Source organism: Hibiscus syriacus, unplaced genomic scaffold (genome assembly GCF_006381635.1).
Source record: "Hibiscus syriacus cultivar Baekdansim isolate YM2019G1 unplaced genomic scaffold, ASM638163v2 tig00111877_pilon, whole genome shotgun sequence".
Lineage (NCBI taxonomy): Eukaryota > Viridiplantae > Streptophyta > Magnoliopsida > Malvales > Malvaceae > Hibiscus > Hibiscus syriacus.
Window position 1 is genome coordinate 688,314 of NW_024063208.1, and position 72,089 is coordinate 760,402.

Here is a 72,089-nt window from a genome sequence, read left to right on the forward strand (position 1 = left end):
CCATTTCCTTCCTTCAAAGTTGTGTTTTTCCACTAATTCTTTCCATGACGTTTTAAAATCATATTTAGTTCTACACTTGTCAGTGAATCTCAAAAAAGCGTCGAAAAACTTTGATCGGCATAAGACTGCACATTCCTCATGATATGTCATAAACACAATCTATGTTTTACCCCGGGTAGTACTTCAAAAATGACATTTTCCATGGCCTTATCTCTATCAATAATAACAGTAAGAGTTTTGTGACCATCTCCCATTTCAATCAACCGTTGTAAAACCAACACATATGAGACCTCTTTCTCATCCATAAGCAATGCACATCCAAATAGCACTGTGTTTCGATGATGATTAACACAAACTAAAACAAAAAATGGCTTATTGTATGTGTTGCACTTTTAAGTCGTATCAAATGAAAGAACATGCACGAATTCTTTATAGTTTGTGTAATACACCATCGACCCAAAATAACTTCTTTAAGTTTTCGAATTCATCCCTCGTGTGCCTCATAAAAAAGAAAGGGTCAGATTCTTGCTTTCCATATAAATAAGCCATCACCATTTATGCGTCACCATCTTGCACTTCTTCTCGTTTGATTCAATGTAGATAGTTGTACAAATCCTTCGGTAGAATTCCAACATTCTCAATTGAATCATCTTCATTCACGAAATTTCGCATCATTTTATTTGCTCCAATCCTAGAGTTGAGCATGCTCTTAATCTTAATTTGATCTAACCTACTAATTTTTCGGAATGACCTACAAAATAAGGAATTAAAGAACATTAAATATATAAGATATAAGTTAGGATGTAACAAATTGACTTTTGGATGAATTACATACCAGATGTAAGCAACATGTGTTGGCTGAACCATTTCATGGTTATGTTCAACATGGAATTTTGCAACTTTCCAATATTGAAAATGTTTATGCAATTTGAATCTAATAAATGCTTCACACCCAACTCGAATGTTTGGGTTTTGGACACATTTTCTATTTCAAAGTTTATTCCATATATCCTCTCTATGTCACTCCTTACAGTATACAATTTTCTTTGCAATTATGTGACCACCATTTCGACTTTTCACTATCTGGTTTACTCGAACTCTAAAGCATTTCACATTTACATATGTATGATAAAATTCAACGCAATCATCTAAAGTCTTCAACTTCAACAAATTTATATCGTTCTCATCGTAATTTTTTATTTCCTTTCCAATCTTATCCCTATGCGTTCATCAATGAATTTGTCAATTGTCTTCTCATCATCTGTATGATTGTCATCATCAAGTGGATTATCAATTTCTTCTTCTTTAGTATGAGTTTCAAAATCTGATTCACTATTGCATCAATCTTTTTTCCTGATTATGGCCATCTTCATCCCGATAAACACCGTCCAACTCTTTAATTTGATTTTTTTTTATTTTCATCAACCATCTTTTAAAAATCTATATATGCACATACAAAATCAAAACCAACATTATTACAATATTTAATGACATCGAACATGTATTCTAAAGAGTTGAATTGTGCGAATCATGCATACCGTACTGATACACAACATTAGTGTATCAATACACGACGTTTAATTTAAAAAATAGCTCACAATTAAGGTATCAATACACACAATACTTTGTCGCTTGAGTACCAGTACACATTGCCGGTGTACCAGTACGCCCTATACGAATTGCAAATTGGGAATCGAGAATTGGATTGAAATAAACAGGTTTCAATGAGAAAATTAAGGATTAATTGTTCAAATTGAGGTTCTAAAAAGGGAAATTTGTTAATTAAGGAATTCAGGTTATACAATTGGAGAAATTTTAAAATTAGGGTTAAGGCTTAAGAAATATGAGATTGGGGAAAAATAATTAGAGGGGGAAGTATCAAGCCGACAACCACGACCACTGCTGGTGAAGGCGCTAACAGCCGGTTAGCCACCACCTTTCGATGGCAGCTTGGATGAAAAACAAAATTTGAATCAAAATAAAGTAATGTTTGCGCAAACAATGGTGACGACAACGATTCAATCGAAGGAGGAAGACAACACCGGTAACGACATCAGCAACATTGTTGTGGGCGGCGACGATGAGAGAATCAAAACTTATTTTAAAAAATAGGGTTTTCTAAATTGGGGTTATTATTTGAACTAGTTATAAAAAAACAAATATTTATAAAACAATTAAAGTAAAATTGTGATTTATTTAAAATTACGATTACATTTTTAACTAAAATATAATTATATGTTGAGTACCTTATATATTTAACGTTTTACAATTTAATTTATTGATGTTCGTCGTTATTGACGTTCGTCGCTACTCATCGAGCGCACAAGAATCATCCTTTAAATAAAATTATCATACCTAATTAATACCTATTACACTTAGCAAAATTTTACTACTTTTAATTAATTTAATCACTTAATTTTCATTTTATTTATCAATTTAATTCACTTTATGTTATTAAGCTAATTTATCGTCGTCTATGCATTGGCATTGTATTAAATACACAAAAGAAAAGATATTTAGTAGGAAAATGACCTTTTTAAGCATAAATTGTGTTATGGTAAGAATTAGGGGTATTCAAATCTGGCTACCGAATTTCAATTATCCTAAGTTTCGGATATCCAGATCTTCAGGTAGTAGATTGGTTAACCTGTGTTCCGTCCCGATTGTTACGGTATCTAGTAATCAGGTACATGAATTTTGCAGTACATGTAATTTGGGTAATCGGGTACCCGGTTTTTTCTCTTTATATCTTATCGCAAACCTTATAGAAAGGGAAAGGAAACGAATATGCTTCCTTTTCGTTAAAGCAGTAATGGAACGAATACACACGAAGAAAAAAGGTATACATTATTTGATTCAGATTTGAAGTTTTCTACTTCTAAAAGTTGTTTTTTTAATCTGCCAGAAAGAAAGTATTTTCCCCAAAAAAGTTTACTCTCTCTAAGCATAATATTTGGAACAAGCAGCAGCAAAAAATATTCAGAAACTCTACAGGACCAATCTTTGTAGTTAATTAGCACAAACATAATCTACAAGTTCAAGACTTTTACTGGAATTAGCTTAACGGAAGAGGAAAATGGAGCCGAAGAGTTTTACTGGAAACGCAAGGACGGAGGGGCAACAAGGCAGAACAACGGGTGGCCAGTGGGTGCTTGCCTCCTTAGATGAGCGACCGCATCGATGAGCCGACGACCGTTGACGAGACTATTGGAGGCTGGAGCAGTGGAGCGTCGTGAGGAAGAAATAAAACTTTTTAGCCTTTTAGGGATTTCAATTTTGGGAATCAAGGTCAACGATTTTTTTTTACTTTTATTAGTTTAATTTAATACATAAAACTATTAATAATTAGATATACTAACATTATTATATAATATATATATATATATATATATATATATAACTGGGTACTTGGCTACCCGAAAAAAAAATTGTGATCCGAGCTTAACTCGAAAATGTCAGGTTGGATACTCGTTCCAATCGGATAATTTATTTTAAAAAAATTATTCGAATTCTTTTAGTTTGCGTTGGCGGGTTAACGGGCCGAGTTAGCCGAGTCAGATATATTTGAACACCCCCGAATTGTGATTCAACCAATCCCCTATAATTATAATTAATTGTTTTTTAGAAAATAAAAAAAATCGCGTTAAAAAATAATCTATTGACGATTGCGTAAAAGAAACTTCATTAAATAAAAGGTAAACTATATATTTAATACTTAAATTATCAATTTTATTTTATTATATATTTAAACTTTCACTTATTTCAAAATTATACATAACATTTTGTTTTGTTTTTAGTACCTTGTCATTAAAAATTTAACGGATGAGTTCTACTTGACATCTTTTTTATGGTTAAATTGCAGCATTCATCACTCAACTATCTTATTCCTACTATTTTGGTCTTAAAAGTTTATTTTTTTTAATTTTATTACTTTAACTTTCAAATTACTTCTAATCTAATAAATCTAACTTTCAATTTTCAATTTTTTATTTTAATTGTAAATTAATAAAATAATAAAAAAATGTCATGTCAAAAAATATTAATAAAATAAATTAGAGTGATTAAAATAAGAGCAATTTGAAAGTTGAGTAGTTTAATTAGAAAAATTAAATTTTAGTGACAAAAATAGTAGTGAAAATATAGTTGAATGATAAATGATGTAATTTACCCATAAAAATTATAGTTCCATTATGCTTTTAACGGCAAGGTACTAAAACAAAAAAAAAGTAAACATTAGGTATAATTTTGAAATAAATTAAAGTTTAGATACTAAAACGAAATAAAACTGATAGTTTAAATACTAAAATGAAACAAAACTGATAGTTTAGATAGTAAATATATAGTTTTTTTTTTTTGATATCCCGAGGTATCCCCAAGCTTCGCCTGGGCCTAATCCTCTGAAGTATTGTCGGGCATTAAAGGTAACACTTTAGAAATAATCAACTAGACGTTCATTTTAATAAGGTAATTAGCTGTTTTCTATAACTTCAAAGTAACAACACTTCTCTTAAGAAATAATTAGATTTTTATTATTAAGTTAATTATTTAGATAATATCACTTAAATAATAATATTCTATTTTATCACCTTTACGTGACAGTATAGGAAAATGTTAGAAAAGTGTCATGTGATAGCATGGAAAAATAATGTCATTCTTCTGGGACAGCAAATGCAACAACTGGACTTCTCACTTGATGCACCCCATCATCCCAAATCAAAGAACCAGAAGCCATCATGTTCGTATTGTCGTCGTCAATTTTAGCTTTGACTCTCACAACAAATGATTTCGTCTCCCCGATAACCTTGAATCTGAGCACGTTCGGTTCGACATCGATTTCGAGTCCATAAGGAGTGCTCGCCGTTGCCTTATAAACCGAAACAGCCAATCCAACATTTGTCACTGTTCTATGGAAGACTCGAATGGTAGATTTCCCAGAGACAACAGATAAAGCAAACGATGGATAGTTGAGATCCCATGCAGTCCCATTAATGGCTTTCGAACAGCGGCTTCGATCTCCGGTAATGAGTCTAAGAGTTGTAGTATTGTATCCTTGTCCGCATAAAAATTTAACATAATCGATCTCTCCAGCATCGTTAACCAACCCGGGATCAAGCGCGGATGATGGAATCAGATGTCCAGATCCGAATGCAAACTCGGCATCGGTGTTGGTCTCGAGACTTAATGGAACAGCTGAAGCGACAGAGACTGAAATCAAGTTAAAAACAGTTTTCCGTGAAGTTTTCTGAATTGTTTTCAAGACAATACCAGTTGTCATTAGGGCGGATTTAATAGCGGCAGGCGACCACGTCGGATTAAACGACTTGACGTATGCCGCCGCAGCGGTTGCATGAGGGCAAGACATTGATGTACCGGAGATTATGTTGTATGGAACTATTCTGTTGTCACCTTTTAAACCGGTTACAGTGGTGCCTTGAGACCAGGCTGCCAAGATGTCGACTCCGGGTGCGGTTAAATCCGGCTGCAGGTGCATACATTAATGATTTCAGATGTCTGGCGTACTAAAAAACTGATTATACATCGAAAATAACACGAGAAATTAATCTGATTTACCTTGAGAGTGTCGTATGTAATAGGGTTAGGCCCTCTAGATGAAAATGAAATAACATATGGCGCTTGTTCATCCTTTTCTTGAATACTCTTGAATATTGTTGCAGTTGGTTTGCTATCAGAACATGGAAAGAAATACAGTTTAATCATACATATAACAACTTCGCTACGATTCTATTTTTCTTCTCATAAAACGAACCTCGTCGAGTTCAAGTAGTTGAAGACTTCGGTTCCATTATCGGTCCCCAAGTATGAAACAGGCAACGGAAAATTGTCGGCCGCATCTAAGTAACCCTCCATTATAGCACCAATAGTCCCTGTAGATATTGCACCTTCACCACTATTTACTTCATCACAAAAAACAATCTTTCCAGCTACCAAGGCCTTATCCATCGAGTCATCCCAGCAATACCTGCATTTGAAGTAACAATTCGAGTATAAACATTCACAAATACAATCCAAAATCGATTTCTTTTCGATACTGGATGCAGCTTCAAGATTCGTAAGAGTAAAATCTATGTTACCTGGATTCAGAACTATCATATCCATCTTTAGTATTTGGGGCATCTCCACCATATATGAGAGAGAACATCTTATCTTTGAGCTGAATTGTATTTATAGATATTCCCTAAAACACATTTATATATATAATCAGCACCATTTGGTAAATCATGGAGTTAATATATGAAAATTAAGCCCTCACCTTGTAAATTTCACCATTACCCAACATCACCTCAGTGACAAACTTTCTGTCAATGGTAATTGCAGCCACTGAGAGAGACCAAGGTGAAACGTTTGTAACAGTTGCAAGATCAGGGCCTGAATTACCAGCAGAATTTGATGTGAGGATTCCGTTTTTCATCGAATGGAAAGCTCCGATGGCAATGACATCGTTGAAATAATCACGGCAGACAAACCTCCAACGGAAAGCGAGATTATGTGACTCCATCGGCTATTGCATCATCGAACGCTGCAAGAATATCTGCATCAGGGCAACCATCGGACCAACATATCTTGTAGACAGCGATTCGAGCCGAGGGAACCCCTCCTCGAGCTGTCCCTAATGCAAGACCGTATAAACTTGCCTTGAGGACTAAGTCACCGGATGCTATTGATTATGTATGCGACCCGTGGCCTTCCGAGTCTCTAGGTGATCGGATATCTGTCGGACCGAAAGATTTATCCGCCCTATAGTATCGGCCTCCAATAATTTTACTGAGAAAAAACGGAAACAGAAAACATTTAGTCAAAATCAATGGGGATTTCAATTTTTTTGGGGCATTCTAGTGAAGTATATTTACTTGTTGCAAGTGAAATTTGATGATTCTTGGCAAGTTCCCTTTCATTTATTTGGAGGTGGACCGAATCCTTCATCATTGAAGCTTTCGGATTCCGGCCAAATCCCAGTGTCCAACATTCCAATGATTATATCACTTTCATGCCTTGTTCTTCTAACATGTCGGGAAAACCCCATGAAATCCCATGATCTTGTCGTGTGAAGCTGCTTCTTTTGACTATGGAACACCGAGACAACCCCTTTCATGTCTGAAAATAAATAAATAAACAGTCCATTGTTAATCTTAGGCTTATTTTTCAATTGAGAATCTCGTAAACATACTGGCTAATCTTTTAGCATCATCCTCGGTCAACTTGGCAACAAATCCATTGAAGCTCCTATGATAGCTATGGAGCAAAGAGCTTGATCCACTACTGTTAAAAAATGCAATGCATTAGAGTGATTTATATATATATATATGTATGCATGTATGTATGTATATGTAACCTGCCAAGAACTTGTTCTAGGATGTTAGTGTGAAGCTTTTCTGCAGAGAATTCCCCATTGGGACGATCACCCATATAGACAATATAAACCTGCAAAAGTTTCGACAGGACAATTAAAAATGCTGTGGAATCAAACGCTTATGAATTAATAATGATCAAAGAACTTATTGTTTTGCCTTTTGATCGTAGACGGATGCTGCCTGGCCGGAAATGACGAGCGTGGCAAAGGTGAAGATGAATAAAAAAACCCTTGTCAAAGGAGACAACGACAGGATTGCCATTGGAATGGGCTACTGCTTGAGATCGACTGCACTTGATTTGTGTAAATTTATGAACTTCAAGCTTTATATATGTATGTATATATATATATAATATTGGATTTGGGAACTCTCAAACAGCTAAGTATTTGTAAGTCCGCCGCAAGGTGTTCAAATATTGAGACAGTCGAACGACGGTGTTTTTACAGTGTTCTTGTTCCAAAGCTTTGGTTTTCTCAGCTTTTACCATGCAAATGTAGGGGTATAAATGAATATACGTTGGACGAATTATTTGTCGACTATTCTTACGATGTTTCGTTTATGTTTGTTTAATAAACATTCGATGAATTGTTCGTGTCAGCAAACGAACAAGAATATAAGTATATTTGCTTCGTTTATGTTCACAAACAAATTCTTTTGAAAATTTGCTTATTGACCCTTTTATAAAATCGTTTACTCATTCTCGTTATCCTTTCTTGCATTTTAAATATTAGTGAAGGTAAGGGTTAAATTGAACACAAAATGAACTTTGAAGTTTAAATTATTAAACCTAAAGACTAGTGGTTCTTTGACTTACAAATAAAAGGATCAAAAGAGTGTTGTTTGCATAGGGGACTTGAACCATATAAACAAATATTTTCATGAACATTAAACGAACATGTTGGTGAACATATAAATGAACACGTTCACGAACGTTAAATAAAATCATTCATGAACATTAATTGAATCAAATAGGAATACCTTAAAAAACAAACAAATACGAACACATTATTAAAAATTTAAACAAACACGAATACAAATCAAACATAAACACCTTTAAAAATAAATAATCGGACACAAATATAATTTTATTGGTTTAAATCCAACTCATTTAAACCCTTCTTTTAGTAAAATAATATTATTTTAGTAATGAAAAATGCCATATTCATTCATTATTGAGGAGAACATTCAAAATTCTCGATGGACTGTTATTCAAACACACATGGGTGTTCATTTTTCGTTTTAACCGAATTAACCGATCAAATCGAATTAGTTTGGTTAATTCAGTCGACCACCGAATTAGTTAGGTCGGAGAACGGTTAATGTTTTTTTTTCAATATTTGGTTAACCTTTAATTCGGCTCGAAATCGGTTAATTAACCAACATTATTAAATATTAAATATATTATTTGTTAGACCCAATTATTTTTTAACCACACTAGACTCATTAAATTATTAATAGCTAATTAAATTTTAACCTAAATTAAAAAATACTTCTATTATATGAAAAATAATTTAATTAAAATTTTATAAAAAAAATTGGTTAATTCGGTTTATTGACCAAAATAACCGAACTTTATTATATTAACGGTTAAAGGAAAAAAATTGATTAACCGTTTTAACCGATTGTACACCTGTAATCGCTTATTCAATTGATCCATGGTTATTTGTAATTTTTTGTAACTATAGTGCATTCTTTTTTCTCCACATAGATATAGAGAGGTTTTTTAATGAGACTTATGAATACGATTATGTGGTTTGATTATGATTCATCAATAAGATCATTCAAACCTTTTTTTCCGGAAAAAAATCAACCCAAATTGATCCAAAAATCTAAAGATTTACCCAAATCGAAATTGATCAACCTGAAAATCGAATGATCTGATATTGACTCGACCCGAAATAAACCGATATGATATTGACTCGATCTGAAAACCAATTGATCTGCTATTGACCCCAAAACTAGCCAATTTGATTTTGACCTGACCTGATATTCAACACAACCTGACTTACCATACAACCGAATAAAAATTGAACCTGAAATAACCTGATCCAACCTGGACCCGACCCAAATCAAGTCTCAACCCGAAATGACCCAACCAAACTCAATCCCAGTGACTCGTTTGCCACCACTAGCCGAGTCTTGTGTGTCCAAATGACGTGATATATGGTATGTCATTTCATCACTTTGAACACATAATATGTGTTACATCATTATTTTGGATAATTTTGGATAAGTGGTATATTTCATGTCATCAATTTAGACATATGGTATATGTCACATTATCACTTTGGAAAGATAACATGTACCACAATATTATTTTGGTCCCATGATAATACCACATCATCATCTTAATTAACAACTAAGATATCATAATATGATAAATTGATAACATTAGGGATCATAATAAAACTTTTCAAATATTAGTGATCAAAACACAAATTTAAATCAAATATGAGTGACTCGTTTGTTTAGTTTACCCTTTGTGATACCATATAGAATATGAAAAGGAATATTTACGTTTTTTGTGAACGAACTTAGCCATTTGAGAATCAACTCAAAGCTAAGATTCAATTTATTTTCAATATCATGTATACGAGTACAATTGCATTTCAATTTATTATCATTTAATATTGAAGCCTAAAACACCAAAGACAACAATATTTGTTTCCCTTGGAATTAATTCATTCGAGTAAGGAAGCATAAGCAACAATGGGGCTCCTCACTTGATGCACTCCATCGTCCCAAATCAAAGCACCGGAGATCATAGAGTTACCTACTTTAGCTCCGATAGTCACTATAAAGGATAGCTTTTGGCCAAGTGATTTGAAAGAAAGTACACTTGGTTGAACCTGTATAACGAGCCCCAACGGAGCCTTAAATACCGCCTTGTAAGTCGACACAGCCGAGCCAACATTTGTAACTGTCCGGTGAAAGACTCGAGTGACCGAATTTCCAGGAGTTGTGGATAATGCGAAAGAAGGGTAGTTTAGATCCCACACTGTTCCTTTGGTTTCTTCGGAACATGTGCTGTTACTTCCGGTAATGAGCGCGAGTTGTTTCGGGTTATATTCTTGTCCACACAAGAAATTAATAAAATCAATCTCCCCAGCATCATATATCAATCCGGGTCGGACCGCTACTGAGGGGTTTATATGGCCTGCACCGTATGCAAACTCGGCTTCGAGGTTGTTCACGGAACTCATTGGAAAAGCTACAAAAAAAAGTGGGAATTTAGATCGGTTCGGATTATGCAAATCTTGATGTTGTGAGGAAAAACAATGCTACTAGGTTACCTGTTGTCATTAGAGCAGATTTAATGGCAGCAGGGGACCATGTTGGATGAAACGATTTAACATATGCGGCTGCACCAGTTGCGTGTGGACATGCCATGGATGTGCCTGAAACAATGTTGTATGGAACAATTCTTGTATCACCATCAGTGTCTGTCAAAGTGGGGATTCCGGACCATGCAGCTAAAATGTCGACGCCTGGTGCTGCAAGATCAGGCTGCATTGAAGAAACAAGTTTATTACCAAGAGTTGACTGGTTTAATTGTGTCATTTATATTACCTTGAGGAGGTCTGCCGTAACAGGATTAGGCCCTCTTGACGAAAACGAAACAACGAATGGGGCGAACTGGTTGTCTTCCACCTGAGTCTTGATTATCGTTGCAGTCGGATTTCTATTCTAAACAAAAATTATTGATATTGAACCATGTTTTATTAACTTCCATGGAACAGATTATGTTTGTTAATGAAGTTAGTATACATACTCTGTCGTGTTCACGTAGTTGAAAACATGTCTTCCGTCATCCAAGTTCAAGTTCGAAAGAGGTAAACCGTAAGGTAAAACATAATCTTTGCGTTTGCCAGTCTGAAACACTGCACCAATGGCACCGGCATCGACCGGACCGTATGCCTGGCTGTAATAATCGCAGAAAAGAATTTTTCCTTCAATTAAGGTTCTATCCAATGCTTCCGAATTACAATACCTGCATTTAAAAGGCATTAGAATAAGATTCAGAGTTAAATTTGCAGCACAAAGTTTCGTAATTAATAAATATACCTGGAATCCTCTGATGTATAACCTTTGTTTGGTGCAGCTGCACCGGCAATGAAAGGGTACATTTTTCCGTCGAGGTCGAATGTGTTTATAGAGGTTCCCTAGAATATTTAAAGCTGTAAGTATAGAAAATAAATGGTTGAAATTATTAGAATGTAATTAGAATTACCCTCTTACCTCATATATCTCGCCATTTCCAAGTTTCACATTAGTGACAAACTTTCTATCAATGGTACTAGCAGCTACAGATAAGGACCAAGGTGAAACGTTCGAAATTGATGAGAGAATGGGACCGCTATTACCGGCAGAATTCGATGTCAATATTCCATTCTTCATCGAATGAAAAGCTCCGATAGCAATCGGATCATCAAAATAATCTGATGCGGAAGAACTCCCGACGGAAAGCGAGATTATGTCGACACCATCGGCTATCGCATCATCGAACGCTGCAAGAATGTCTTCGGAAGAGCAACCAAAGGACCAGCAAATCTTGTACACTGCAATGCGAGCTGATGGCACCCCACCACGTGCAGTCCCTTTGGCTAAACCGTATAAACTCGTCTTGCTAACAAAGGCACCTGCAGCCGTTGATGAAGTGTGACTCCCATGACCTTCGGAGTCTCTCGGGCATTGAATATCGTAATCTGGATCGAAATCTCCATCGGCTTTATAATATTTCGCTCCAATGATTTTGCTGTAAAGAGGTTCAAACATTGTTAAGGCCAATATTTCGGTAAGTAAAGGTTCTGGTTGAATGTGTTTTACTTGTTGCAGGTGAAATTGGCCGAGCTTTGGCAGGTGCCTTTCCATTTTTTCGGAATCTGACCGAATCCGGTATCGTTAAAGCTTTCAGACTCGGGCCAAATACCGGTGTCAAGCATTCCAACAATAATATCACTCTCAATGACTGATCTTAGAACTTTTTTGCTGAATCCCATAAAGTCCCATGACCTTGTCGTGTGGAGTTGCATCTTTTGGCTAAGGAAAACTGAAACCACCCCATCTTTTTCTGGAAACAATGATTAAACCCGAAGTTACTAACAAAATGAAGAAGAAATTGGAGTTTTAAAACGATAATTTGGTTAAGAAATTATATTGAGAAACCTCTAAGTGCATCTGCCTCATCTTTGGTCAATTTGGCAGCGAATCCATTGAAGCTCCGATGGTAGCTGTAGAGCAAAGCATCTGATCCGACACTATTGTTGGATTCAATTCATAAAAAAAGTGTTAGAATTTAGATAATATTGGTTAAAAGCTACAATGCTCAAATATGGGATTCGAGCATGGAACAAGTAAATGATATGAACCTGGGAACAACTTCTCGAAGCATGGAGTTGTGAAGGCTAGAAGTTGAAACCTTACCCTTGGGAAGGTTACCCATGTAAACAATGTAAACCTGCTTCAACATTACAATATAGCATTTCTTAATATGTGTGTGTATGTATATATATATATATATATATGAAGTAATTCTAAAGAGAGAAAGTTTGGTTGCCTGTCGATGATCAGAGGAAACAGCATGGCAGCAGCAGATGAGCATGGAAAGAGTGAAACTGATGAACAAAAGGTAAGCAAAAGATGAAGTTTGGGCTGCCATTGTTGAGTTTTTTTGGAGCTTGATTTGGAAAGTGAGTTCATATAAGGTTTTTGAGTGTTGGAATAAACTCCATGGGATTCGTTAATTTTTTAAGCACTTGAGCTTTGCTATGATCGCCTATGGAAACAAAGTTTTGCGCATTGCCGACCTTTACCGATTACTAGGGTTTCATTGTTCAATCAAAATTTGTTTTTGTCAAATAGTACACCAAAAGTGTTGATTACAAGAAAGAGAAAAAAGAATGCAAAGACAATTCAATTTGTTACGGTAAAATTTGTGGGTAATACAAATTGAAAGTTTCCCACATTTGTTATTGTAAAATTTTATATTATTTTTTTATGTTGATTAGCCTTATTAAGGTTATAACTTAGCCCAGAAGTTTGCATGTTACTTTTCTTGTATTAACATGTATCCTAGACATGTACCGCATAATTTATTGTCTAAATATTTTATCAAACTGTTTTTATTAATCTAATCGTGATTACAAGATAATATTTATTCGAAATACTCCCAACTCATTTGATAATGAACGCTCAAACACCCCTAACATATGATGTGTTCAAATCCATGACCTCTATTGATAATAATCATCACTTTAACCATTAAGATAAATTGATTCATAAATTTTACCGAAATGTTTAAATCTATATATAATATACACGACTTTATTTTATTTTTCGATTTTGATGTCAAGGAGATATATTCAAAAAATATCATTTTGAAGTTTAAATTTTAAAGTTATAATTGTGGTGAAATCGGAAGAGATTGTAACCCAAGACCTAATCTATTCATTACAACTGAATCTAATAGGTCACAATCAATATTAAAACCTTTTAAAAATATAATCATTATAATAACATGGTCTAAATCAGATGATAGCATACATATAAAACTAAAGTAATACGAAATTCAAATTTAAACCACATATCAAAATAATCCAATACTAATGGTAAAATTGTTATACATGTCATAAAATCTAATCTCTCTAAAATATAGGCACATGTCACCTAAGTAAAGATAATCTTGAAGATATACATTATAATAAACACGGAATGTATCGATCCTCCAAGAACAAATCAAGAATACCTATCCAAAAATATATGGAGGAGAAAATTTTGGAGAGTTAGGGAACTAAGTGTGTTTCAATAAATGTAACATAAAACATACATATAATTTAAATATTTACAAAATTATTTTAGTAAGGTAATCTAAAATAACAACAATGTTTTTCGTCAAATCACCCGACTACCTTCCAACCAAATATCAATATGCAATTCTTTAGGACTACATCCATAATGACTTATCCTAAGCTCACTACGTATAAGAGCCTACCTAGGGGTTATCTTAGATCCATAAAGATTTATCCTAGCCAAAGCGTAGGCCTCTACCTAAAGGAATACCTTCAGGTAGTGTTTGGTTCGCTAGAATCCCTTGAAATTAGGGGAAATTGGAATCCAATTCTATCACTTTCTCATGTTTGGTTCAAATTTTCAAATGGGGAATTAGAATTCAATTCTATCAAGGAATGAAAAGTAAATTCCATCTATAACATAATAAAATTGAAATCATTTGGATGAGGAAATGTGAAATTTAACCATACTATCTTCATCAATCTTTTTGTATTCGGGTCCAATTTTTTTTAAAAAAATTCGAGATCGGGTCAGATTTTTAAAAAGAAATTCGGGTTCGGGTCAGATTTTTTTAAGTTTGATATTCGGGTCGGGTTCAGGTTTATGGTGAAAAATACCCGACCCAACACGAAAAAAATATATAATTTCACCTTATATATTTAAGAATAATTACAATAATATCCCTTTATATATAATTTTTTTCAATTAAGTCACTGTTTTTATTGAATAAAAATATTTTTTTATTATTTCGAGTCAGGTCAGATCGAATTTCTAATTCATATATTCGGGTTGGGTCGGGTTAAATTTTATTTCGGGTTCGGGTCAGGTGTCAGGTGGAGGTTCCCTTATTCTCAGGTCGGGTGGACCAAAAACCCGACCCATGATCATCCCTAATTGGGATGATTTTAACTTATAATGTTTATTAGTATGATTTTTATAATTTATTGAAATGAATAATCAATCAATAAAATGAAAATTTAATATTTTTAAATTTTTATAATATATTGCTACATATAATTTTTAAAACAAACTAAAATTAAACAAAAAAAAGGACAATTTTGTCATTTTACATTACTGAAATCAAATTCATCTGATATGTCTGTGAACCAAACAGAATATGGAATTGGATTTCAATTCAATTTCCTTCTAAGAAAACAGGTTTCAGATTCAGATTCCAATTCCTTCAAATTTAGATTCCAATTCTTTCAGATTTAAATTCCTTCACAGATTCTAATTCCCTCAGAAATATTCCATCGAATCAAACGCCACCTAAATCCTTAAAGATTTACTCGTCTGATCAGAGCTACACCTACAGAGACTTCGTATCATGTCCTATAAAGTACCCCAGTAAAAGAAGCTATAGACGATATACAATAGAATAAAAAATCATAAGACATATATATTTGTTTTTCAGTAAAGCCGTAAACGAATATGGTTTCAAAACAGATTCAAAGAAATATTTCAGACAGATAAAATTGTCACGCTTCAAATCAGAAAGACTTATTCATGTTTCAAATAAGAGAAAACAATCGTGTTCAAATTAGATAAAATAGTCATGTGCATATGATAATTTAGATAATAAATTTCTAAATATTAAAATAGCACACAAAGAACACACTTCGTAAAAAGGTTAGTTAGGGAGGTTTACTGAGCACCAGCCTTGCTACGCTCTGGAATAGTGCTTGAACTTTTTATTTTTTATTTTTTTTTCTCGGAAAAATTTGTTTTATTAAGGATTTGAAGAAGCAAATCCAACACTTAAGTTGTGTGCCTCATTAAAAACCTCCCTATACCTAATTAGAGGAAAAGAGTACAACACAACTAGGTAACAGTTACACCTCGACAACTGATTTTACGAACTATCATCTAAAAGGCGATTGAACAAAACAATTAAAAATGCATCATATCGCAAATACAAACCCGACCAATTCTCTGCTGATAAAGTTTTCACAAAGAGATTAAAATCCATCTTCTCAAGTCACGCTTCACCCCTTGCTCCTAATAAACTTGATGCTCTCCAACGATCCTAAAACACCTTCATAATCAATAACTCATAACACCGGCAGCAGCATCCAGCGAAGACAGAAACATACAACACCAACCAACTCAATTCAGCATGAAATCACACAAACTAGCAACCAACAGCAATACCTACAATAATTCCCCCCCAGCTTTCTGATTTAGGAAAGAGAATGTTGGTGTAAGTTTTAAGCCAAGATCCGATGTTGGTGTAAGTTTTAAGCCAAGATCCGATGTTAACTTCAAAGCTTCAACCAAGATAATCCGAAAGAACACGGCAACCCTCAAACTAAAAGAGAAAAACAGCTACACTAAGAGCCCAATGATCTTGGAAGAGCAAGGTACCTTCCAATGATAGCAACAAAAACTATCATCCTCACTAGCACAAGAATAGAGGAAAAACAAACATACAAAAGCAACCAAGAGGATATCATGATCCTCCATTCTAATTCAGAGAAAGAAAAACCATGGACATTCAACATCCTTACCACATACTCATTGAGCAATTACATCACCACCACCATAAGCACAAGCCCCCAAAACTAGTACATCAAGGACCCCGCTTAAACACGAGCAAGACTTATGCAATTTTATTAGCACTAAATAATTGAAAATTGTGCTACAATCTTTCACCAAGCCTACAAACAACTCAACGAATCGATCCATACAGATCAATAAAAAATGCTCTGCTCGAATACCGAGAGGGTATTTCCAAAATTTAGGTTCGATAAGAACAGGATAGCCAAAACCACTTACTCCATATAGAACCGAGCTGATGAAAATAACAAAACTTCAAAAGAATCCTCTAATGATCCTTTAACATTTTTAGCAACCGAACTGTGAGATTCGCCCACTTAATCTTACTCAACCAATAAGACCTCCAACAACGAAATTTCTACGATAATGATCATCACCCTACTCATTCAAAAATTTTGACAAACACCTATCAAGAACAAATAACCCCAACCAACACACACACCCCGAAAAAATATGACTTACCTGAAAGAGTGAACCTTCAGCCTGCAACCTTCTTCTTCGACTGAAAGTTTCTTCTATTCTTACCAATTCATCAATAAATTCCTTTTCATCTCCAATAATTGTAATTCCCAAACTCTTTCCTAGATTCAGGGTTCTCTCAGCTTCTCGAATTAAAACTTTTCTTCTATTAGAAATACCAGAGTCTGATAAAGATTGAACGTCAATCTCTACACTCTTTTTCCTTTCCAATCCCGGCTTGCTCTTCTTAATAACTCGATTTCTCTTTTTTCTCTCTATATCTGAAAGGAAATTATTCTGGATCTGAAGCATTGACCCGTATTTTTTCTCCCTTTTCTAGCTCTGGCCGAAGCTTGCATTTCAGAGAAAAAGTCTCTGGCATCAGGTTCTTCCTCGAAACTGGAATGAAAAGGTTCTTTGTCTTCAATGAAATTTGCTACATAATTTTTTGGATTTCCAGACTCTGCCGTGTTTACCAAACCAACATCAGCAAATTCACCCTTCTTTAACAAATTATTTTTTATTAACCATATCAGCCCAGGGCACTATTTTCCCCTCCTTATCCAGACAAACAGAATTCGGGCACATTTCTGGAACAAGGTCTGGGCCCGTTATCTCATTTAAGATACCATTCTTAAAGCCCATCGAGCAAATATCATCCAAAACCCTTTTGTTGATAGACCCTTTTTCACCGTTAAACTCATCATGAAAATTTGAGATTTTATCCTTGGTTGACTGTCCCACACAAACATCTTCTGTTTCTTGATCTTTCCCAAGCTTACTTTTTGTTCCTCCATTTGTTTCAAATTCACCTAAGGAATTAATAGCCTCCATGCTGCCTTTCACGTGAATACGAGCGAACCGGGAAGAGTTGGGTCAAGTAAACGTACAGTCAACAAGTCAGTTCTTAACTCAATTCAAATATGCTTAAACAGAATATTTAAATATATATTCACGTTCGGGTTCAAGGTTAGATTCGAAGACATTCATGTTTGAATTTGATAAAACAAACTAAACAAACTAAAAATTTGGACTCACAGCATCAAAAAATCTAAAATATAACTTTTCAAAAAAGGTCAACTTTTGGTCGATTGTCAAAGTCCACACCGATGAACGATGGTCAACAGACAATTAATACTGGTCAACAGTTGATTATCAACTAAGCTCAAGTTGACTCAATTCAGTTTGGTTTGATTCGATTCAGTCCAACTAAATTGATTTTTGAAGACTATCCAGACATAGGAGTAGTCTTACAAGTAGAGGTGAAGTGTGTGGCGCATGGAGTGGCTAAAATCGAAGACAAGGATGGTTACGACAATATTGTAATAGGTATATCTTGGTTCAGAACGAATGGGGTGTTGCATCGTATATCTTGTCCTGACACCTCTGAATAGAATGGTAAAGCTGAGAGGAAGCATAGGCATATTGTTGAGATAGGTCTTGCTATGTTGTCTCAAGCCTCGTTGCCTTTTAAATTCTGGAGCTAAGCTTTTGTGTCAGCAGTATGCCTGATAAACCGACTTCCTATGAGTATTCTAAATGGTCGATCTCCGTTTTAAGTCCTTTATGGACAATCTCCAAATTATTCTCTTATTCGTGTGTTTGGCAGTGCTTGTTTTCCTTGTTTGCGTACCTTTAATCAGCACAAATTGAAAGCTTGTTCTCAAAAATATGTATTTCTCGGTTACAGTTCTTCTTCTAAGGGTTACAGGTGCTTGGATGATTCAGGCAAGGTTATTCTCTCTCGGCATGTTGTTTTTGACGAGGAGGAGTTCCCTTATAAGAAAACAAGTTTCGTGGATTGTTCATGTAATCGAGGTAAATCTGTTGTAACTACTGGTGTGCTGCCAATTGTTGTCCCTAATAGCTCTACCCATGATACTGACCATAGTCAGGAAGCACCTGTTACATCAAATAATACAGGAATACTACCTTGTAATGGCAATAGCTCATCTACTACAAGGTCTCCTACTGCCTTTGTGATTCCAGAATGTGTGGAACCATCTACTGAAATTCCTCCTGCAGGTTTTGTGTTTTTAGATCATGTGGAACAGTCATCTGTTGTGCAGGAGCCCATTTCTCCAACTGATGATCCAATTGTTGAGCCTGTTTCAAGGTCAGTACCTGCTTTAGAGGACAATATATTCGCCTTAGGTAATCCTTAGCTGACCTCTCAAAATTCTCATCCCAATGATTACGAGAGGGGAAAATGGCATTCGTAAACCGAAGGCACTTCATGTTGCCTGCCTAGAGAAGGAACCCTACTCCATCAAGGAAGCCATGCGTAGTCCTCACTGGGCTAAAGCTGTGCAAGAAGAATATGAGGCTTTAATGAAGAATGGAACTTGGTCGTTAGTGCCTCTTCCCAAGGGACGACAAGCTGTTCACTGCAAATGGATCTTCAAAGTGAAAAGAAATCCCGATGGGATTGTGTCTCGTTACAAGACTCGTCTCGTAGCCAAAGGGTTTCTTCAGCAGGCTGGAGTTGATTTTCATGAAGTATTTAGCCCAGTGGTCAAGCCAACCACTGTTCGTGTTATTATCTCACTTGCCTTGTCCAAGGGATGGCAGCTTCGCCAGGTTGACATCAATAATGCATTTTTGAATGGTGTGTTGACTGAAGAAGTTTACATGAAGCAGCCGCCTGGGTACGAACAAGGAAATGAAGGGTTGGTGTGCAAACTTAACAAAGCCATCTATGGCCTGAAACAAGCTCCTCGTGCCTGGTTTGATAGTCTTTGAATATATTTGATTTCAGTGGGATTTGTTTTGACACGATCGGATTCATGACTATTTGTTCAAAAGTCAGCTGTTAGCATAGTGTATGTGTTAGTTTATGTTGATAACATAATCCTAACATGGAGTAGTGTAGTTGAAGTTCAAGAGGTGATCAATGACTTGAACAAGCAGTTCTCCTTGAAAGATTTTGGCTCTCTTAGTTGTTTTTTGGGCATTGAAGTATGCTATGATGCTGATGGGTTAGTTTTAAGTCAAAAGAAGTACATTCGTGAATTGTTAGAGAGGTATGGCTTCAGTGATGCGAAAGAGCTTCCTACTCCTATGGTTTCTACAAGCAAGCTTTCAGCAAATTGTGATGAGGTCATTACGAATGGTGCTGAGTACCGTAGCATAGTCGGTGCCCTTCAATATGTCGTAATAACCCGTCCTGATATTGCTTACTCAGTAAACCGGGTATGTCAATTGATGCAGGCACCATGTAATACACACTTTCATGCAGTCAAGAGGATCTTGCATTATCTTCAAGGCACTGCTGACTATGGGTTATGGTTCACTTCATCACCAAGATTATCGTTAATTGGGTTTGATGATGCTACGTGGGCCTCTGATGTTGATTATAGGAGGTCCACCTCGGGGTTTTGTATTTATTTTGGAGGGAACCTTATTACATGGAGCTCTCGTAAGCAACAAGTCGTTGCACGATCTACTGCTGAGGCTGAATATAGGAGCGTTGCCTCTGCTGCTGCTGATCTGGTGTGGATTATGGCTTTGCTCAAGTAGTTGCATGTTGATGTGCATGGTCGAGCTACCCTGTGGTGTGATAATAGGAGTGTTGTGGCTGTTTGTGCTAATCATATGCTTCATTCAATTCAAAATTCAAGCATGTTGAGCTTGATTTGTTTTTTGTGCATGAAATGGTGGCTGCTGTAAAACTACAGGTGCATGAGGTCCCGACTTTTGAACAAATTGTTGATGTATTGACAAAGCCCCTCTCAGAACCTATGTTTTTAAAGCACCGACAAAAACTCTAAGTCACCCGATTGTTTAGAATGTTGGAAGAGCAAGGGGAATGTTGATCCTCACTCTACTGCTTAGGAGGTTAGAGAGCATTGGGAATGTTGATGTTATAGAAATGCAGAAGATGGGTGAATGTAATAGGTTTCTATAAGTTTACAATTGGTTATGAGTTAGTTAGTGATAGGTAGTTGAGTTTCTGTTATGAAGTTGTTATGCTTCTGTTTCAAGTCAGTTGTGTATGCTTATAAAGCTATAAGTAAGCTTTGTTGCAACAAGAGATGTATCTTGAATCTTTCTCATTAATAAGGTTTTGAGAGCCTCTTCTCTCTTCTCTCTTTTCTCTGTTCATTAAGTTGTGTTAATGAACCTTGACAAGTATGAGGGGTACTCCTCACCACACTCAAATCAAAATCACGCCAGAAATATGAAAAATAAAATGAAAGTAACCAAGAAGCTTATCCAACGACGGAGGAAGAAGGTAACGTTGACGAAGAGACACAACCATTTGGGTTTTATTTGGAGCAGCATGAGGAAACTAATGGTGATGGTCATGCGATGTATGGACAATGGAAACATCTAGAATTGCAAGAAAACAATGAGGTACAACCTTGAATTCCAACGATATTTTGAAGTAATTTCTACAATGATCGGCACGATTTTACAGAGAGAGAATCATAAGGTTTTGGTTGTGAAGAGGTGAGGAAGACGATGATTGTGGCGGTGTACGTCATGAGTCTAAAGTGACTGAGGTCGACAAAGATAATCAGTTGGGAGGAGTTGAATGGTTTAGAGTATTCTAGAATTGACTTGTTTTCAGATGAAGCATTAATTACGCTAGACATGATTGTGGTTATATAAATATGATCTAGGTCGATTTAAAGATTTTTTTAATATTTTAATCTTAATAGTGTCCTAACCTAGTTCGTAAAGACTTGACTTGGCTCTCTTTAGGGCATAAGTTCAAAATTGAAACTTCGTGAACTTTAACTTCACATTTTTCATTTCTTACAATTTTATATGCATTAATAGGGGTGTTCAAAATCGGATACCTACATTTTGAGGCACCCAAAGTACTAGGTACCAAGTTCTTTGGGTAGTGTTTGTCGGTTCATGACTCGGTCTGTTAAATTCGGGTACTCGTAAAATATAGTTATTCGTATTTTTGGGTAACGAGTACCAAGTTCATCTATTTTTAATTTAATTATTTTTTAAAAATCAAGTAGAAAATATATAAAAAGTTAAAAAAAAATCATTATACACAATCCATGCACAAAACTTAGTGATTTGAAGTTAGCTTTAAGGATAAATATTTGGATATACATATCACAGTTTATTTCCATACCTGACCCAATTTCCCATTTTTTTAGGTTCGGGTCAACCGGGTTAGGTACTTTTAAACACCCTATGCATTATCCAAAGAATGAAAAAAAAATAGGCTTCAAGTCCTCAAATTCTCCTAGTATTTCATATTGGTTCAAATTTTAATGAAATGTAATTTAGACCATGAATTTAACTTAAGAAAAAAATTTAACCCCTAGATTAAAGTGTGACAAAGATTTTATTAAAAAAATCATTCCTCTTTTGGAGAATTTCCCCTTGTGCCACAGACCGCGAGTTTGGGTCAAAAACTTGTGCGCAAATATTCATGGGAGAAGTTTCGTGCACAGTATTGGAGTTATCCAGATCACTAGACTTGGCCCAATCCTTAAATTATACAGCATATTCTATTTAGTTCAAGATAACTTAAATTTAAGGGATGATATAGATAATGTTAGGATAATATTTGCTTTGAATTTGAATTCCTTAGGATGAGCTAAAATAATGAATCTATTAAATGAGACCTAATCTCAAGTGTCAATGTAATTTAATCTTCGTAATACAACTCAACTATAAATAGGAGATCTCTCCACCTCATTTATAATCATTTCATTCTTTTAGAATAATCCAATTCAACCATTTACTCTAAGTTGTCCATTTATTCTTAGTCTCCAAATCTTTTTACCTTGTTTTCTTTCTTGGTGGCTTGATAGCCTCGACAATGTTTTACACTTTCGTATATTTGTTAACCCTAGAAGATTTGTTCGTTGTTGGATGAGCTTAAATTCTTACAAGGATGTGGTGAAACCTTATTTAGATGTTTAAGGTTGCACAAATTAGCTAGTCAAAACTCTAGCCCGGTGACACTTTGTCTCATGCCTATATAAAACATGTTACTCATTCCTATTCACTCATGAAACAACATTTTCCTCCTCTTCCTCTACCGTCTGAAATTTGCACAGTTTTCACTTTGTACTCAAATAAATTAAAAGGAGGTTTTTAACGACAATAAGTTTAATTCAATAAAAAAATTATTGCTGATAAAAAAAAAACTAAGTTTCAATTTTCTTTTGTGATAGTCTACGGTGCAATAATAATTTCTTCTTCGTTTAATTATTTTAATTTTTAAACATGTCAGTACTTTTTTTTTTTGGAAACAGTGAACTTACCCCTGCTAATCCATTTATTTTTATAGTACTTATTTCTAACAATTTTGAAGTAGTTATTTTTTGCTCAACGTCTCTCTTACTATCAAAGTACATTTTTTATTTGTACAAACTCGAGACTATAGTCTGAATAAATTATTTTTGTTGGTCTCCAATAATGTTCATCTTTTTTCAAACAACTAGAAGTAGGTTACGTATTGTTAAACCTACCCAGGAATTTAAATAGTATTCGCGGTCACGTTTTCGGTCTCATTTCGTTTATCACGGTTTCGGATATAACAGATGTCATTGCGAGTATCGCGGTCGTGAATTTTTTAAAATGTCGTATAATTTTACCCTAAAATGACTAAATTAAATAAAATTAAAATAAAATTATAAAATTTAAATTACAGAAATTTAGATTACTGAAATTAAGACTAAATTAAATAAAAATTAAAGTTTACATTTTAAACTAGGGATTAAATTATAAATTCTAAAACTGGAAGGGATGTCAAATTAATATATCCTTTAAATTATATTTTAAAAATTATTTTAAAAAATAAAAAGAAATAAACCAACTCTCCCTCCCCTTCCCCAACCTTTCTACTTTTACTCTCAAATCTCCCCTCCCCCTTCCTCCCCTGATTTTATTATTTGAAACAAAAAACCTTTTTTTTGCTTTCACTCTCAACTCTCTCCTCCCCGACCTTTTATTTTTTGAAACAAAAAAAAAAATTATGGTTAGAATAACGCTTATAGCGTCCTGTGATCGGCACAATCCACCGTCACCTGTTAAATTACGGGCGTGACATACCGTTGTTGATGTGAATCTGTTATCCACCGTAAAAATCATGAAAACCGGTTTTGGACGGCAGTGTCACTGCAATATCATAGCCGCTATCACGTTTTCGGTCCGAAATTTGAAACCTACCTATTACTGTTGAGGTCGTGAAATAGGTGAAACTTCAGATGATTAGCGACAAGTCATTAATAGAATAAGTTCACACCTACAAAAATTTAGTCTCTGACATATCCTTCAGGTCAATATTCTGTCGCGAAGCTGTGCAAATCATGATTCGATAACCAAAACTTTCTAAAGCATAAGGAGCATGATATTTTATTAGAGGAGCTGATCTGCCACATAAAAATCAAGAGGCAAAACCGTCTTAATGGAATCTTCTGATCCCAAAAATAATAAGTTTGAGGACTCGCCCCATCCAAAGAAATCAACCAACTTCGAAAAATCAGGAGCGAACAAAAAATTCTTCGTGAGTTGCTACGTATGTGAAAGTTTCATTTTTTTTTTTACATATTTATTGATTTTTTTCTTAAAATATTATCCTTTTGTACTTATAACTCATGACGTTCAAGATATTATTATAAAATAAAAAATATTTTTACTTTATTTATAGAATTTAAAGATTATTTATAATATATCGTATTTTATGTATTAATTTTAAAAGTATATTATTTTATAAATATTTATAAAATTAATAAATAAAAATAGTATATTTATAAATATAATATATCTCTCCTTGATTATTTATAAATAATATATAAATAACATATAATGCATAAATATATTTTATAAAGATTAAATATAATATTTTAAAATTATAATGCGATTTTAAGTTGGTTAAGTGGTTAAGTGTTAGACTTTAGTCCTTAGAGGTCATTGTTTCAGAATCTTTTAGGCGTATTTATTGATTTTTTCTCAAAATATTATCATTTTGGTCGAAGATTATAATAAAAGAGTAACAGAATGTTTTCAAGCATCTATGATGTCTTTGGAAGTTTATGCGGAGGCAGATTAGACTATACTACAAGAGAGATCAAAGATCAAAATCTGGAATCTCAGTTGAAGGAAGCATTAATAAAGAACAATTGGAAACTGATACAGGTTCATTTGTAGCTTTCCATTGCTTAACCAAGTATTTTTATTTTCTCAAAGGTCGTTGGATGTAGTTTAAATTTCGAACGAGAGAATGCTTGATGATGGTGCAGTCGTAGATAAGACTGAAGCTGAAGTGCTGAAAGAAGGGTTTTCATCTCCAGCTCGATGTCAAGAGTCTGATGTTGGTGCCTTGAGTGTGGTAGTGACACAATCACAAGTTTAGACAAGTGTTGGGGTTTTTATGAGGTGCCATATTTATTATCATATGGGTGTTTTATATTCTGGTTAATTGGTGATTTCATGGTTTAATGGAATTCTGGCGATCGTTTTCATTCTAGTTGGGAGTACTCTTTTCCTCGATTTAGGTTTAGATAAGTTTTTAATGAGGCTCACAACCTTAGCATATATTATTTAATTCTTACTAAAATCATATTGCCTAACAACCAATAATATAATTAGAAAAAAATAAAAATTTCATATTTTAATTAAAGTAATTAAAAACTCAATGATATAAATAATATATTACATAAAATTTAATGATATATAGTTTTACTTATCTTCATTTATATTATAATATTTATAGGGATATAAAGATATTTTTTCGTCAGTTTTGTTAGTTTTTTACGGGCATCATTTTTCACGTCAAAATAATTTCTTTCTTTTTAAATAATATTTAAAGGTAATTAAGCGTAATAAAAGAAAAGTAATGGTCGATCCTACAGAGAATAAAGAAACTTCCTGATTTATTCGTGTTTTTTTAATCTTTGTCCCAAGAAGTGGATGTAGTAAAATTTGAGTACGGAGGATTTTTAGATGAAGATAGTAAAGTAAATAAAACAAGAAAATAAAGAAGATTAAAGAGAAAAGTAAAAGAAGATTAAGAAAAAGATTTAAAAGAAATAAAGTCAACATGGTAAAATCAACCTTGGTCTGTCGCTTTGACTCAGTTTCTTCGAATCATCGAAATTGATTTTTACTTCGAGATTCACGTTGGTTAATCCTTGTGACTATGCTTTGTATATCAAATACCCAAGTGCAACCTTCGATTCCGGCTTTGGAAATTAATATGATCAACATCAATTTTTGTAGACCAAGAACCATTTAAGTTCGTAAAAGATTAACTCGGATTATGTTGTTTCAATAATAACATAATATTTTAATATTAGTAAAAATATATATTAGTTTAATATTTTTAATTCGTAAGAAAATATTAACAACACAATTAGAGTCTAAACTGAATTAAAACTTAATTGTTATATTTTAATTAATTATAAATATTAAATGAATTTATTTAAATTAGTTTAATAATATGAAGTTAACTTTCTGATAAGTTTTTTTAAATGCATTTTCAAAAAAAAATTATCTTTTGTTGTTTAAATATTGATATAATTTTTTATATTTTTTATTTATATTATGTCTTTTTTAATATTGTCAGTTTTATTTTTTATTTATATGATAATATAATATAATATAATATTTATTTACAAGGATAATACAAAATCATATTAGTAATTAATTAAAAATATAAATTTTAATTCATTCGGACTCTAATCCAGTATAAATAGGCCGATAGAAAAACATTTGTTCACTAGAATCGACATGGAAGGAAATTTCATTAAATCACTGCCTCCGGGTTATAAGTTCAAGCCAACAGACGAAGAGCTGGTTGATTTTTACTTGAAACGGAAAACCTACAAGATACCATTGCCACCCGTTAACATCTTTAGGGATGTTGATCTCTATAAGTATGATCCTTTTACTCTCACAGGTTTGTCTAAAACCCTAATTTTCTTTTTCTTTGCGATTTGACGTTCTTCTTCGTATATATGTTTATATATCACTTTGCGATAATATTTTTTTATTTTCATGTTGTCAGGGATGTGTGATAATGCAACGTCGTGGAATGACATAACAACGGAGTGGTATTTTTTCACACCAAGAGATCGCAAATACCCGAAAGGCTCGAGGCCTGGGCGAAGCGCCGGTGATGGGTACTGGAAGGCAACTGGAAAGCCTACTCCGGTCATCTCCGGAGAAGTGGAAGTCGGATCCAAAAGAAGTTTGGTCTATTGCAGAGGTAAATCACCTAACGGTGAAAAAACCGATTGGATCATGCACGAGTATGTGTTAGCCCAGTCTCCACCAAGACAGAGACTTAACGACCAAGATATGCAAGTAAGTGTAACCCTTCTTTTCCAATTTTTTAAATATATGAAAAACTTTGAAGAATAAACGTTTTTATCACTTATTTTCGACTTTGTTTTTCCTTTTTCAGCTTGATTGGGTGCTTTGTAGAGTATATAAGAAGAGGGAACCAAGGTCAAAATCTGGAAACCTAGTTGAAGGATGCAATGATAAAGAACAAGAAGAAAATGGGATTTCATCTGATGCCTTGAAAACGGTGATGCCACAACGAACTAGTTCAGTTCCTTTTTCCAATCAATACAATGATTATATGTTCCCACGGTATTCGGAATCTTTTGGTGCTGGGACAATGCCTGCTCCATTGGCATCAATGCCTCTTTATCATCAGTTTCAATCCCAAGTGCCAACGTGGCAGCATTTTTCCGGTGCCGGTTCTAGCAATTTGAATTTCACTGCGTCTATGGATCAAGAAAAGAATTTCACAGCGTCTGATGGGTTCACCTTAGATGTACAACAAGAGGAAGTCGACAATGGTGCAATTTTAGCTAAGAGTGAAGCCGGAGTGATGGAAAATGGACATGATGCCTTGAATACACTGATTACTTTTCCCGGTGAATTCGATGACTGTCTGCTCCCAGAGTTTCCAGATTTTTGTGATTCCATGTTAGGAGAAAACCCTACAAGTTACGGTTGCCAAGAAACTGTTTTTGATGATTTTAGTTTCACCTCAACACCTACTCCATTGGCATCAATCTCTCCTAATGATCAGTTCCAACCTCTTCACTTTGAGCCGCAAATGTTGCCCCATCAGCAGCAGCAGCAGCTTTCTGTTGATTATCAAAGTAATTATAGTTTCACAGAGGCCGATAGGTACATTTTAAATTTCGAAAAATAGAATGTTGATGATGATGCGGTCGTAGCTGAGAGTGAAGTTCAAGTGTTGAAAAATGGGATTCCACGCCCTACAAAACGTAGAGTTTGATGTTCATGCCTTGATAGTGCACGGTGATGTCACAGAAACAATTTTAAACTAGTGTTGATCAAGTTCAGTTTATATTTTTAGTGGGTTCTCTCCTTTGAAACGTTGTTATAAAATTATTTCAATATTTGTTTAGGATACTGAGTTAGGGTATTGACCCATTAATTGATTTAGGATATGCATTTGTTGAGCTCATGAAGAATGTTGTATAATAAGATTACTTAAATCATTTTACTCCAATGTGATTACATGTATTTAGGGTATTCATACTTGTATATTTGTATTTATTTTACTACTCCAAGTGCATATATTTAGTTTGTAGTGTAATTTAAAAAGTTGTACATGTTTCGATTTGTAAAGGGTATTGTAACGTTCTGGATTTTGGGTCAAATGAGATGAGTTGACTCGAGAGGTTTATAAATCAATGTAGTTGAATAATCTGAATTGCTCTGCAAATTTAAGTCTAATTAGTGGAGAAGTGGACTCTTTATTTATGAAAAGGGGATTTTGACAGGAGAGTACATGACGAAGGAAATAGGAATAATATTGTAATTATACCCTTGAGTGGTAAAAGGTTGATTTCAGAGGTAAAAACTTCAATTAGTTGCATTGATTGGACGAAATTTCAGAGGTGACGGCTGTAATCTACGTCTTCAAAGCTTGGTTTTGAGCTAAGTAGCTCCAAGGGTTGTGTTTTGGGTGGTTTAAGGAGGGTTTTGACGCCTTGATCTAAACTACCTGCCTTAGTCCGATTTTGATACTACTAGTTTCGTTTTTTATCGGCTAATAATTCATTTTTTATCGGTTGTGTAACCAAGGGAGTGGGAGAAACCTCTGAGCGGTCAATTTGGCAGCAAATTCATTGAAGCTCCAACGAATGATGCAAGATTTTATGTTGAGGTCATTGAAGCTCCAACGAATGATGCAAGATTTTATGTTGAGGGCGAACTTAAACTTAAGAGGGATGAATTAAATCTCCAGGGGACGAAACAAAATTTCAATAAAAAAATTACATAAAAAATTAAAATATATAATAATTTTAAATTTTCAGGGATGACTACCCCACTCGTTCCCCCGGTCTATCCTTGAAAGCAACTCTGTAGAGCAAAATATCTGATCCGACACTACGGTTGGATTAAATTATAAAAAGGTGTTGGAAAATCTTAGTTAAAAGCTACAATGCTCAAATATGGGGTTTGAGTGTGGAACTGGGAACAACTTCTCGAAGCATGGTGTTGTGAAGGCATGAAGTTGAAAGTGAAACATTACCCTTGGGAAGCTTCCCCATGTAAACAATGTAAACCTGCTTCAACATTACAATATAGCATTTCTTAATATATATATATATATATATATATATATATATATATATATTGTTGGAAAAAAGTGATGAAGTACTTTGATGGATTTAATATTTATATTAAAGTCATAATCCTTTTAAATATTGTAAATTAAAAGATATTATTTAATTTGACTATTAGTAGGATAATTACTCTTTGAATAAGTCAATTTAAAAAGGTATTTAATATCTTTTTAACTTTAAATATTAAAGATAATTATATGCTTTTAGATATTTTAAATAAAATAATATTTTTGAAGCTTGAATAATAAAAAGAGTGTATATCTGTTTAATATTTTAAATTTAAAAGATATTATTATCTGTTTAAATTTATATATTAAAAGATGTTTGGTTGGAATAAAACTCTCAGATTTAATTTTTAAATTTAAAAGATATTATTATCTATTTAAATTTAGATATTAAAAGAGTTTTAATTGGAGTTAAACTATCTCGAAATTGCCTATAAATATTGAGTAAATCTCTCAGTTTTTTTCACAACTCATAATTCAAGAAGATTTCTTCTCTTAAAAATATTTTCTCTTCTTCTTAGAAAATATTCATTTTACCTTAGTTTTTTCGGTGATAGTCAAATGTAAGAAAAGTTCGTGATCTCTACTATTGTGATACTGTAGCTGATCATCTAGTTGGTGTATCTTGGGAGACAGACGACCAACAAACTTAAGCATCATAGAATGACCAAAAATCTATCTTAAGGAAATTGTGTAGCGACAGTCCTCAACTGATTCCGATCTCAATTGATCAAAATAAAAAATAGTATTTTTCTTTCTATTTAATTTTGATTTATTTTATGAAATTTAATGTCTTTGTTTGATTTTCTCAGGATTGATTTCGTCTCAGATTGATACTCAGGTCAACAATCTTAAGACAATAAACTTGTTTTATCCCTTTAATTTATAATGATAATCAATCATTATTATTTTTTATAACATTCTCGGATTAATATGCATAATTTTTCTAACAATCTTAAGACATATTTGATTTTCTTATTTTTTTTATATGATGTAGAACTCGAGAGCTTTTTTAATTATTTAGAACCCTCGGTTATAAATAAATCTTTGGTTCAATAGTTGAAAATATATTCTTTCATTGCTTTCTTTTCACGATATTAAACATGGTCCAATATATGCTTAGTTGAGCTTCACTTAACCTAGAGTTTTGCGATGCTCAATTCTAATCGTGAGAATTGAGATTTATTCTTCACAACATTAAAATATCATTTTTTGATTCTTTAGAATCTAGGAGTGACAATCGGTCATTTCTTTAAAAGTTATATCACCTAAATTTCAAAAAGTCAACGTTGGTTGAAGGTTGTTTTGGCTGGTGGTTTGGGAGTCGGACCGTTAGTTGTAATTCAGTTTCCTTTGAATAAACTTTGTGGCAGTCCACTAAGGGGAGTCAATATCGGGTTTGATTCTTAGAGAGAAGCTATAACTCGAGTCGAACTCTTTCTGAACTCAAAGTTGTCTTGATGCTAACGATAATAGACGTGGTTAGATCAATAAGGACCGGATTTCAGAGATAAACTTGAAAATTTCTGTTAAGTAGAGAGAAGAGTTAGCTACAGGAACCAACCCCATTAACAATAATCGACGTGCTCAAAGAGGAAAGATTTATTTCGATGATCGATCGAAGTTGAGGCTAAACAAATCCTAAGAAAAAATAAATTTCATTGAACTCTTTCGTTATTTTATTCATTCGCTTTATTTACTTTATCTTTACTTCTTTTTTATTTATTTACATCAATTATAAATCCCCATTTTGCTTTTGCAGTTAAAAACAAAAAATTCAAACAAGAAGATGAATATATTGTTGAAAGTTAAAAGTAAAAAAAAGGCAACTAATTTCAGTATATTAATGCATCGAATTGTTACAATAATAATTTTCAAGAATTGCTGCTGGTTTTGGTTGAAATTTGGCAATAAAAAATTACTCATTTAGTCCATACACTTTAGGATATTTACAAGATTAGTCTTTAAACTTCAACTATAAATACCCTAGCTCATTTAGCTTCAAAACCATCCCAAATCATTCCAACTTTCTCCCAATACTCGAGAAATTAGAGAGTTTTCTTTTATAGTTGTTTTCTCCTTTTTAACAAGAGAGAATTGTCGTTGTTTTCTCATTGTTAAATTGAGAGAAGTTGTAATTCTTATTTTCTCTTAGTGAAATTCTTTTATCTTTTCCCGTTGTTTTTACCTTATATTATTTAGGGGGTTTCCACGTAAAATATGTGTCTTCTTTATTTTCATTGTTATTTTCTCAAATTATCAGTTGCAATTTTGCTCTATCCGATGATCGTATTCCACAACAATTGATATCAGAGCCTGATTTGAGTGTGTAATATCTACTTATTTTCTTTGTGGTTGCCACCAAAATGTGGATCCTCCAACATAAGAAAGTAAGAAGGTATTACCCATTTTTCGAAGGTTCCAGAGAACTATTCACGATAGTGAAATAGTGGGAGCTATTTTTTATATAAGCTATGGCGACGAAATTTGATATTGAAAAGTTCAATGAGATAAATTTCTCATTGTGGAAATTGAAGATGAAAGCCATCTTAAGAAAATACGGTTGTCTAGTGATTAGCAGTGAAAGACAAATATATTTCATAGATGACAATAAATAAAACAAAATAGACGGGAATGCTTTGGTAAACCTTCATATAGCATTAGCAGATAAAGTATTATCAAGTATCAAGGAGAAGAAGAAAACTAAGGAGATTTGGGATCATCTCACCGAATTGTACAATGCCACATCGTTACACAATAAAATTTTTGTTAAGAGGAAATTGTACACCCTTTAGATGTCTGAACTTATTTCAGTGGCAAAACACTTAAAACATTTTGAACACTTTATTTTCTCAAGTTACATCCTTATGTTATACAATAACAGAACAAGAACGTGTTGAACTTCTACTTCAAAGTCTACCTGATTTGTATGATCAACTCATCATCAATTTGACAAATAGTAATGTCTCCAGTCTAGTCTTCGATGACGTTGTAGCTGTTGTTCTACAAGAAGAAAATCGATGCAAGAGTAAGGAAGATAGACAAGTGAATCTTCAACAAGTAAAGGTCATGACAACGATGAGAGAAATATCAACAAAGCGTAGCCAAAACAGAAGTCACAAACATGGTAGATCAAAGTCGAGAAGTAAGAATAATTTAAAGTGTTACAATTGTGGAAAGAATGGTCACTTGAATAAGGATTGTTTGAGTTTAGCTAAAAACTCCAATCACAAGACAATACTGCAAACACTTCAGATGATGGAAATGCTCTATGTTGTGAAGCATCAACCACTATAAAAGATAGAAAATGAATTGCAGATATATGGCTCATTGATTTGGAAGCAATATATCACATGACCTCAAGAAGAGAATGGTTTCATCATTATGAACATGCCTCAGGAGGATCTGTGTATAGTTGCAATGATCATGCCTTGGAGATTGTTGGCGTTGGAACCATCAAATTGAAGATGTATGATGAACTATTAAACTTGTTCGAGATGTACGATACGTGAAAGGCATGAAGAAAATTTTATTATCCTATGGATTGTTGGATAATAATACAAGCAAGATTGAAACAACGAAAGGAATCATGGAAATGTTCTATGGGGTACTTGTGGTGATGAAAGGCAAAAAGATAGCATCAAACTTGTACATGTTGAAGAGAGAGACTTTGCTAGAAGCGAAAGCCTCTGTTTCTTCATGTAGTTCAGATTTTACAATGCTATGCATCAGAAACTTGGATACATGTTAGAACAAGGAATGGAAGTCCTTATGAAGTATAAGTTACTTTCAAGATTAATAAAGGTATCACTTTCTTTGTGTAAGCATTGTATAAAAAGTAAGTAGCATTGGTTAAAATTCAACACATCAAATTCTATAGGCAAGAGTGTTCTAGAATTGATTTATTTTGACGTATGGCAAGAACTAGTTACATTCCTAGGCGGAGCAAAATATTTTGGTCTCATTTATTGATGACTACTTTAGGAGATGTGTGTACCCTATTAAGAAGAAGTCATATGTGTATTCAACTTTCAAAGTCTTTAAAGCGCATGTCGAGCTTGATTATGGAAATAAGATGAAGTGCTTCATAACATATAATGGAGGATAATACACAAGTGAAGAATTTGATGATTTCTACAGGAAATAAGATATCAAAATATAGTTCACAATGGCGAACACTCCTAAAAAAAATAAAGTGGCAGAGTGTATGAACAAAACCTTGTTAAAAAGAATAAGAGCAATGTTGAGTGATGCAAGCCTAGAAAAATTATTCTAGGCAGAAGCAGTCAATACCGCCTGTTATTTGGTGAATCGGGCTCCATCAACTGCAATAGAGCAGATGGCACCAATAGAGATGTGAAATGGTAAACCAATTGATTATTTAAACCTCTATGTATTTGGAAGTATTGTGTACGTGATGTACAATGCCCAAAAAAATTCAAATTTGGATCCGAAATGCATAAAATGTAAACTTTTGGGGTATGCTGGTGGAGTAAAGGGGTATTGCTTGTGGGATCCCATTGCCCGAGGGGTATCACTTGTGGGATCCTACTGCTAGCAAAGTGATTATCGACCCTAATGTTATCTTTGTAAAAGATAAGCTACAAAGAAAAGAAGACGATGATAGCACTGAAAAGTTAAAGACTACACAAATACATGTAGAAAAAGAGTTTGAACAATGAGATTCTTTCAAAGCAGAACCAGAACATGAAGAACAAGAACCATATAGTTCTGAAGCTCCAACAACTCGCCAATCAGATCGTGTGAAAAGACATCCCAATTGGCACTCATATTATGTTATAGAGTGTAATATTGCATACTGCCTTGTAACAGAAGATGGTTAGCCATCAATATTCTAAGAGGTAATAAATATCTCAGATGCTTCACAGTGGATGACAGTGATGTAAGAAGAAATTGAAGCCCTTTATAAAAATAACATATGGGACATTATGCCACTACCGTAAAGAAGGAAGCCAACTGGTAACAAATGAGTCTTTAAAATCAAGCGAAATGGCAACGATCTAATTAAAGGAAATAAATAGCCCCGATGCTTCACAGTGGATGATGGCATTGTAAGAAGAAATTGAAGCCTTTTATAAAAATAATACATGTGACGTCATGCCACTACCACAAGGAAGGAAGCCAATTGGTAACAAATGGATCTTCAAAATCAAGCGAAATGGTGACGATCAAGTAAAGAGGTATCATGCTACACTGGTGGTAAAAAGATATACTCATAAAGAAGGCATTGATTTCAATAAAATCTTTTCTCTTGTGGTTCAGTTAACAACGGTTTGGGTAGTCTTGACAATGTATGCTGCATTGTACTTACATATAGAGCATTTAGATGTTAATACAGATTTTCTTCATGGAGATCTTGAATAAGAGATTTACATGCTCCAGCCTGAAGGTTTTGAAGAAAAATAAAAGAAGAACTTGGTTTGTAGGTTAAACAAATCTCTGTACGGTCTAAAGCATGAGCCAATGTGTTGGTATAAGAGATTTGATTCCTTCATTATGTGCCTCGGATATAACAGACTTGATGCATACACTTTTTTTATTTCAAGAGGTTTGATGATAACGATTTTTTTTATATTGTTGTTGTATGTGGAACATATTGAAAATTTGAAGGCACAAATGGCCAGAGAATTTGAAATGAAAGACTTGGGACCAACAAACAAGATTCTAGAGATACAAATTCACTGAGACAGAAGTAATAAGAAGATTTGGCTTTCACAAAAGAATTAATTGAAGAAAATCTTATCACAATTCAACAAGCAATATTTAAGCCAAGTTCTACCCCTCTTCATAATAACTTCAAATTATCCTCCAGTATGAGTTCTAGCAGTGAAGAAGAGATGATGAAGATGTATCGAGTACCGTATGCATCAACAGTTGGAAATTTAATGTTCACTATGATATAAACAAGACCAGACATTGCACAAGCAGTGGGAGTGGCTAGTCGGTACATGGAGAATCTAGACATAGAGCATTGGAATGCAGTAAAGAGGATCATGTGATACATCAAAGGGACCTCAAATATTGCATTATGTTACGAAGGATCAAACTTACTTATCAATAGGTATGTTGATTATGACTATACAAAGGATTTGGATTAAGAAAATCTACTACATGATATGTGTTCAAAGTTTCTAATGGAGTTGTAAGCTAGGTTTCAAAACTGCAGTCAATTGTGGCTACGTCAACAACATAGGAAGAATACGTAGTAGCTACACAAGCTAATAAATAAGCAATTTGGTTGAAGAGTCTATTGGAGGAGCTCGGGCTCAATCAAGAGTATGTCTCTTTGTTTTGTGATAGTCAGAGTGCCTTGCATCTAGCAAGGAATCCAACATTTCTTTCAATGACAAAACATATACGAGTTCAACGCCATTTCGTTTGTGAAAAAGTGGAAGAAAGAATGTTATATATATAGAAAATCAATACCAAAGACAACACAGTAGATTTCATGACACACTACAAGAAAATATACCTTTAATGACACACGAACGATGACACATGCTAATTTATGACTTGCAAAATAGGCGTGTCATAAACAAATGTCATGTTTTTTAAAATCTGAACGATTTATGACTTACAATAATGTGTGTCATATTTAATAGTCACAATCCAAAAAATTTGAAAAAACACGGAGTATACTTTTAATTGTGTGTCATCTATAAAAGTCATATTTTAATTTTCCCCCATTATTTTCACCCTTTCCCGCTTCTTTCCCCTCGATAACAAAGTTCACGCCGCTTGCTTCCCCATTTTTCAAGTTTCTCAGGATCCAAACACTGTCATAACAATGGTGTTTTTTCCATGTTTTGTTCTCAATCTTGTTTAGGCGGACGTGGATGTTGATGTTGCTGCACCAGGGGTACCGAAGAAGAGAACGTTCAAGAAGTTCAGTTTCAGAGGTGTCGATATCGATACTCTCTTGGATATGTCCACTGATGAACTCGTCAAGCTCATCGAAGGTTACCACTCGTTATTTTCTCTATTTTTTTTCTTCTTCAATGGCTGTTGATTTTGAGATTTATATATTTCATTTCTGTTAGTTTAGGTTTCAGAGGGGTTTGAAGAGGAAGCCAATGGCTCTGATCAAGAAATTATGCAAGGCTATGAGTATTCTTCTATTTTCATTCTTTTTCAACTATGAGGAATTAACTGATACTTTAGAGTTTGTGTGTGTTTTCTTAATGTATGGATCTGCATATGTTCTAGTGTTGAGATTGAAAACGCAAAATGCCTAAGATTTTGGAGTAGTCTCTCCTAATGTTCTTCACAGTGTTGTTGTTGGTTGTGTATTTGCTTTCATATGTTAGACTAGACATAGATAAATTGTGTTGATGAACATCTACGGTTTCAAAATGCTTTCTAGATTTAATACCTAGTGGTTTATTGTTCGTAGTAGTTTTTGATATCCACTTTGTTTATATTGCACATCCGATGATCTGATTTTCTGTGACTCCCTTTGGTAACGGATAACCATATAGTTCTACAGTACAGTTGTTGTTCCCTCTTTCTTGGTTCGCTTGATCTATTTACATAATGTAGTTCCATGTTTCACTAGCAACCTTGTTGGGAAGCTTATGATGCCAGGGGCTCATGGCTGTAATAGCTAGCTATCATTTTTTTGTGATATCACGATACATAAAACTATCATGAAATGATTTTCTTTCTTTCTCCTTTGCCCTTATTTTAGGTAGTGTAGTGTCATTTTAGCATATCTCTGTTGCAAATTTTTCCAGTGAAGTAGGTAGCTTTGATGATTTGTTGGGATATTTAACTGATTTCTTGTTTGTAATAAAGTTTCCTTGAACTATTTTTATTTATGATTTTTGTGATATCACGATACATAAAACTATCATGAAATGATTTTCTTTCTTTCTCCTTTGCCCTTATTTTAGGTAGTGTAGTGTCATTTTAGCATATCTCTGTTGCAAATTTTTCCAGTGAAGTAGGTAGCTTTGATGATTTGTTGGGATATTTAACTGATTTCTTGTTTGTAATAAAAGTTTCCCTTGAACTATTTTTATTTATGATGATCCAAGTAATTTTTGGTAGCAACTTATATCGAGAATTCTATTATGCTGTCTTGAAACAGAAACGGGAGGCTCCACCTGGTGAAAAACCCGAGCCGGTTAGGATGCACCTCCGCAACATGATTATAGTTCCTGAAATGATTGGTAGTATCATCGGTGTTTACAATGGAAAGACCTTCAATCAAGTGGAAATCAAGCCAGAAATGATTAGCCAATATTTGGTTGAATTCTCAATCTCATACAAGCCATTAAAGCACGGAATGCCTGTTATTGGTGCCACCCATTCATCCAGGTTTATTCCACTCAAGTGAATGTCTTCACTCTTAGTTTTGTTGGAATGTTGTTCTGTTATTGAAGCTTGATCGGAGTGTTTACTATTTAGTGTTTCTGTTTTTCTATTGAGTATTCAAATTTAGAAAAAGACTTCGTTAAGCTTTGCATTTCTTTCCTATTTCCTCTTCCCCTTCTGAACTATTTATTACTATCACCCGTCTGGACTAGGTTCGAAGTTTATGAAATAATTTTGATACCACTTGTTCCTCTTTATTTATTTTATTGATAGATCACGATGATAACCATGATTTAATAGAAAGAAAGATCATTTATAAAGGTATGGTAATTGGAATAAGATTTAAACAAACAACGAATTTGGGTATGTTTTAGAGAATCTGACATTGGATTTTAACTGTTCGAAGGGAGCAAATTTTATGTAGCTGATCTCACTAGTTTGAACTTGAAGTTAAGCTGTGGACTTTTTGACAGGTTGTTTCTTAACTGAAAATCTATTGTTTCCTTGTTCCATTGTTTTTTTCTGACGCTCGTATTCTGTAAAAGTATATATTATGTATGCTATATGAAGAAGTAATTGTTAACATTTGATTCCCATATGTTTTCAGTATCATAGTTTACTTGAATGCTTAGAAACTTAAATTTATGTCTCCTAGAAGCTTGTAGTTATTTTTATTTGAGGAATTTATTTGTTTATGGTGTTATATAAGAAACTATATTCTTAATGCACTTTTTTTCTTTGTTCTAATCCTTCACCTTGAATGTAAGTCATATATGTTATTTTTGCTCAAAACCTACGATAATAAACATTCTACATTCTCCTCTTTAATGGTTTCTTCATTCTTAACTTTGGGAATCTATTAGAAAGATAGATGCTTGGATGGGATGGGCAGCTGCACTATGTAGTATTTAGTGGATAGCCAATACTAGTTTCTATCAAGTTTACCTGGTTGAATTATGGCATCTTCAAGCCTAGGAAATGGAGGAGTTGGTAGTTCCAGATCTGTTAATGGGATCAATACTTCTCTGTGAGTCGAAGCTAACTATTTTCTTCTCTTTGTTTTTGATATTTTAATTCTTCAAGGTTATTTGTTTCCTTTTTTAACTATTTTTTTTTATTAAATCAGAAAAGCGGAAGAAAAGTAATTTTGGAGGTAAATCACTTAACATTTTCACTTACATATTATCCGTTCAATATCTATTTTGTGGTAAATAAATAGACTGCCTATTAATACTATTTTCTTGAGTTTGAATCCACAATAAGTTCTCTGTTAATGCTAGGTTATTTGGAAATGGACTTGTTTTAGTTGAGTTCAAGTAAATGAGAATAGTGCTAACATTTCTGCTTTCCCTATGAATTCTTATTTTATTCCTCTAAATGGTCTGGTAATCTTATACGAGATGCCCTTATTGTTGAAGTGAATGGTGTGGCAAACCTTGTTGAATGTTGGTCACTATATATAGTAGAACTTGACTTTATTATCCCTTACAGTGTGTGTTAAGCAGTTCCCCTTCTTGTCTAAGGTTCTTAAATCCTCATGTAAGGTTTCTATATATTATAGAACTAATGTGACCTTGGTAATCAGGTTGGCTGTGGTGCTGGAAATGTTGTATTCCTTGTAATTGCTACATACTCACAGGTTGATCTATGTTGTTCCGAGACTATGTTGTTGGTGACCTTGCTCAGGTTGATCCATGCACATATCGTTTAGCACCATTTTAGTAAAATTAATGTGCTAAGATCTTATAATCTGTTAGTATCTTCTTGTGATAATCTGAGAACATTCTTGGTTTTTTATTTTCAAATAGCCATAGGTGATGGATATTATGTTTGTAACTTAATGTAAATATATTGTATGCAAATGGATTGCTTATATATAATATGATATATATATTTAGTATTATGAGGCATTAAATGTTATTTAGTTTGATTATTTGTCAATCTACAATATATATATATAACAATAATTAACGAAATACAATCACGACACACGAATGTGTGTCATCTTTTTTAATGACGCGTGCTTCAATGACACGCAATGCAAGTCATACATGCGTGTTATAAATTTATGACACACAAATGTGTGTCATCTTAATTTATGACGGGGGCTTCAATGACGCTCAATGAACGTCATAAATGTGTGTCATAAATGCACGTCATAGATTTATGACACACAATTGCGTGTCATCTGAGATTCATGTCAGTGACTTCAATGATAGGCAAATGTGTGTCATCCGCACTCATAGATGACGCGCAATGCGTGTCATTAAAGGGGTTTTTTCTAGTAGTGACAAAGGCTATCAATGCTGATAAATTCATTTGGTGTCGATCCTCTTGTGGCTTGGTAGAAATGTAAGGTAGAAAAAATAGTGTGAACATATGATTGTTTCAATCAAATCTTCAAGTGAGAGATTGTTGAAACGTAAAAGTAAAAAAGGGCAACAAATTTCGGTGCATTGATGCACCGAATTGCTGTATTAATTTTCAAAAATTACTACCGCTTTTGGCTGAAATTTAGCAAGTAAAAATTACTCATTTAGTCTCTACACTTTAAGGTATTTACAATATTAGTCATTAAGCTTCAACTATAAATACCCTAGCTATCATTCCAACTTTCTCCAATACTAGAAAAATTAGAGAGTTTTCTTTTATAGTTGTTTTCTCCTTTTTATCAAGATAGAATTGTCGTTGTTTTCTCCTTGTTAAATCGGGAGAAGTTGTAATTCCTATTTTCTCATAGTGAAATTATTCTACATTCACCCGTGGTTTTTTCCCTATATTATTTAGGGGTTTTTCACTTAAAATATGTGTCTTATTTATCTTTATTACTATTTTCTCAAATTATCAGTTATGATTTTGCTCTATCCGACGACCGTATTCCGCAACATATATTATACTTGTGGATCCACCCTACTTCTATGTACTATAATTTATTTTTATTTAAGAATAGAAGTAATTTTATTTGTCAATTTCGCCACTTGTCACTTAGTTTATCGATTTTTCTTTCTCTGAATACTAGATCACCTAAAGATGAAAAACTTGACCGAATCATGTACAAGTATGTGTTAATCAAAGCTCCATCAAGACATAGACTTATTGAACAAGACATGCAGGTCAGTGTAACCCTTCTTTTACTATTTTTAAATATATGAAATTTTTTGAAGAATAATCAGATTTAATATTCATTCTCGACTTTCTTTTTTGAGCTTGATGATTGTGTACTGTGTAGAGTATATAAGAGGAGAGAACCAAGGTCAAAATCTGGAACCCCAGTTGAAGGAAGCAATGTTAAAGAACAAGAGGAAGCTAATAATGGGGTTGTTGTAGCTCAGAATGGCCAAGTGCTGGAAAATGGGATTTCCCCTAATGCTTTGAATACAGTGATGCCACAACAAACTAGTTCAATGTTTTTTTTCCAGTCAATACAATGATTATATACTCCCACAGTATTCGGAATCTTTTGGTGTTGGGACAATGCCTGCTCCAGGGTTTTAAATTACGGACCGAAAACGTATAGCGGTCGTGATATTACGGTAGTACAGCCATACGAAATCGATTTTAATGATTTTTGTAGTGCGTAACGGATTCACACCAATAAAGATATGTCGTGCCTGTAATTTATCAGGTAACAGTGGATTGCACTGATCACGGGACGCTATAAGCGTTATTCCAACCGTGATTCCAATTTCCAACCGTAATTTTTTTTTTGTTTCAAAAAATGAAAGGTCGGGGGAGGAGGAAGGGAGAGGGGGAGTTGAGAGTGAAAGCGAATTTTTGTTTTGTTTCAGACAATGAAATCTGGGGGTGGAAGGAGGAAGGGGGAGGCAGAAAGGTCGGGGAAGGGGGGAAGGGTTGTTTTATTTCTTTTTTTAAACTAATTTTTAAAATATAATTTTAAAGGATATATTAATTTAACATCCCTCCCACTTTTATAATTTATAATTTAATCCCTAGTTTAAAATGTAAACTTTAATTTTTATTTAATTTAGTCTTAATTTCAGTAATCTAATTTCTGCCAATTAAATTTTATAATTTTATTTTAATTATATTTAATTTAGTCATTTAAGGGTAAGTTGTGCGACATTTAAAAAAATTCATGACCGCTATACCCGTAATTACCGCAATGACATTCGTTATGTCCGTAACCATGATAAATGAGACGCCACAAAAAACGTGACCGCGAACGCTATTTAAAACTCTGGCCTGCTCCATTTGCATCAATGCCTCTTTATCTTCAATTTCAACCGCAAGTGCCGCCGCGGAAGCAGTTTTCCAGTGCCGGTCCTAGCAAATTGAATTTCACAGCGTCTGATGGGTTCATTTTAGATGTACAAGAGGAAGTCGACAATGGTGCAATTGTAGCTAAGAGTGAAACTGGAGTGATGGAAAATGGGATTCTACCTGAAGCGTTGAATACGCTGATGATGCCACAACAAACTTTATCAATCAATTTTCCCGGTGAATACGATTACTATCTGCTCCCATTGTATCCAGAATCTTTTGATTCCATGTTAGGAGAAAACCCTAAATGTTTTGGTTGCGAAGAAGTTGTTTCTGATTATTTTAATTTGGGTAAATTACACGTTTACTCACTGAACTTTACTGTCTCCTATTTCACTCACCGTGCTTTTAATTTTTTTCAATTTTCGCACTGAACTGTATACATTAATTTTTTTTTATCACTCGACCGTTAAATTTATAACCGCGTTAAATTAAAAGTATAGTGAGTGAAATATGAGAGTTAAAGTTCAGTGAGTAAACATGTGACATATTTTATTATTAAAATAAGTCACGTAAGCACCCTATTATTGAGTAAACGGTCGAGTGATCAAAAAAGTTCAATGTCTAAAGTATGATGAGTGAAATAGGAGAGAGAGTAAAGTTCAGTGAGTAAGCGTGTAATTTACTCTTTTAATTTTACCCCAACACCTACTCCATTGGCTTCAATCTCTCCTTGTGATCAGTTCCAACCTCTTCACTTTCAGCCGCAAGTGTTGCCCCCACAACAGAAACTTTCCGATGCCTATCCAAGTGATTTTAATTTCACAGACGTCGATGGGTACATTTTAGATTTCGAACAAGAGAATGTTGATGATGATGCAGTCGTAGTTAAGAGTGAAGATCAAGTGCTGAAAAATGGGATTCCACCTCCTACTCTATGTCAAGAGTTTGATGTTCATGCCTTGAACAAGGTGATGCCACAGAAAACAAGTTTAGCAAGTTCATTTTAGATTTTGATTTGAGTCTCTGCTTTAAAACATTGTTATAATTTTTTTCACACATCAATTTACATTGAATACAAGATAATATATGTTTAAATACTTTCAACCATTTGATAATCAATGTTCATACGCACCTATTTATGTGATGCTGAAACTCGAACACTAAAAAAATTACAATAATTTCTTAACCACTAAGATCACTCGATTGAAGCTTATTTGGAAGAATTGTTCCTATGAATTGAGTTTTTCATTTTTTTATTCCTTCCCAATCGAGGTTCTCTTGACCTTTGAGCCTTCTCGCATGGATCTCATAATCTTTAGTTGATCATTTTACTTTTATAAATAATCATATTAATTTTTACAATAAAAAAGTATATTAAATTCCTTTAAAATCAAGAAAACTCTAAATTATGAATTCTCATAATCTCTAATTGATCATTTTACTTTTATAAACATATTTTATTTAACAACTTTTATTAGTTCGTTTTCAATGATATTTTATTATAGAAATCTCTCTTTCAATATTTAAAATGTAATTATCTAAATATGATAAGTAGATCAAAATAATATATATTTGAATAAATATTTTTCTATTTATACATCTAGTATAAGAGAATTTGAGTAAATAATAAAAAAATCAAATATGAAAATAATAACTTAAGTAAAAACATTTAACAATAAGGAAATATTTTTCAATTGAACTATAAAAAATCTCACTATGCAAAAATCCATACACCAATACTTTCAAGTCTATTCATATGAAGAAAATATAAAATTAATTTTTTTGAGTTAAATTAAAAAATAATAAAGATTTCTCCTTTCTTTAACCTATATTTCTCCCAATATTTTTGTAAAACATTTCTCTTTCCCTTTTACATTTGTTTAGCCTGCGACGACACTGATATTAATGTTAGTTGTCGACCACCGGTGGTTATTAGTCCTTGTGACACGTTTTTCTCTGCTCTTGTGGCACAAAATTTCTCTACTCTTATGACACGATTATTATGGCTTTTGGCACATTTTCTCATACCTTTGCAATCGTTTTACTGCTCGTGCAAAGACTTTTACGACATTTATTTTTTATCAGTTTGTCGGTTGTGTTATATTTTAACCCAAATTAATTGGTAAAAAAGTTGGATTTTATTGTAATTATAGTGGTTAAAGATTACTTGATAATTAAATTTATTTAATAAAGTAAATATTTATTTTAGGCAAGATTTTTTATGGAATAATAATTCTCGGTAACCAAATATTTGGTTCTATAAGTAAAGATAATGTTTTAGTTTTTAGGGTTATGTAAGAGAGAATTGTTTTGGAGAGATGTAATCTTTTTTGGGATCCTTATAAATTTTGGGGTTTCTATTGCAGAGATAGTTTTGTATGGATATGTTGAAAGAGTGTTTTGAGTTATATCAGGTTTTGATATCTATATCAGACTTTGGGATACATATAATATTATGTATTTATATTTATATATAGTATTTTTCGTATTCTCTACATTTATAGTTGATTATTAATCATCTCGCTCGTGGAGGTTGGCAAGGCTGAACTACGTTAAATATTATCTCTTGTGCATGTCTTATTTTATGTTGATACCGTTTTAGTTTTTTTTTTTCATTCTCAAATTACTAACAAGTGATATTAGACCTATAGTTCGGGTTGTAGAATTTTGAAAGAATTTGTTGTTGCAAATTTTGTTAGCGATTTTGGAGACATACATGATGAATTTGTTGCAATGAGTGTTTAATTACAGAGGAATAATTTTCGATTAATCCAGTGATATTTCAGTGGATATTGGGTAATAATTAAAGTTGTTGAAGACTTGGTGGTGGTGTTTCAACGAATATGTGGCTTACATAAAGATTGAAGTTGTTGAATACTTGAAGACCAATTTTTTAATGAAATTTGGGTCATGGGGAAGATTTGTTATATTTTGACTCAAAATATAATTGATAATTAAGTTTAATTTTATTGTAATTATAGTAGTTAAATATTACTTAATAATTCGATTTATTTAATAAAGTAAATATCTATTTTAGGCAAGAATTTTTATGGAATAAGAATTCTTGATGACCAAGTATTTTATTCTATAAATAGAGATAATGTTTTAGCTTTAAAGGATATGTGTGAGAGAATTATCTTGGAGATATGTAATTTGTTTTAGAATCTTTGCAACTTTGGGATACATGTTGGAAGAGTGTTTTGATATATACCGGATTTTGATATATATATCGGGTTTTGAGATACATATGATATTATGTATTTGTACTCTTCATGTTATCTACGTTTATAGTGGATTTTTGTTCATTTTGAATGTGGAGGTTGGCAAGGCCGAACCACGTTAAATCGTTTCTCTTGTGCATGTCTTTATTTTATGTTGATATCATTTTGGTTAATTTTTCTGCTCTCAAATTCCTAACAGGTGGTCAAGTATAGTCAGATCCCCTCTTTGTTAAAAGGCTTGTTTTTATAATCAAAATTGTATAACAAAGTAGCCTACCAAATAGTTTGATTCGCTCTTCAATCTTTTATCACTTTGTAAAGCATCTTTTTTTATCGGTAAAATATTTTATTAATCGCAGTCCGAAAACCATCTTAAATGCATGTCTCGTTAAAAACTCTTCTAACTAATTGAGGAAAAATAGTACATACACCAAGGAAAACAGAAACGAACATACAACAAAACAGAATAAAACTACACTGATACATGACCATAACCCACAGCCAACCCAGCCAACAAATTTCTCAAAAGCCCCACCAAAATGGATCACAAACCAACCCATACCAACAGAAATAAAAAAAACCTCCACGCCAAACCTCATAACAATCAACACAACACTGATATACTTTGATTTGACCACCCACACCTGCAATCCTACTTCATTACCCTAAGCAACCACTCAAGACGGATACCTCCCTACCTTCACCACCAAGCTTTGAACGGCTTCGCCCTCCCTAAACCAGACCAAGCCAACCAAGACGACAATGAATGATCAGCAGACCCAACTAGACTAAAACGATTAACGTTCAAACTAATCATTCTTACATCGATCTCTCTAAACAAAGATCACAAAATCATTGGCCTACTGCTTAAATTATCTAACCAAAACACGACTGCTTTAGAACAAGTTCCAATCGCTAACCTTTCATCACCTAGAAAAGATGCCTCTTCCCAAACATCAAGTGCCACTTTGACAGCAAACACAATCGGACCATCTTCACAATTTAACAAAGTTGAGCAGGAAAAACAAGTTCTTAAAACACCAGATGGAGACAAAAGAACCCCCGGACTCCACCGGGCCCCACCTTAACCTCACTAGCTACACTAAAAATCCAGAACCCCCCATAACGGTCTGCTATTCGAAATATTGCATCAACTTGTAAAGTATCTTATTTGAAAGAGACAATAAATTTCTACGAAGGTTACTGAATTAGTCATCATTCTTAAGTGAAGATTTTGTTTTTTCTTCATATTTTTAAATTTAATATATTTTTGTATTAATTTTTTATGATTATTCTCCCCATTTTTTCTCTATGCTTGAGAGTGTTGTAATTGTGATTTTTTGTTGTTGAACGTTTATATTTTGATACACCAAAAATTAATTAATATTTTTAATAAATTTTAAAATTATATTAGATTCGACCATTCAAATATATAAACTCTTTTTTAAAATAAAAAATTTATTTTACTCTTTATTTTATTAAAAAATTGATTCTTATACTAGAAATAATTTTAACAATGATACCAATTTATATACTCCTTGTCCAATCTGTGTATCCGCTCAATTTAACGAACCGAGTAAACGAACCAAAACCTTCACTTTTTCTGGGGAAAAAATACCAATTTTTCTATCAGGTCATCGGATTGAGTTTTTCTAAACATCCCTGCATATATTCATGGTTTGTACTATTTATGGTTTGTAGTGTTGGGAGCATTGTTGATAGATTACATTACTGGGGCTTAGGAGAAATCAAAGTTCAAAGATTAGGTGGTAACTCCTTTCTCCTTTCCATTGATGATGATGAACTGTTTTCCATGCTAGAAGACCTTCGTTGGTCTTATTTGAAGGAGATTTTCGTGGAGTTTTTCCCTTGGTATGAGTCGTTTTGTCAACAAGATAGAGTTGTATCGATTGAAATCGTTGGATTACCTTTGCAGTGTTGGAATGCAATCACTTTAAAAAGATTAGCAGGTTTGTGGGGCAGATTTTAGGCCTTTGGAGAAAACGTTAATCACCAATTAGATTGTGAAAAAGTTTGTATGTTGATTTCTACATCGGCATCTGCTCGGATTGACGAAGTCGTTGATGTTGTGTTGGAGAATAAGATAGTTGTTGTTCGTGTGATTGAAGTAGGTATGATAGACTAATCGTCAGTTCCTTCGTCCTTTCTTGCTGATCCTAAGAAAAAAGAGCTTGTGGATATGAAGAACGGTGTAGATTTCAGGCCTGTTAAAGAGACTGTTACACCGGCAAAGAGTTCAGTAGATATTTCGGAGGAATCTTCAGCGTCGGTTAGTTTAGTCGACAAGATCGGGACTCCCATTTCCACTGGTGGTGCTTTTGTTGAAGAGCGCACTACTGTCAGTCTTGCTGACTGTTTGAAGGATGTTGTCGTGAAGCAATGTTTGGGAGGTAGTGGAGTAGTAGAAGATAGAGAGCGTGCTGTTTTTCAAACTCCAACTCACTCTATTCACGTGGGGCTTCATAGAGTGGATGAGGATGGGGACGGTTTCAAGGGTGAAGGATTTAATATTGGAAAGTTTATTTTTGAAGAGGCTTCTAGGAAGGAGACTAGTGGTATGGTTGTTGGGGCTATTGAAGATTCTTTGGAAAGTGGTCTTCCATGAGGGATGGGCTCTTTGGTTGAGGAGTTAGTGTATTTAAACAATGACTTTCCTTTGGTAGTTGGAGAGAGGCGTGAGCGTGAGGCATCTTTTGTGGGTCCTTTGTCTTCAAGTGATAAAGTAGATCCAATTCCTAGGATGAAAGGAAATTCCGAGCTTATTGGGCGTGATGGCGAGGAATCGTTAGATGTGCCGATTAAGTCCTCTAGCAAATCTTTTAGGATTAAGAAATTCGATTCAATGCTGGATATTCAGGGCAAAATTCTCTTTAAAGCTGAGAGGAGAAGAAGAGATAGAGCGCTGAAGAAATTTAATTTGGAACAATCGGATCTTCTCTATTCTAAATTATCAGATTCATCAATTTCAGATTTTGTTTTAAAGCAAAGGTGGGCCAAAGCTTTTTTTGAAGCGCAGGAGGCGGTGTCGCTAAATAAGCAATTAGGAATTCTGTTTGGAAGTCCTGTTAATGAGGTTCTTTAGGAGTTGTGTCGTTAGAAGGGTGTTGGGGGTTTTTCGATTTTCATAGAGGTTGTTTAAGGGTTTTGGTGGTTGTTCTTAAGGTTTTTTGTTATTGATGTCTTGGTGTCAGGCATCCTTTGTTTTCGCTCAATTCAGTGCTTGATTGTTGGGTGGGTAGTTGATGATGGTGGCCGATTTTAATTAGGGTGGTGTATCTTTGTCCTTGGTTGATGTGGCCTGAGTGTGGTATTATTGTGTGGTTTATTGAAGTCATTTACTGGTATGTTTGTTTAGCTGGTGTATTTATGGTCGGTTTTTCACCCCGTTTCTAAGTGTTTGGAGGCTATCGTATAGTATTCAGTTGGATTCCCTTTGATTTTGCAGTGGTAATGGTTCCTATGTTTGCTCTTCTTCGTTCGCTCAGGAGTTTGTTGGAATCAGATTGGAGTTTTGGTGGATGTTTTGTGGTCAGTGAAGTTAGCCTATTATTCGCGTTTTCAAATTGAAATACGAGGGTTCCTTCTTATATGATGCTTTTGTCGAGCTCCGTTTTGGATTCTGCGCAAGGGGTTATGTGATTAGTAGTATTGATGCTCTTCCTCTTCTGATCTCTTTGCTCGGAATATTTGTATGATTGACGGGTTGGATTGCCTCTTGTTTGTTGTATTTGTGTGTTCAGGCTTTATGTCTGTTTCCACTCATGGTATACTCTTTTTCCTCCAATAGGTTTAAGGAGGTTTTTTAATGAGGGTCATGGGGTGGTGTACCTTGTATTCCCTTCAATACAAAGTACTCATCTTTCAAAAAAAAAAATAGATGAACCAACCATTAAGGATAAATTACATCATTAATCATTAAACTTTTGAAGTTATCTTGTTTTAATAATCAAACTATAAAAAATATCAATTTTGGTATTAAAATTTTCAAATTAGTTTTTTTAATAGATTGTTAAATTAATAACATCATAAAGAAGTGATCGTTATCTTTCTTTCAGCAAAAAAAAAAAATTATACTACTATTCGTCATTTTTCATGACAAAATTATCACCAAAATGTTCGCATTTACCTCTTCTTTTTTCTTCTAGTTTGATTTTCAACTAAATCAACTTAAAATTTCATCCAAAGCTTCAGCTTTCTAATGCTCAAATCTCCTCTAACGACCGTACAATAAGGCTAATTTCATATATGTTGTTCTTCATAGAAGAATGTTTCTTATTATTTTGATTTATTGATGAGGCAACACTGAATTTACGACAAACTCCCTAAAATTCGATAAAACTTTCAAACTCTAGAAATGAATAACGAAGGGTTTTTTCTCTTTAGTTGCATGAATTTTTAAATAGGTTTTAGGACAATCTAAATTGGTAGAGTGGTAAATAGGGTGCCTGTAAAAGACGATGTAGAAGGATGATTTCAAGCAGCAACTAAAATGCGGAATAGAAACCTTAAGTTTAATGAAGAAATAAATATCACGTAAAGTAAAATTGAATGAAAAATATTTTTTTAGCTTCCGCATCAACAAAAGATTGTACGTTATTGGGATGTTAATGATGTAACAACCCAAAGGCCAAGGAAAATCAATTTGAAAAAATCAGTGATTGAATTGATTTTTTTCGCAATTCGATGATCGATTCAATAAAATTCTTAAAATTCAGTGACTAATGGTGTAATTAACCCTAAAATTATATTTTTTATTTACCTTATTTTCCAAGAAAATATTTTTAACCTGTAAAAATAATATTGTAAATAGTCCTAATCAGGTCAAAAAATTCAAATTCTTTATTCTATCGATTCTATTTTCTGAGTACTGAAATCGAAATGGAAGGAGATATCCTTGGATTACTGCCTCCAGGTTACAAGTTCAAGCCAAGTGACGAAGAGCTGATTGATTTTTACTTGAAAATAAAAATCTACAACAGACTATTGCCACCCAACATCTTCAGGGATGTTGATCTCTACAAGTATGGTCCTTATACTCTTACAGGTTTGTCTAAAACCCTAGTTTTATTTTTCTTTGCGATTTTGGTGATCTTCTTGATATGTGTGTGTGTGTTTCTATATCACTCTACGATCACGATCGTATTATTGTCATGTTGTCAGAGATGTGTGATCGTCAAATGGCGTACTAATCGAGTGGTACTTTTTCACACCAAGAGATCGTAGACACCCAAATGGCAAGAGGCCTGTGCGACGTACCGGTGATGGGTATTGGAGGGCAACAGGAAAGGCTATTCCAGTCACCTCCAGGGGTGAGGAAGTCGGTTCCAAGAGGACTTTAGTCTTTTTCAGAGGGAAATCATCTAAAGGTGAAAAAACCGATTGGATCATGCGCGAGTACGTGCTAAACAAAGCTCTACCAAGACAGAGACTTAATGAACAAGACATGCAGGTATGTTTAAGTCTTCTTTTAGGATCTTTTAATTATATGAAAAAGTTTGAATAAATATCGTAACTAACAATATCGTCCATTGTATAGTGATAGCGGTGTTGTCCGAAACTATTATTGTATGATCAAATACCCTCAATCTTCACAATAGCGTCCGTTATATTCGCAATTGCGATAAACATAAGACAACTGAAAACATGATAGTAACTGTTGCAGGTATGAATAACAGAACAAGAGGAAGCTGATAGAGGTGCAATTGTAGCTGAGAATGAAGACCAAGTGCTGGAAAATGGGATTTCACCTGATGCTTTGAAGACGGTACTGATGCCACAACAAACTAGTTCAGTGCCTTTTTACAATCAATACAATGATTATTTGCTCCCACAGTATTCGCAATCTCTTGGTACTGAGACAATGCCTGATCCATTGGCATCAATGCCTCCTTATCATCAGTTTCAACCGCCAGTGCAACTGCCACAGCAGTTTTCTAGTGCCGGTCCTAGAAATTTGAATTTCACAGCGTCTGATGGGTTCATTTTAGATGTACAACAAGAGGAAGTCAACAATGGTGCAGTTGTAGCTAATGGTGAAGTTGGAGTGATGGAAAATGGGATTCCACCTGATTCCTTGAATACACTGATGACTTCTCCCGGTGAATTCGATGAATATCTGCTGCCAGAATCTTTTATTTCCATGTTAGCAGAAAACCCTACAAGTTTCGGTCAACAGTAAGATGTTTCTGATGATTTCAACTTTACCTCAACGGCTACCCCATTGGCATCAATGCCTCCTTATGATCAGTTCCAACCTCTTCACTTTGAGTCGCAAGTGTTGCCCCCAAAGCAGCAGCTGCTTTCCGATGCCACAGAGATCGATGGGTACATTTTAGATTTCGAACAAGAGAATGCTGATGATGGTGCAGTTGAAGTTAACAATGGAGCTGAAGTGCTGGAAAATGGGATTCCACCTCCGGCTCGATGTCAACAGTTTGATGCTGCTGCCATGAACATGGAGACGCCACAGAAAACAGATTAAGAAGTGCTGGAAAATGGGATTCCACCTCCGGCTCGATGTCAACAGTTTGATGCTGCTGCCATGAACATGGAGACGCCACAGAAAACAAGATTAAACAAGTCTTGAGCAACTTCGTCTACGTCCTTGCGGATCACCTTGCTAAGGAAGGACTACGAAGACATGTTTTATATAATGTGTTGGATTCACGTATTTAGTTCTTTTTTGATTGTGTGTACACTTTTCTTCAAATTAGAGGTTTAGAAAGTTTTTGAACGAGACATATAATTTAGATTTAAACTTGTATGATTATTTAATAAAATCATATTTATGAAGAAAAAATATATTCTAGATTTTAGTTGGAGTTTCTCCTTTGAAAGAATGGTATGAATTATTTAAATATTGATTTAAGGTTTTGATCCATTAATTGATTTAGGATCTACATTTTGTGGAGCTGGTGAAAAAGGTTTAAAAATAAAATTATTTAAATCATTTTTCTCCAATTTGAGAGCATATTTTCATCCAATGGGAGTACATATATTTAAGGGAATGGAATTCTTCTGCCCCTTATTGTGTCCTTGATAGCGTCCACCTATAGTTTTGTGATAAGTTAATTTCTAACTTTTTCTTTTATTAAATTACTATTGACGGCTAAGTGCGGTTATATTTGTTTTCTTTTCAAGCCGTTTTTTTTAATATTATTTCTTAAGATATAAAAATACTTTTATAATATATATATATATATATATATATATATATATATATATATATATATATATATATTGAAAGTAACTCGTATGCTATATGCTAATTTTAAAGTGATTACTTTCTTCCAAATACCACCACTAATAGGGCATTTGGTTCATGAAAAAGAACATTATCAAGGAGAATAATTTTACATTCCTATTAAACAAATCAAACAAGGTAATATAATATTCTCATAGTAACGTTACATTCCAGTAATGTTATTCCAAAAATTAATCTTACATTCCATAAATTAAACGCCCTGTAAGGGTCTTAAAAGTAGTTTACATGTCTTAAAACTATAGGTAAGACACCGTTATGAGTACAATGAGAGGTAGGAAAATTATATTCATATTTAGAGTAGTCATAATTGGATATTCATATGCATGAACCAACTTATTTTAGTGGTTAAAGGAATCGTTGATGTTTCTAGAGGTCACAGTACTATAGCAAAATAGGTGTTTAGCGGCGTTTTTTAACTCTATAGTAGCGTTTTTAAGCGCCGCTAAAAACTTTTTCGGCGTATGTAAAAGTGTCGCAAGAAGCGCAGCTAAAACTAACGCCGCAAAAGGTAGTGGTGTTTGTAAACAGAAAATGCCGCAAAAGGTCCATTTCTACAGTGGTGTTTTTAATATGTTTTTATTAAAACCACTGTAAAAGGTCAATCTATATAACGACGCTTTTAAAAAACGCCGCAAAAGGTCAATATCTATAGCAACGTTTTTAAAAAAAAATGTCATGAATTACCTTATTTAGTTGCTTTTATTTCCTAAAATGCCGCTACATGTTTTGGTATTTACCGGCGTTTGTGGTAAAAACGCCACTATTAACTATGTATATAGTGGTATTTTTTACAAACACCGCAAATGTGTGGTCATTAGTGGCATTTCTTTCACAAAACGCCGCAAAAGAACCTGACTTATGGTGCCTTTTATTTACAAACGCCACTATAGTTAACTGATTTCGCATATATCATTTTCTACTTTATATTATGCAAATTTAATATTCTATAGCATTATCTAATAACAATAAACTTAAAGTTTATTTACGACACAAATTATGTAGAAAAATAAATCAAAATTTATAAAATTAAATAAAAATGTAACATAGTTCAACATTGTTCACTAGAATTTAGTCTAGGTTATTTCTCTTTCAATTAAAAAAAATATTGTTCACTAGAATAAAAAACAATCTTCTAGTAGCAATTTGTATTGATATGCAACTTCAGTTGATTCCTTCTTTTACCATTGCTTTCTTTGAGTATATGTTTCTGTAAGTAAATGTGATATTGGAAATCATTTCACTGATGAAACCAATCCAGTTGAAAGAAAGTTCAGTGAGTGAAGCCATTGAAACACCTAAAAGTAAAGCAGAGGATAACATCATGCGGCGAAGATTAATAACATGCAAAGCTGTTTTAAAAGTGAAGGAAAAAAACAATTTCCAGCAACTATATAAAATAAATTTTAAATGAGAATTTTACATGTTAAACTCACAGAATAAAGTATCTCTTCATCATCTCGATCAAAGATGGATCTTTAGCTTGGCAACTGAAAAAACCATCATTATACAACTTTACTGTAGGAATACTCGATATGCACCAGCAGTCATATGTTTCATTTACCTGCAAAGGATTAGATATTCAATTATATAAATTGCACTTTTAAAAGGAATAATCAAGTATGTGCATCGTCGTGAGTATCATTATAAACTTGAAAAACTTTGTACTCTACCTGCCATAGTTAAGCATAAACTATGTAAAAGGACATAGGTTAGACTACCTAAAATTGCATTGTTGCCTTCCTACTTATGAGTGTTCAGAATCGGTAGTATTTGCTCGTTAATTCTTCGATCTTATGGAATTATTGTTGCTGATTTGGTTATGTTATGTTTGTTTTCATGCAGAGACTTACTTTCCAGAATTAGTGGTAAAATGAACGCATTATGTATTTTTATTATTACTTGGTCACGGCTAGAGACATGGGCACGAATCTGGGCATGATAGGGTCTGACGTGACAGTTTCTAGAAGGTCTAATCAGCGACAGTTTCTAGAAGACTTAGTCAGTTCACCTTCTGGAAGATGGACGAGCAGAGTTGCATTAGGAGACTTTGTTTAAAGTTTGAATTTAGGAAAAACAAATATCTTTAGGATTATTTTATTTTAATTTCTTTATTTATCTCTAGGTTTTTAGAGGGAATAAATACCCTCTTGGGGTAAGCCTAATTACATAACTCAGATTTCAATCTTCTTCTTCTTTCTAGTTTTATTAAAGCTATCTCTTTTATTTTATTTTTCAAGTTTCGATTTTTCCTTTTATTTTCAAGCTTTGTTTTTAAATATGCTAAGTATGACTTTTGTCATGCTTAGGTAATTTTCCCATAAGCCGGGAGCTGAAGCGATGACTCAATTCCAACGGGAGAATTGAAAAAGGCCCTTATTAACTTCGGAATATCTCTCTCAATCTATGTGCTTGTTTTTTCAAAATCAAAATAGTTTTCGAAATCAAAGATTGACTTTGGTCAAGATGTTATTGTGATTAAACGTGTGGGAGGAAGGATCAACTTATTGAAAGCATATTCGACTTCATGGGAACACACTTGGCAAGATAACCTTGCCAAGAGGGAATTGAGATCGGAATTAATGGTTATTGAAACAACAATCCGAGTCGGTCGTCACGAACTTAAACGGTAATTGATCTACGAAAATTGATATTGGTCAGATCAGTTTCCGAAGCCAGAATCGAAGATTGCCTTGGGTATTCGGTATATAAAATAGAGTCACGAGGATTTCCCTTTGTAGAAAAAGTAACCGACGTGAATCCCGAAGGGAAAATCTAATTTGATGATCTAAAGGAAATTGAGTCAAAGAGAGGCTTGAGGTTGTTTTTACCTTATTCATTTACAATTTTTATTCTCTTTTTTTTTTCCTCAATTGCCTTTATTTATTTAATCTCTTTTTACTATTTAATATCATTTTACCAAAATCCCTCCATTTTATTGTTTCACGCCTGGTTTAAATAATTCAGACAGAAAGTTAGAATTTTTCTAAGTCCCTGTGGAATCGACCCTTACTACTCTTTACTACGTATTTCCTTTATTTATTAATTGAGAAAAAGGAATTTATTTTGACATCAAAACAACATTTGTCAAATTGGATAGGATTAATCTGGGCACACTAGTGGAGTACGACCCGGAAATAAAAGCCAGAGCTAGGAGACTTCACGCACAGACGTTTCAAGAAAAAAGAATACAACAATCAGATCCATAATCGAATTCAGAATCAAATTTAGGTGAATTCGTTAATACTAAACCAAATCTGATGGTCGATCCTACAATCAGAGAGTTAGTCGCGACACCCACTGAACAAGAGCCTTTATGCATTGATTTTCCCCAAGGCGAAACTCCATACCAGTTAAAAATTGGCCTTATTCATCTCCTTCCTACATTCTGCGGATTACCCAACGAGAATCCACACAAACATCTCACGAAATTTCATATGGTCTTTTTCTTGACAGGTTTTTCCCTACGGTGAAAGTAAGTGAACTACGAATGATGAGAATACTTGGAATCAAGCAACTTGATGGAGAGTCACTCTATGACTACTGTGAGAGGTTTAAAAGGTTATGTGCTAGTTGCCCACAACATGGGTTAACTAAACAAACACTTCTTCAATACTTTTATGAATGATTAACTCCCCTGGAAATGAAGATGATTGATGCTGCCAGCGGTGGAGCCTTGGTGAATATGACTCCTACTGAGGCTAGGGACTTAATTTCCACAATGGCTGTAAATTCCCAATAGTTTCGCATAAATAATGACTGTTGATTTCTATATAATTGACATGGAGAATGATCGCACAAACACATCCTCTGATAACCTGTTGGGGCACCTTTCTATGTATTGCACACACAAAAATTGACGTAAGAAGCAGAATTTTAACCATGGAATTTGACAGTGAGATCGTTAAGTTTGACGTGTATAAGGCAATGGGTTATCCTAATAAAGTGGAAAGTATAAATTCAGTTGATATAATTGATCCTTTGGCTGATAAATTTTTAAATACTAATTTTCCTTTGATTTATGCAGGGAGCTAGAAGATCATGATGAAAACATATACTCTTAATTATGCCGAATTGAATTTGATTTCTTCTAAGCCTAAAGTTTTACCCTCTGTTTTGCAGGTGCCTGAAGTTGAACTGAAACCATTGCTGGATCACTTGAAATATGCTTTCCTCGGAGCAAATAACACTTTGCCAGTGATCATATCGAAATGATTGTACGATGAGGAAGAAAAAGATTTAATAATGGTTTTACTCACACACAATGAGGCTATAGGATGGACCATCTGACATAAAAGGGTTGAGTCCATCCACTTGTAAGCACAAAATTAAAACCGAAGAAGGCCTAAAACCGACACATGAAGGCCAACGTCGGTTTAATAAACAATTATAGAAGTGGTAAAGAAGGAGATACAAAAACTCATTTATGCATATATTATATATCCAATTTCGGATAGTAAATGGGTAAGTCTGATACATGTACTTCCTAAAAAAACATGAGTTACTGTGATAAAAAATTATGAGGGAGAATTTGTACCAACGTGAGTTCAGAATAGATGGAGAGTCTGCATCGATTACAGGAAGTTGAATTTATTAACCCGAAAATACCATTTTCCTCTTCCATTCATAGATCAAATGATAGAAATGTTAGTCGGTAAAATTTACTATTGTTATCTTGATGGATTTTTAGGTTTTTTTCCCAAATTCCAGTAGCACCTGAAGATCAAGAAAAGGCGACATTCACATGCCCCTTCGGCACCTTCGCTTACCGACGAATGCCTTTCAAACTTTGCAATGCACTTGCCACGTTCTAAAGGTGTATGGTTAGTATTTTTTCTGATTATATTGAGAAAGGTATTGAAGTTTTCATGGATGACTTCACTTTTTACGGTGACTCATTCAGTGAGTGTCTATTAAACTTGACAAATGTGTTACGTCGGTAGCTAGAATTTAACCTTGTTTTGAATTATGGAAAATGTCATTTTATGGTTTATAAAGGTTTAATTCTAGGTCATATTGTTTCTTCTAAGGGATTTGCGGTAGACAAGGCAAAAACCGATATAATACATTCACTTCTATACCTCATTACGGTGAGGGAAATTCGTTATTTCCTTGGTCATGCAGGTTTTTATTGCAGGTTCATTAAAGATTTTTCCAAGGTGGCGCAACCATTGTGAGAGTTGTTACAGAAGGAGAAAGTCTTCAATTTCGACCAACAATGCCGAGAATCATTTGACGTATTAAAGGAAAAGTTAATTTTGGCACTCATAGTCCAATCGCCGAATGTGGATTTTCCTTTCGAAGTCATGTGTGATGCTTCGGATGGAAGTGTTGGAGCGGTGCTCGAACAAAGGATCGGGAAAGAGCCTCGTTATCACCTATGCGTCCCGTACATTAGATTCCACACAATGGAATTATTCGACAACCAAAAAAGAATTATTCACTATTATTTTTGCATTAGATAAATTTAGATCATATCTTCTTAGCACTAAAGTTGTTGTTTTCTCTTATCATGCAGCCTTGAAGTACTTGCTTAGCAAAAAAGAGGTGAAACCACGACTAATCCATTGGATCTTACTCCTCCAAGAATTTGATTTGGAAATCAAGGATAAGAAAGGATGTGAGAACTTGGTAGTAGATCACTTAAGTCGGCTTCCAATCACTAAAGTTGATCCTCCTGTTTGTGAGGAATTCCCAGAGAAAAGCTTGATGATGGTGTAGAAGTCAATGTCTTGGTTCGCAGATATAGTTAATTACTTAGCTATAGGTAAATTACCATCTGATTTGACGAGAGCCGAAGTAAACTGTATTAAAAGTGAATCTCATTTCTTCATTTGGGATGATCAGTATCTTTGGAAGCATTGTTCAGACCAGGTAATTCAAAGGTGTGTTGCTGAAAATAAGGTAAGCTCGATTTTAAATTTTTGTCATTCTTATTCTTGTGGCAGACATTTCGGACCAAAGCAGACTGCACATAAAATTTTGGAATACGGTTTCTTTTGGCCTCTTATTTTTCGTGATGCTTACTTATTTTGCAAATCCTATGATAATTGACAATGTGCAGGTAATTTGAGTTGAAGAAACGAAATGCCTCTTAATCCTATTCATATATGCGAAATATTTGATGTTTGAGGACTCGACTATATGCGTCATTTTGTTTCTTCCATTGACAATTGTTATATCATTCTTACGGTTGACTATGTTTCGAAGTGGGTAAAAGCTAATGCCACTCGAAACAACAATGTCAAAACTACTGTTCAATTTCTAAAAAATTGTATTTTTTCCAAATTTGGCACATCCAGAGCGATAATAAGAGACCGTGACACACACTTCATTAATCGGGTAATTGATGCACTTATGCAAAAGCATAGAGTAAGTCACCAAATTGCCATGGCTTATCATCCGCAAACGAACGAACAAGCCAAAATTTCAAACCATGAAGTAAAGACGATTCTTGAAAAAAATAGTCAAGCCAAATCGTAAGGTTGGAGCTTGAAATTGATTGATGCTTTGTGGGCTTATCGAACTGCATATAAAGGACCTATCGGCATGTCGCCATATCACCTTGTATTCGGTAAGCCATGTCATTTACTTGTCGAGCTGGAACACAAGGTATATTAGGCTTTCAAGCAATGCAATATGGAATTAGAATCGGTTGGCGAAACACAAAAGTTACATATACAGGAGTTTGAGGAAATTCAGAGAGATGCTTACGACAACGTCAAAATATATAATGACAAAACAAAAGAATTCCATGATCGAAAAATTGTTTTAAATCTTTTTCTATCGTACAAAAAGTTTTTCTTTTTAATTCGAAGTTAAAACTTTGTGCAGGTAAACATTGATCGAAGTGGAGCGGACCTTATACGGTAACTAAACTTTTTTCTTATGGCGTAGTCAAACTTGAAGATGATTCGAGTACTCGATTTAAAGTTAATAGACACATAATTAAGTTGTATTATGTTAATAGACAAGCTTGCTTAATTGACGGTCTCGACTTAGAAAAACATGTAGTCTGAATCATATCGCCGAGCTAACGATGTTAAGTAAAAGCGCTTCATGGGACGCAACTCATTGTTTTTAATTTCGTTACACTGTGATTTTTAATTTTTAATTTTATTTCGATTGAGCATGTTTCATTTAGTTTTTATTATTATTTTGTAGGAACCGAATGTTTTCTAAACTTAAACGATGAAGATTTGCAAAATTATCATCCGAACAGTGCCAAATTTTGACCTCATGAGCAGTGTAAAGTCGTGCAAAGCAGTGTAGTACCGATACTGCTAAGGTTGTATTGATATCGTGCAAACAGAACCAAAAAAATGGTACTGATACCATTAAATGGTATCGATACTACTCTATATAGTTGTATCGGTACTCTATTGACAGTATCAATACCGTTGTTTTCGTACGGTGCACAATAGCACACTTTTAAGGAGACCGACGCACGTTAACAAAACCCAAATTATTTTCCCCTTTTTTGTTAACATTATACCGCCCCCACTCCTCAATCCTCTCTTCTCTTTCCCTTTGTCCATGGACCCCACTATCCCTATATCTATCACCTTCTTATTTTACACTTCCTTTTACTCTCATCACTAAAACAATTTTACTCAAACTCCAACAACCCTACGCACGGCTGAAAACAAATTTAACCCAACCCTCTTTCATCTTCTCCAAACCGACTACCTCTCCCCAATAATACGCTTCCATCATTTCTTCTTCTCCGCACCGTCACTAGCCTTACCGAACCACTACACCCTTGCTAACGTGCTCACTCTATGATGGTACACACAAGGAACCAACCAGACAACGTCATAGCTCCTCCGCCCGCCGTCTTTGGTGGACGTCATTTCCTCAATGCACCGGCGTTTGTCGCCATACCAAGTGACTCCAAATCCATTCTGCCGCCATCCCCTGTTCGCCCGATGCAAGGTCATGGCCACGCTCTATCTTCACCGTATCATTCAATGTTTGCACCTACCGCCTCATTCTGCCCCGGGCCGAGCACCTCTCGCCATCTGTTACCACCGCGCTCCCCATCTCCATCGTTCCACTCAATGCCAATAGTAGGAACATCATTATCTCATCAACAATTGATAAGCTTCACTTTATATTCGATGCATTCGACGGCATCAGACGACACTCCAGAGGTAAACTTTAATCCTATTTCGGTTCAATCATTACTAATGTACCGTCTGATTTATGGTTTTACAAAGGACTTCAACATTGGTTTTCCACCCCCGGATCCTTCTCCTGCGACGTAAAACTCTCAGCAGCAGCCGGATGGCATGCTTCGCCAACCCGTGCCCCTATTCCGGGTGATACCCCACTCCAGACAGTTCACCGCCTGCCCGCAAAAATACCGAGCGCAACTGAAGGGGTCGGTCATACGCTGTCCCTACCGAAGAAACACTACAGGGTACTTGCAATTTTCGAACGATGGATTAATATGTTTTGAGTGGGTAAGACATTGTCCTTTCCATGTAGGTAAATATATTCTGACTCGAACTTTAGAAACCTTGCATTTAAGTGAATCTGTCTATACGTATTTTGCTGCAATTGGTTGGAATTTATATCTGATGATTAATTGTGGCACGTTTTATGAACTTATCTTTGAATTTTAAACCACTTTTAATTTTTCACCAAATCATCTTCTTAATTTTAATTCGCCCGATGTCATTACATGCCGACTATGCAGAAATTATTTTTCAATGTCTATTTTAGAATTTAATCTTACTATGGGGTTTATGACGGATGTCACAAATCATGCGTTTTTGACTGCTTTACTTAAGATTCTGCAGGACTTCAATGTCGATATGGCCTATGAGACTCTTACTCGAGCTCATCTTATCCATGATTCGGCTTTGCGCTACATCCATCATTTCCTCGCCTACAATTATTTTGGCTGGAATGACTCCTCTTCCTCCTTGAGCCGAGTTGAACTTTTCTTTTAATGGTGCATGTCAACCGGCCAGCGGGTGAACTTGGGATTTTGGTTTGCTCGGGCCTTTAATATTGATATTCGATCCAATCGCCCACTTATCCTTGGCTCTTACATTACTCATTTAGCCTCTTGCATCGCTAATTTTAATGTTACAAGGTTTACTTATGCTTTTTCTACAGATGCTTTAGATGAGCGATACTTGGATTCGATTACCCTACTTGGTAGAACCCCGAGCGCACCATACTTAGTTCCACCAGGTGTCCTTACTCCTCGTCGTGAGCAAGTTTTTGTTTGCCGTAATGCGCCACAGCTGCAACCTGCATCACCTCGCCCGGATATGCAGTCTCAAATTGATGAAGTACACAGCCGCCTTCATTCCATTGAGACGAACATTACTGAGATTTTTTTCTATCTCCGTCCCAACACTTCTCACCATGGCCGAGGCCATGGCCGACATTAAATCCGGGGAGTACTCTCTTCTTTCTCTAGTACTTTAATTTTCCGTTTTGAGACAAAACACTTTAAGTGAGGGAGAGTAGAGTTTAGGTTGAATTTCTCTTTGCATATTTTTATGTTTTGATGCTAGTATGTGTTGATTGAATTTGCTGAAAATTTCATTGAATTTCTTTGTCTTGTTGAATATTTTTGTATGATATGCTTGTTTCGGAACACATGATTGTTTAGGTTAGGATGTTCTTGATAGCGAATAACATAAATTGTGATAAAATTGGTGTTTTTGTGATATTCCATGATTTCGTTGGTTGAAATGTGTTTAGCTCAATGCATGAAAACAATTTGGTGAGATTTGAGGCTTTACGAGCACATCATTTTGCTCTTATTTTGTTTGATTGAGTGTGTCGAATTTGACATTGGTATTCTAGAACCTGCATTTTCAATACTATCGAGATTACACATGAACATGATGCTTAAAAATGATTTGGGCACTTTAGGATTAACCATTCCGTTTTCCCCACTAAAATTGTCTACCCATGCATTTTCCCCTAGTTAACCACTTTTGAACCTATTCCCATTTCTTTGTTTTCACCACATTTATAAACTCGAGCCTTTTTTATCCCTCTTTTCTACTTTTTTTCATGGCAAGTAAATAGTTTAAACCAATGTATGCTCCATCGAAGAAAAAAAGTTGTTCGAAAAAAGAAAAAAGACATGAGAAAAAACTGGAAAACAAAAGAACAAAAAACTGTGAAAAGGAAAAAGATCAAATTCGTTTTGAAAGGGGAGTTGTTTAATGGTTTGTCTTTTTATGTTGTTGTGCTTAATGTTTTGATGGAGTTAAACTTGTTATTTGTTAGTTCATTGTCTTGAATTTCTTTTTTCCATATATTTAGCCTTTTCCCCACCTTTACCTAAGCCCCGTTACAACCAATAAAAGACCCTTTTATGTATGCATCGTGTTCTCATCAGTAGTGGAAATTTGATTTATTTACAGACCTATGGTAATATCGTGTCGGTTCTGACATTGAGCGTTTCTGTACCCAAACACATTGAGTGATTTGAGTGAATCTCGGTAAGGTGTTGAGTTATAAGCATTGAGATTGATGAATGAATGAATGTTATAATTTCATTTAACTTGTTCCAATTGGTGATGTTCAATTGATTGATGTCTTAACTTGAATAATTCTTGTGGTCTCTACCTTGCTTTCTTGAATATGAAATTTGACAAAGAATGATAAATGAATTTTTTTACTTATTTGATTATATCATACTTGAGGACAAGCATGAGATAAGTAAGGGGAATTTGATAAGTGTTCAGAATTGGTAGTATTTGCTCGTTAATTCTTCAATCTTATGGAATTATTGCTGCTGGTTTGGTTATGTTATGCTTGTTTTCGTGCAGGGACTTACTTTTCAGAATTAGTGGTAAAACAGACACATTCTGCATTTATTTTATTATTTTTTCCCGGTTGAAGACATGAGCATGACTCTGGGCATGACACGGTCTGATGTGACAGTTTCTAAAAGGTACAGTCAGCGACAGTTTCTAGAAGACCTAGTCAGCGCGCTTTCTGAAAGATGGACAAGCAGAGTTGCATTAGGAGACTTGTTTAAAGTTTAAATTTAGGAAAAATTATCTTTAGTATTATTTTATTTTATTTTAATTTATTTATTTATCTATAGATTTTTAGAGGCTGTAAATACCCTCTTGGGGTAAGCCTAATTACACAACTCAGATTACAATCTTCTTCTTCTTTCTAGTTTTATTAAAGCTATCTCTTTTATTTTATTTTTCAAGTTTCGATTTTTCCTTTTATTTTCAAGCTTTGTTTTTAAATATGCTAAGTATGACCTTTGTCATGCTTAGCTAATTTTCCCATAAGCGGAGAGCTGAAGCGATGGCTCAATTCCAATAGGAGAATTGAAAAAGGCCCTTATTAACTTCAAAATATCTCTCTCAATCTATGTGCTTATTTTTTCAAAAATCAAAACAGTTTTCAAAATCAAAGGTTGACTTTGGTCAATATGTTGTTGTGATTAAACGTGTGGGAGGAATGATCGGTTTATTGAAAGCACATTCAACTTCCTGGGAACACACTTGGTGAGATAGTCTTGCCAAGAGGGAATTGAGATCGGAATTAATGGTTTTTGAAAAAACAATCCGAGTCGGTTGTCACGAACTTAAAAGGTAATTGATCTACGACAATTGATGTTGGTCAAATCAGTTTCTGAAGCCGGAATCGACGATTGCCTTGGGTATTCGGTATACAAAATAGAGTCACGATGATTGCCCTTGTAGACAAAGTAACCGGCGTGAATCCTGAAGGGAAAATCTAATTCGATGATCTAAAGGAAATTTAGTCAAAGCGAGGCTTGAGGATGTTTTTACCGTATTCATTTACATCTTTATTCTCTTATTTTTACCTTAATTGCCTTTATTTATTTAATCAGTTTTTACTATTTAATATCATTTTACCAAAATCCACCATTTTACTGTTTCTCACATGGGTTAAATAATTTAGACAGAAAGTTAGAATTTTTTTAGGTCCCTATGGAATCGACCCTTACTTCTCTTTATTACGTATTTCTTTTATTTATTAATTGAGAATAAGTAATTTATTTTGACATCAAAATATAGTTGTCACCTACATAGTAATATTATCATAAACTAATCAATTAGCACACCAAGAATTGGAAAATGTAAAAGCCAATTGAAATATTATCATAGGAAAACATTAAGATGGAATTCAAACTTAAAAACCATCCAATCTATAATCATTGAAAAATGAAGATGACCATGCATATTTTCCAAAGCTAAATAAAATCTATAGTTTCCAAAATTATTACTACTAAAAAGGAACTCACGACTTAAAACAGATAAGATATTATTACCTTGGACACTGAACTCCAGCAGTAATCATATCGACATTTAAATTTACTGTTTTTGGAATGAAAAAATACATGTTTTGCTTTATGATTCAATAATCCAAGCCCACAAACCTTCGACGACCTAATATCCACACCTGATGTCAAATTTCCAAGGGAAAAAATATACAATAAGAAGCAAGCTTGCATTACCTAGATACTACAAGGGGAAAATCCATAATTGAAAATATACATTAAATAACGATATCATAAGCAAATTCGCTATACCAGAAAATTTTTCTAAAATTAAATAGATGATAATTAAAACATACTCAAATTGTTATAGAAGGAAATTTCAACGTTTGATCAGCAAGAGAAATGGAATTGGACTGTGTCCCCTGAGTGCCTGCAGACTGAGATTAGAATCTTCAAAAAAAAACACATTCTCAGAAAAGATGAAATAATCCTTTCATTTGGGGTTCTTTCATATGATCTACACGCCTCAATCAACAAAGCCATTGAATATATATATATAGGAAAAACCTTTAACTTGGCTTAAGTCACTATTTTAATCAGTTGGATATTCCATGAACTACCATTCACAATGTGCATAAGTTTTATCAAAAGTACTTTTCGGGTTACTCCCGTATTTTACAAACATACCATGGTCAGTATCTAAAGAAAAATCTGTCAAAGAATCACAGACATGTTTGAAGTTATCTTGATCTCGGTTCATTGGTTGGGTCGAGTGGGAATTCAGAACATGACCCTTCTCCTCTAAGACATACCCTGTATGGGCTCTACTAATTGAAAACATTATGCACGAAACTGTGTTGCAAGAGGAAGATTCTGGAGTGTACAAATTATTGAAGATTGAGAATGGATCTCCAGTGCTTGCATCGGCATAGTCAACAGTACTGAAAGAGTCTCGAGCACTATCTGTCGTAAAAGAATCCTCGTCTGAGCTAGTGAAAAGGGACCAAACGCTTGTCGTAGCATCAGAGAACTCCAAATTGGTTGGCTCAGCATACATCTCTAGCACTCTGTGAATGTTACTATTTGCATTCTTCCTGAGAATGCCATTAGAGTTGTGATTGATACAGCCTGTAGCGGTTTCAGGCCTGGAATCTGGGTAAAGCTTGTGGCCAACAGCGTGGCTGCTCGATTTGCTTTGTGCTGGTCATGATGGATTCTCCATTTTCGAAGCGATGTGCCTAGTAGAAACTTGCTTGACCTTTACAGTAACTGCTCTTTGAGGGCGAGGGTATGGCCTTGAAAATTTTACATACTTTCAGAGCTAGAAGAGAACATTGATGTGAAAACCAAAAGTAGCATTCATACAACAAAGAAACGTAAAAATGGGGAAAAATGAAAAAATGGAAGGGATAAAATTGGGAAAGGAATACAATATTTCTAAAGTACACTACGAAATCACAGGTGTCTACCTCATGTAAAAAAAGATTCACTTGGCTCATTGAGATGGTATGTACCTGAAAGGGGATACACCAAAACCGTATTTCAACTCCATTTCTAAAATATTTTCAATGAGCAGCTGCTTTTCGAAGAGATATTTTACCAGTGAGCATATAACAAGTAGCTATCAAGTGAACCAAAAGGGCGGGGATAAATTTACCTCGGTATCATCTATCCTGAACCAGCTGCCTCGCAAATCTTTTACGTATGACACATAGTGTCCGGAAAAAGATGCATTGAGTGTATCCAAATGCACCAAGAAAGCATAAAGCATGTAAAGCGGAGGGATGTCACTCGTTTCAGTCATGAAAGGAACCATATCCAACATGTCAGGAAAAGTCATACACTTGTTTATTTTCCCACATTTTCCCTCCTGATTAACAGCCACATCAAGAAGTAATCACATAAAGTAGTTAACAAATAAAAATCAATATACTCAAACCAACAGAAAACTTGGATGTAGTTGTCTAAAGACTAAAACAGCAAGTTCTGAGATATGTAGAGTGGCGTAATACCTGAAACCCTTATTACCATTATCGGGGAGTTCTTGTGAATCCATAAATTCGGAGACGCCAAGAATACGACGAGGTTCCTTGTTGATGAGGGAGAACTTGTGTGTCTTAATCGACAACATTGATCGAAGGGATGAGAAGAAGAGCCCTCAATCGGAGAAGGAGCAGCAGATGGGTTTGAGTAAATGGGGAATTAAAAATTTGGAGGAGAAAAAATAAAAAAGGGTTAAAGGGGTGGGGACTTAGAAACTGTAAACTTGTGACGTTTGTAAACACAAACGCCACTAAAGTATAAGTCTATGGCGGCATTTGTAAACACAAACGACACTAAAGTACGAGTCTATAGCAACGTTTGTATACAAACGCCACTAATGTACTGATAAATTGCAGCATTTGTTGGAAAACGCCACTATAAATGAACCTTATTGTGTCATTTGTATAAAAACGCCGCTAAAGTATTACTCTGTTGCTGCTGTCACACCCTAAGTTAGGGGTTAAAATTCTTATGACTTTTGAAATAGCTTCCTAATTAAAATTGTTGGGTTCATAAGAAATATGGAGAATATTTAAGGACTTTATATGTAAATTTCCATTTCTTGGTTACTATAAAATTGAGAGATTTCTAGAATATGTGAGATTGATATTATTTATGAATAAATTTGGAGTTTGATTGACAAATATTATTACTATTATTTTATTAAAAATAATGAGTGTCACACAATACATAGATATTTTCTAATTATGGGGTAGTTCGGTTTTAAAACCAATAATAGGGATAAAGATGAGGAAATGGAAACACAAGTTCCATACTTATCCATGGAAGACTCCAAAGTCAAGGCACGTTTGGTTGTGTTTGCTGGTCACTTGACAGCTCTTGTTTGCTCCTCCACCAACCTGAATTTCTCTCTCCTCGACCCATGCTGCGTATTGGCTCAGACCGCCTCTTGCTCTGTCGGTAGTTCTTTAACCGTCGTCGACGAGCGAACCAGGAAGAAGTACAAGGTCCATGTCTCCTCGGAAGGCACCATCAAAGTTACCGATTTTAAAAAAAATAATGACAGGGAAAGATGACAAGGGGATAATAAGCTTCGTCTTTGAGACTTGCTTTTCCAAACATAGAGCAACGAACAGCGAGTTGGATTAAAAATAGTGGAAAGATTATTCTAATTACAAGTCTATGATAACTCAAACAAAAGATTCTCATGTCTTCCTCATTTCTCATATATCTGGAAAGCTTTGGATTTATTGCAATGGTTACTCCACTACAAGCTTCTCCTTCACCTAATCCTACTAAACGTCCAATTGCCGCTTCTCCGACAACCTCACCTGGATATGAGTGCTACCTCGGCCCTCCTGTATTTTTAACGACAATCTGGCCTATTGCCATGCCTTTCCGAGCCTTTCATTCAGCTCTTCAGCTACTGGCTTTCTAATCAGGTTCGTGTTTGCCCACATCCTCGCCGTCCCATTTTTCAAATGGATCAGTTGAGCTTCACCAGCAACATTCCAGTGATATGGAGGAATCAATGCTGCTGGAGTCACCATGCATTTATTCTCAGTTCATAAGTGTTGCCGTTGCAATATAAATTCTGAAGCTGTTGGAGCAGTGATCAAACTTTTATAGCTCCAAGAACTTTAGCAATGGCCAATGAGAATGCCTTTAATGGTGATACCGATTTGCATGGGGCCAGCTCATCGAAAAGCCAGGAAGAACCAGAGAAAATATATGGCGTGAGTGGAGAAAATCAATATTTAGAAAACATCAAAAGAAGATAAGAAAACCAACTCTATTCCGTTATACAAGTTGTTTTCATTTTCTGATTCGAGAGATATCATGTTAATGATCATTGGCGCCATTAGTGCCATCGGGAATGGTTTATGTATGCCCCTTGTGACAATCCTATTTTCGGTGATCTTGCTGACGCATTTAGAGAAGGAAAAAAAATCGTTCACTAGTCGCACCCAAATAACCGAGGATGAAATGGTCATGCACTTCTTTCAGTTTGATGAAGCTGGAAAAGGAGGCATTTCTATTCGAGATTTATGAAGAGTAGCTATCGCACATGATTTTATGTGGACGGATAAGGAGTTGGTTGACATGATCCATTGCTTTGATAGCAAGAGTGATGGGAAGAAGATCTACGTGGTGGGAAGGTCTGGTTGGCTGCGAGGAACAACATAGCTCGTCTTGACTCCATTGGACGATCATCGGAGGTCAGATCTGTGACGAAGAGAGCGAGTTGAGTCTGATGGTGTACAGTGGATTTTGATGTTGAATCGAAATGCATTATTTGGGATACAATGGTGGTTGGACTGTTCGTGCTAGGACAAAACTAATAAATGGAATGGGTTTTGATCATAGCTTTGGTCTTTGGTTCATTGCCACATGGATACAACCAGAATTAATAATCGAGAGTGGTGCATGCAAGGACACTCCACATGGGTTATGTCCATGTGGAAATGCCCCACACACCAATTACTTGCAAAATGGGGTTATGATTTCCAAAAGGAAAATCACATGGGTGGTGATTTAAAAAGAAAATATAGTGAAAAATCGCATCATGAGTGCTTGGTAAGAACTTGGCCTTGTCTCATAGTTTCCTTTAATTTTAGTTATGGATCAATAATGCAAATTAATTCAGTTCAGTCCCTAATTTTAGTGATTAATTATTATAGTAACCCCACAAGTTTTAATTATATTAATTGTGTTTCCAAATTATTATTTCAATTCTAATAAACTATCTTTATGGCGAGGAAAATTATTTGGATACGAGTTAGTAATTTTGATGGTCTGGATCGAGAGGAAAATATTGGAAGTTGAATCAAAGATCGAGGGCGTTCGAATGGAATTTAAATGGTCGACCAGTATGGCACGAAAAATCGAGGTAATACTTTACTACCTCTTGATGTTTTATGGAACATGTTGATATTGGTAAATGCATGAATAAGATAATATTTGGTCTCATTTGTGTAGTTAATTAATTTTTACACTCGATCTGAATACGGTAAAAATTCGGTAACTGAATATGGTTCAGATGACTAATATAAGAAATTGGAGGACAATTGGAATTTAACTACAAGTTTTGTGATTAAGTGATAAATTAATCAGTCTGATTTTGTAAATTATAAATTATATCATTAAAGGTTAAATGCCAAAGGTACTTGGATAATAAATTATGAGAATATTTCGGTTAGGTGAAATTACAAAATTACAAAAATGCCCTTGAGAGGTAAAAATAGTCCGAGTTTACCCTGAATGAGAAAGTACTTTAAGGATTCATACTTAACTCGGTAAATTACGGATTTAATTGTTAAGATCCTGTCTTTGTACAGAAAATTTCATATAACCTGTTAGTAACTTCCGAAAAGGTAATTGACATGGAAATCTCTGAAATTAAGAATAAATTGTCGAGGTTGCTCTTTTGTCAGAATTGTTTGTAAGGATTGGAAAATATGATACGTTTGAATTAAATAATAAGATCGGGTGGAATGAAAGGATTGAAACAAGTTGGATCAGTAAATGACCAAAATATACCTGTAATGAAAATGGCCCAAGAATATCACGAAGCTCTGGAATAATGGGATATCCTAGAGCTCTGTAATGATTGGAATAAAACTGAACACCAAAATAACCAAAATACCCTTATGGTTATACTAAGTAAATGTCTTGGATTAATTAAGGAATCAAAATAAGCATAGGTGTTGGACTACCTTTAAAAGTTATGGAACACAACTTAAGTGAGCCGATCAACCTTAATGATATGTCAGTACCTGAAACGACATATATATATCACTTGAATGCGTGTTTGTCTTCTCAAGTTGGTTTGATGATAATTATGGAAGTACTCAGCTCAACGCTAGAGCACATTTGATTTTAAGAAGTGGATATTCGTGAGATAAATCAATCACGAATACCAAAATGATTTTAGTGTATGACCAAAGTGAACTGAACGTAAGTACAACATGTATCTGAAACTCAGAAGTGTCTGAATTACTCTGGAAAACTTTGAAGTAACCGGGATAGCATTAATTGCTAAATGAACTAGGGAACCTTAATGACGGAGAATTTAGTAAGTAATTGGATGAGTATGGAAATACAATAAACTTGTATGATGTATGGTCCTTATGGTTATGAACTACGAATCAAATACGTCATCAATTCTTGATATTGTTGTAATGTGGAAAGAAAATAAAGATTATAAGGATGCTTGTTCGATTCCTTAAGGTATATTTAGAGATGATTTTGAAGATGATTTATGGACAAGAATTTTTGGTATTATGGAGTGAATACCAGGAAGGGCAATGAATTGACTAATCGACAAATATCAGTTCTGAAAGTTGTTCAGCTCTAGTTGTTTGATAATCCGATCGATTGTCATGGATGGTAATTGCCCCGAATATTCGTTTCTTCTTTTTCGACTCAAATCACTTCGATTATTCTGGGTGCACATGAAAACATAGTGGGATTCTAAAGTATTAACCTTAAATGTCTGTTTAGATCGATTAGTAATTGATTCTCTTCAATAGGACCTCGTTCCTGGAATATGATCAAATTGTATAAGTTTTCTATTATCCATACTGGTGACTACAAAATGCCTCTGATAAATATTGGGATTTCTCTAGTATGTTCCTTATATTTTAAAATGCCTCTGATAAATATTGGGATTTCTCTAGTGTGTTCCTTATATTTTAATAAATTGTTTTATTGTTTTAACATGAGGTACACTGAAATCTATGGTTACTGTTTTATGATGCACCGACTTAATGGTGATGGTTTATGAAATTGTATCACAATATAAATTGTATCTTGGAGATACTGATTTGTAAAGTACAGCTCTGATCAAGTTGGAAAATTTTTATGGACCTAATGTGACTCTTAGGTAGGCTCTGAGGCCCTGAGATCATTCTCGGGTAGGCCCTGCGGCCCTAAGATATGTTCTTAGGTAGGCCTCGTGGCCCCGAACTTTCTTGAGTAGGCTCTCAGGCCCTAAGAT

At 34.4% G+C, this 72,089-nt stretch overlaps 3 protein-coding genes and 2 pseudogenes across 3 annotated transcripts; 2 read left to right on the forward strand and 3 right to left on the reverse strand.

Annotated features, from left to right (window-relative positions):
• Positions 1-4,648: 4,648 nt before the first annotated feature.
• On the reverse strand, positions 4,649-7,631 carry LOC120172740 (annotated as a pseudogene).
• Positions 7,632-9,978: 2,347 nt separating this feature from the next.
• Positions 9,979-13,029, reverse strand: LOC120172741 (annotated as a pseudogene).
• A 2,792-nt stretch (positions 13,030-15,821) lies between these two features.
• LOC120172691 lies at positions 15,822-17,650 on the reverse strand. Its single transcript, XM_039180095.1, has 2 exons — positions 17,178-17,650; positions 15,822-16,185 (listed from the first exon to the last, which is right to left on the reverse strand). Exons 1-2 carry the CDS (start codon positions 17,484-17,486, stop codon positions 16,138-16,140), a joined length of 357 nt encoding a protein of 118 aa, XP_039036026.1. The 5' UTR covers positions 17,487-17,650; the 3' UTR covers positions 15,822-16,137.
• Positions 17,651-26,885: 9,235 nt separating this feature from the next.
• Positions 26,886-28,326, forward strand: LOC120172743 (NAC domain-containing protein 2-like). Its single transcript, XM_039180134.1, has 3 exons — positions 26,886-27,054; positions 27,163-27,461; positions 27,562-28,326. The coding sequence occupies exons 1-3, from the start codon at positions 26,886-26,888 to the stop codon at positions 28,324-28,326; spliced, it is 1,233 nt and encodes a 410-aa protein (XP_039036065.1).
• Positions 28,327-29,599: 1,273 nt separating this feature from the next.
• LOC120172744 (40S ribosomal protein S15-4-like) lies at positions 29,600-38,301 on the forward strand. Its single transcript, XM_039180135.1, has 4 exons — positions 29,600-29,653; positions 36,626-36,768; positions 36,845-36,899; positions 37,889-38,301. The coding sequence occupies exons 1-4, from the start codon at positions 29,600-29,602 to the stop codon at positions 38,135-38,137; spliced, it is 501 nt and encodes a 166-aa protein (XP_039036066.1). The 3' UTR covers positions 38,138-38,301.
• Positions 38,302-72,089: the final 33,788 nt, after the last annotated feature.

Excerpts from the sequence above, each read along its gene's own strand:
- LOC120172691 (XM_039180095.1), bottom strand. The coding sequence starts at position 17,486 with ATGCTTCAGATCCAGAATAATTTCCTTTCAGATATAGAGAGAAAAAAG. Across the intron at positions 16,186-17,177 it reads CTGAAGGTTCACTCTTTCAG|GATCGTTGGAGAGCATCAAG; the intron begins GTAAGTCATATT and ends AAGGTGTTTTAG.
- LOC120172743 (XM_039180134.1), top strand. The coding sequence starts at position 26,886 with ATGGAAGGAAATTTCATTAAATCACTGCCTCCGGGTTATAAGTTCAAG. Across the intron at positions 27,055-27,162 it reads TGATCCTTTTACTCTCACAG|GGATGTGTGATAATGCAACG; the intron begins GTTTGTCTAAAA and ends TCATGTTGTCAG. Across the intron at positions 27,462-27,561 it reads TTAACGACCAAGATATGCAA|CTTGATTGGGTGCTTTGTAG; the intron begins GTAAGTGTAACC and ends TTCCTTTTTCAG.
- LOC120172744 (XM_039180135.1), top strand. The coding sequence starts at position 29,600 with ATGGGGTTTGAGTGTGGAACTGGGAACAACTTCTCGAAGCATGGTGTT. Across the intron at positions 36,769-36,844 it reads CTCATCGAAGGTTACCACTC|GTTTCAGAGGGGTTTGAAGA; the intron begins GTTATTTTCTCT and ends CTGTTAGTTTAG. Across the intron at positions 36,900-37,888 it reads TGATCAAGAAATTATGCAAG|AAACGGGAGGCTCCACCTGG; the intron begins GCTATGAGTATT and ends GTCTTGAAACAG.